The following is a 68,575-nucleotide window of genomic DNA, read 5'->3' as shown; positions in this document are numbered from 1 at the left end:
TAGGCTGGTCTGTTCCCATTTCACAGCTCTGGAGGGGACAGAGACCAACCACAAGGATATCATGTTAAGTTATGGGGCTTTGTTAGCAAGTAATCTGCTATAGAGAAAGGGAAGGAGAGCAGGGGGGCAGCTGGCACCTGGTGGGGTAGAGTTCTGACATGGGGCTGAGAAGCAAAACTGCTAGGCCACGCTCATGGGGTAAAAGTAGCAGCTTCTTGCAGACCCCAATGTGTATGTAAAGGCCTGGGAGGGGGGTGATGTGGTCAGGAGGAAAGGCAAGGTCAGGGTGGAAGGCAGAGAATGGTTCCCCAGCCATAAATGTCCTCCTTCCTGCAACTCAAGAGCCTCACATATCAGGACCCTGGGAAGCAGGAGGGAGGGCAAAACTAGGAGTCAGCTAAAGACAGTTCCTGGGTGTCATTTGGAGCCAGTTGTCTTGGGGAGAGCACCCTATTGTGAAGGCACTTCTCATCCCCCTTGGGTGCACTGAATACTTTTAGAGGATGATGGGGATGGCACAGGCTCCAAGGCTAGAGGAAATATAACCTCCTCACAGGCTTCTCCATCATCTGGGCTAGCCTCTGCCTGAGTTGTTTCCTTTTAACCCCTCTGCCTCATCACACTTTGGGAACCTGAATCTGTCCCTTGGCTCTGCAGTGCCCTACAAGGGCTGAACAACGGGTGAACTCTTGTTGCAGTACACCAGCATGAGGTTGCTGCTTGCCTGGATGCAGGCCCTGGTGGGTGCTGAGCCAGCATACATCCCCAAGCCCTTCCGCCACTGCTGGCAGAATTATGGATGTTCCCAGATGTGTAGGCACTGGTGCTGGGCCAGTTTTGAGGAGTGGGGGAAGCACTTCTTGCACTCTGAGCACCAATATGGTTTCTTCTCTGTGTAGATGAGCTGGTGACAGGTGAGGAGGGAATACTGGGTGAAGCTCTTTCCACACTATGAATGTAGCTTCTCCCTTGTGTGGATAAGCTGGTGTTTGGCCAGGTTGGAAAACTGGGTGAAGCTCTTGCCACACTCCAAGCACTTATGTGGCTTCTCCCCCATGTGGATAAGCTAGTGCTGGGCCAGGTGGAAGGCTCGGGTGAAGCTCTTCCCACACTCCAAACACTGATGTGGCTTCTCCCCTGTGTGGATACGCTGGTGCTGGGTCAGGTTCAAGGACAGGTTGAAGCTCTTCCCACACCAAGCACTTACGTGGCTTCTCCTCTGTGTGAATGAGCTGATGGCGGGACAGGTGGGAGGATCGGGTGAAGCTCTTCCCACACTCTGAGCACTGATGTGGCTTCTCCCCTATGTGGATACGCTGGTGCCGGCCCAGGGTTGAGGATTGGGTGAAACATTTCCCACACTCTGAGCACTGATATGGCTTCTCCCCTGTGTGGATACGCTGGTGCTGGGTTAGGTGGGAGGATTCAGCAAAGCTCTTCCCACACTCTGAGCACTGATGTGGCTTCTCCCCTATGTGAATAAGCTGGTGCTGGGTCAGGCGGAAGGATTGGGCGAAGCTCTTGCCACACTCTGAACACTGATGTGGCTTCTCTCCTGTGTGGATAAGCTGGTGCCATGACAGGTAGGAGAATCGGGTGAAACTCTTCCCACATTCTGAGCACTGATGCAGCTTTTGCCCTGTGTGGATAAGCTGGTGCCGGGACAGGTGGGAGGATCGGGTGAAGCTCTTCCCGCATTCTGAGCACTGATGTGGCTTTTGCCCTGTGTGGATAAGCTGGTGCCGGGACAGGTGGGAGGATCGGGTGAAGCTCTTCCCACACTCTGAGCACTGATGTGGCTTCCTCCCTGTGTGGATGAGCTGGTGTTTGGTCAGGTTGGAGGAGAGGTAGAAGCTCTTCCCACACTCTGAGCACTGATGTGGCTTCTTCCTTGTGTGCATGCTCCTGTGCCTGGCCAGGCTGGAAAGCTGCTTGAAGCTCTTGCCACACTTGGTGCACTGGTGGGGCTGGCCCCCCATCTGCACACACTGGTGCTGAAACAGATCTTGCCAGCAGATGAAACTCTTCCTGCACTCAGTGCAGTGATGCGTCTTCCTCTTCAGGTGGAAATGCTGACACTGAGCCAGGGAGAAGAAATGGGTGAAGGTCTTACCACACTTGATACAGTGGTATTGATGCTTCCCCCTGTGCACATGTAAGTGCTTGACCAGATCTGAGGGCCACACAAAGCTCTTCCTCCCCTGGTGAAATGGTGGAGGAACACTCCAGAATGGATCTGGCAGTAAGCAAGGAGGGGCTAAGAGGAAGGTGCTCTTCCCATACTTGTTGCATACATGGGGTTTCTCCCCAGTGTGCTTTATTTTGTGAAGAGCCAGGAGTGATAGGCGGTTAAAGGTTTTTCTGACCTTGGGGCAGGGGTGGGCTCTTGCCCTGTGCTTGGCAGTAAGCCCCTGCTTCCCTCTGAGGCCTTTCCCACTGCCTTGGCTTAGACGCAGTGCCTCTTTTCTGTGGCTTTTTAGGTACCTCAGCTTCAAAAAATTCTTCCCTACACCCAGGGCTCTTTCTGGGCTCTGCCCCTTTTCCACTCTCACCCTCAACTGGAGGTGGTACCTGGTTCACTGCTACATTCTCCATCTGCTTTTGGGGCCTCCCCTGACTCTTGTGCCATTGCTTCTTCTCAGGTCTCAGGGAGTCCATCTCACCCAAACTCCCTGGGGAAGTCTGTGGTGGCTCCAGATCTGCAGGACCTTCCACAGGAGTCTCCTCCTCAGCTCTGCTCAGCAGCCAGGCACCTTCTGCATGGGGGAAGAGAAACTCCAGATTAGTCTGTATGCTGCTTGAAAAGGTCAAAATCCGTAATTCCTTCTGCTGGGATGGGCCTCAAACTAGATATTCACCTTGACACTTGTATTACCTGAAGAAAACAAGGTCTGCCTGTCACTACTCCAAATGCCTGGGGTGAGGGAGGGGCAGAACCCAGTGCTGGGCTAATGTTCTCTACTAGAGGTGAACCGATAGAGATTTTGGATGCTGATACCGATCTGATTTCTGATACAGGTGAGTGCATCCGGTAAGTCTGTTGTGGTGGAAGGGGAGTGGGGAGGGAAGGGGCATATCAAGCCCCCTGAGGTGAGGGAGGTAGTGGGTCTGGAGCAGGCGCTATCCAATGGGGCAAGGTGGGGCGCAGGACTGAGCTGTGGCTTGCCCAAGAGCAGGGAGCGTGTGGGGCTCCTGCTGCTGTGCACACCCTGGGAGGATGGGGGTGGGCACATGCTCCCAGGATCTGCACAGGGCGGGGCAACGGAGGCTGCAGCTGCGGGCTGGGGCCAGGGATGTGCCAGGCAGTACTTGGGGTGGGTGGTGGTGGCACTGGGAGGGAGGCTACAGGGGGTGGCTGAAGCCACCCCAAATTTTGCTGTAAGCCCCCCCACACCCCAAGCACAGCCCCGGTCCAACCCCTCCTCCCCTGCCACCATGCTGGGAAGAGCCTGGTGCAGCCCTGGCCCCAGCCTGCAGCTGCAGACCCCCTGCCTGGATCTGGGAGCACATGCCTGCATCCCACCCCCCACAATGCCCTTTCGGGGTGTGCCAGCAGTGGAAGCCACTCCCTGTGCCCCACGGATGAGCTGTGACTCTGTCCTGCACCCCATCCTGCCCTAGCTGGGCAGTACCTGCCCCAGCCTCTGCTCTGCTTCCTCCCTCACCAATGGGGCATTGATCTGCCTGCCCATGCCCCTCCCTCCCCCCTCCCCTTTCACAGACAGCTGGGACAGAAACCCTGAGACTTACCAGCGGCACACAGTTCTCCAAGTTGTTGGGCTGTGCTCCTCACTGCTTGCGTGCTGCATGCACGCACGGGCCATTTATTGGCCACATCAGGCCAATTTCCAATACTATCAATTTTCCTTAGATTGGTGCCGATCTGATATCAGACCGATGTATTGGTGCACCTCTATTCTCTACACAGTGGAGTTCAGAACCAGACTCTCAGGGTTTCTGTCCCAGCTGTCAGCCCCATTACCGCAGATGCTGCTGGGACAAGGACAAGTGGGACATGTTCATCAGGACAGTGCCTGAATGGCTTCATGCTCTAATGGGCTGAGAAGGAGGGGAGAACTTAGAGCTGTGGCTCTCTCTTCTGATAGGAGCATAACTGAGGGGCAGATCAAGGCCCCCATGGGGAGGGAGGGAGTGGGATTGGGGCTGGGGTGGGGGAGATGCTGCCCAGCCAGGGCACAGCAAGGCAGGGTAAAGGTCAGAGCCGTGGCTCGTCCGGGTTTTGCGGCTCCTGCCACTGTACATACCCCGGGGGAGGCATGGTGGGCACATGTCCCCTGGACCGGTGCGTGGGGCAAGAGCTGTAGCTCTGTTCTGAACGGAGCAGGGCTGTGCTTTCTGCCTGCTTCCAAGGCAAGGTCTGGTGCAGGGAATGAACCCATGGAGCTTTCCTCTGCTGACAAGTCCCAGGTTTCCTGCGCATCACAGGAATATACACAGGGACAAAAGCCTTGGAATGAACCTGAACCTGGACTCTGTGGTGAGTCTCGGGCTTTGTGACACTCAGGGCTGCAAAGAGGAAACACGAAGAGGGTGATTCTGGTACAAATCTCAGGGTATTCACTTCCCTCCACAACCTGAAAGCTTCTGAATCCCACCCATGCCATGAAGCCATTTAATGCAGCCTGAGATCATGATGAAACACTTTCCAGGTTTCAGGTCAACTTGAAAGAAGCTGAGTTTCTCCCTGGCTTCTGGTCTTCTCCATCAGTAACAGCTACAGAGAGCCTCTGCATACCATGCTGATATAGCTACCTTGGGCTAGGGAACGAACTCTTACATTGCTGAGCCAAGATGGAAATTTAAGATCATGGTATTCCAGGGAAACCAGATCTGGGCCAAAAAAAGTCAAGACACCAAACCTGATTGTCCCCTGACATCTGTCATTAGAGGGAGAAAAAGGGAACATTTGCTTGTCTCCATATCACTGAATTTCAGCAAGTGGTAACAACACCTGCCTGGACATGTGACAGCATAATGAGCTGTATTGGAGGTCAGCACCCTGGAATGACAGCACAGGGTGTCAGCAGTTCCCAGGTCCCCCTGGTACTCTGGGCATGGAGCATTTCTGACAGGGGAGTTGGGTGGAGGGGACAGCCACATCTCACCGAACAGCAGGTCCTCCAACGTTGATATTTTTCCACGGTCCTCATCATCACAGACACAGAGCTTCACTTGTCCTCGCTGGATGTGGCAGATTAAGTCAGGTGTGGGACCTCGATATCCTATTTGGGGCAGTGGTTAAAGAGTGTTTATGACTGGGTACTAGATTCAGAATAACCAACTGGGATTTGGGGAATGGATCCAATGAACTCAAGGTTTCTACCAGGGCCTTGATGGACATGGGAGGATGGGCATTTAGGATGAAAGAGAAGGCATCTTCAATAGACGATTGTCCTAATCACCCAGATAGTGGAGGTATGGTTATAGGAAAACAAATCACCAACCACTTCCTGGTATCCCTAGAAAGGGTATCAAACTGACAGAGTCACCAGGGACAGGCGTGGAGATGCAGTGATCCATGATGTACTAGGGAGAAGAAAGATAAAGATTTTACTGTTTTCAAGGTACCAAAATGAAGGACTGTGGACACACTTATGAATGTATAACATTTCTCTTATCAGTGTAATTCCCGGCAAAGGAGTGAAAATGAGTTTATTCTCAGTGAAGGTTTAAAGTGAGGACTCGTGACAGTTAAAAGCATCTATGTCAGGTGGCTGATAATGAGATTTTTTTCTGGGAGATAGGGTAATTCAGTATCACCAGGGCAAAAGAAAGGATGATTTTATAATAACTGCAGTTGCAGTTGAAGTAATCATCCCATTGCATCCAACAAGAGAATCATCCCAGAAGGGGAAATGAGCTGAGTTTGGCAAATACTACAGGATTTAAAACAAAATTCCTGGGACTCATACATATGGACAAAAGGCAGGAGGAGACATGTTTCATAGCATGTAAAAGGCCATGATGTCTATACAGGCTTTGTTGAGATACAGAAATCATCTGAGCACTTCCCTAACGCAGTGTTTCTCAACCTGTGGGTCACAAGAATATTTGAAAGGGTCGCAAACAGTCACAGAAACATGTGCAAAAGCATGGGTTTTGCCTTGCAGGCAGGCAACCTTCCACAGGCTCTGGCAGGGCAGGGGGCAACCGAATCAGGAGTGAAGGGCACTGGCAAGTTGCATTGTGAAAATTGCACAATGCTGAATGTCACTTGGTAGTAATTTAATGTTTTCCTCTTGATGTTGATTTCTGTCTTTAAAATTAAGACTGTTGAGCTGCTTTAACTTGGGGACCAAAATACTTGAAGGCATTTTTACACATGCTTCTGACATGGCACTGGGTGCTTTTAATTAGCGAGCCACGCCAATTAAAAGTGCCTGCACATCATGTGTATCAGCAGCGTGTCCTTATGCTGAGAAAATGGTGGCAGGGCACTTTGAACTGAAGCACATCAAATGTGTTTTATTTCAAAGTGCACAGCTGCCATTTTCACAGAGCGGAGACACACTGCACCGCTGATGCATGTGACGTGTGAGGCTGCCAGAACATGTCAATCTATGTGCTCCAGCAGACTCAATTAATCAAGTCTGCTCCAACATGCTGGATTTCACGTATATCAGAGCAAGCTCCCCACAAGTGTGTAAGTGTCTTAAGTGTTTTCTAATTCAACTATGTACTGGGTTGGGACTGGCAACTGAAGTTTATAAATGGGTCCTGGTACAAAAAAGGTTGAGAACCACTGCCCTAAGGAAATGTTTCTGGAAAAATGGAGGGCAAAGAAAGCACCGGAAAAGCAAACTGACCTAGTAAAAGGTAAGTACTTCAACCCTGCGCACAAGCCAGAAGATGCCCCTGTATTAGAGATCCTCTGGAAAGGAAAACTGCTCTTCACTAGGCCCTGCATTGAGCCCACTTCATTTTATCACATTGATGGGTGTCAGATCTGCACAAGGATTTTAGGAACAGGACAGGAAAAGTTTTGAGAATGGCAGAGTGAGTTTGAGAGTACTGGACTTAAAATACAACAAAGCAAGAGTCTCTGGTCTATGGAGATGAAGATGTTAGAAAGAAGTATGGCCAGAAGCTTCCAGTGACCCCTTGGTAGAAGTAGCTGGGTTCCTGGGACATAGTGTACATACGTGACTAGAGAAGAAGATGAAGAAATGCATCATCCATGTGTTGTAGCAGCAGAAGCTGGTAAGACTGCCATTAACTTCTGCTGGGTCTTAACCAAAGGAAGAGAAAGGCTATTTAGATGTCACAGAACTCACCATGCTAAGATTTTAAAATGTGTTTGGACAGGACACACTAGGCAAGAGAAAGAGGAAATCAGAATTATTCCCCAAAAAAGAGCTGTTAGTGAATTTATGTACTGAGAAACCAAAGGGAGATTGTGCTGCCCAGAAACTCCAAGAATGAGGAAGACTCAAGGGAAGGCAGCTGGATCAAATGAAGGAGCATATCAATATGAAAAGTGAGAGAGGTCTGATCACTGACAGAGCAGTGGGGAGGAAGCAGATTTAAACCACCAGCCAAAAGTTAACAGGGATGAGACTTGAAACACAGGGACATGACTACAAAACTTCAGAGCCCACATGAAGTTTCAGGGACTCCCGGGAGAAGCAAGAACCAGCTTTACCTAGGGAAATGAGGGCTTGGTAATTCTTCATCATCTGGTCCTGGTAAAGCACCTTGTCTTCATCTTCCAGCAGCTCCCACTCTTTCTGTGTGAAATACACAGCCACATCCTCAAACACCTCCCGGAGCTGCAGTCACAAGCATTACACCATCAGTGTCTCTTGTTTCAGCTGCTTCCAGCCCCCACTGCCCTATCTGCAATCACTTGGTACTACAACTAACCGTAGGCTTAGGGATGACAGATCAGGGTGCAAAATGCCCCATTCTTCAGCTGACATGTGATGTGGGTGCAGTGGACATAAGAGTTCATTTGTTAGCCTCAGTCCAAGTCATCACATTCTATTTGCTTGGCCCCTTGAGGCAGCCTGAGCAGCACTTGTGGAGGCAGGGATCCCCAGCTACACAATTCTGATCAGGCCTTCCTGTGCCAGCACCCTCAGCTACCTGCACTTGGGAGGGAGCTCCTGCTAATACCATCTTGTCACTCTTCAGGTCTCTGCTCCCCAAACTCTTTACACCACCCCTGGCTCCTCTTGGGCTCTGCCCCAGCTGTACTCCCACCCCAAATGAACCTGGTGCACTGCTCACCTCCAAGCTCTCCCCCTGCTTTAGAGGCCTGCTCTGCTCCCTCTCCATCTGGCCTGGCTCAGGTGTCAAGGAGTCCCCTTCCTTCAGTCTCCCTGGGGAGGTCCTCTGCAGCGCCAGGTTTACAGGCTCTTTTCCAGGAGGCTGCTGCTCAGCTCTGCTCAGGGTCCCAGCACCTGTGGGGAGGGGAAGAGAATGCACAGGTTAGCCTCGGTGTTGCAGGCACAGGGAAAGTCCTGGGACTAAGGCAGATGGAGGCTTCAGTGTGTGGAAGAGTGGGGAGAAGGAAGATTCAAAATCCCACAGATCATGCTAATATACCTCCACAGATATGAGGCTGGAAACAAGCCCAAATAACTCTGCTCCAGCACCATGTCAGAGCCTGTGGGGACATCACTCCCTGGGAAAGAAGCTCGATACATACTGGGGCTGTATCAGTATCTACCTGTTAAGGACGGGGGGAGGGAAAATGCAAGGTCAGTCTTCTCCAAGGCACGAAAAATGTTTCCAGGGGCACTGGGAGAATAAGAACAGCTGATCTGTTGGGAGCACTGACCACATCATAACAGTTATGACAGAGAGATTTCTCCACTGAGGGACCGTGCCTCCTACTGCTGGGAAGTGGAGGAAGCACCACTCTTTATGTGCTCTTGGGGAAGGGCCTCGTCTGGGGCACCAGCCTAACAACCTTCCATCGGCTGACATCTCTCAGGTCTCCCCACTTTCAGGGGAATCTGCAGCAGGTCAGGGGCCTGGGTTAGCTGTACCTGAACCAGCCAGAGGCCATTGAGGAAGTCTCATTTCCCCGTCACCTGCACCAGCCCCTTGGTGGACACAGAGGACTCACGGGGGCATGAGAAAGGGCAAGTGAACATTGACTCTTCAAACATGAATTAGGTCATTGACTGTTATCGTGGCAGCAGGACAAAGCCCAAGGGAGATGCAGTCTCTCTGCTGGGCGCTGCACACATGCAGTGAGAAAGATCAGGGACCTCCAGCCTGGGAGCTGCTCACCCAGAGACACCAGTGCTCTGTCCCAGCCCAACCACGTGGGTACAAATATTACAGCCATGTCCTGGGCAGGGGCAGATATTTGACCCTCTCCCCCCGCATGCAGGACAGCCACTCAAGCACCCAGACCCATGCCCATGCTTCAGTCCTAACCTGATTTGTGGTGGAGCGGAGACTCTTCTTTGGGGACACAAGGAGGCTTGTGCTGCGGCCCTGGGGTTTCGCTCTGTTCTGCTTCTTCTGTGGGCCTTTGGCAGCTCTGGCCAAGAACCAGCAGTTTCCTGCAATGCTCCTATGGGCTACACTTTGTCAGAGGACCCCTCCTTGACTTTCATACTCATTGTAATCTAGGAATGAGATTAAAATATCACTGGGGAGCCAGGATCTGGGAGAGAAGGGGCTGGGAGGGGACACTGTGCAAGCTCGTGGAGATGGAAACACACATCTGGAGCTTCTTGTATTCCTCCTGCCCCGGCTGAAACCCGTCAGCTGGGGCCTGGCCTTGCAGCAGGTCTGCCCAGGGCAGGATGGCCAGGAACTGCTCTAGCACCACCAGCTTCAGGATCTGCCCCTTGTTGTGGTGCTGGGGCTCTAGCCAGCGCTGGCAGAGCACTGCAGGAAGCTGCAAACCTCCCCAGGCCCCTCGCCTTCCAGGTAGCGGAGGCCCTGGAAACACTGACGCCATGTCTCTGGGGTGGGGACTTCATCCCCTGGTGCCAACTGGGGGGTCTCTGAGGCAGTCTCAGACTCAGAAGGGGCATCCCTGGTCCACCTCCTGCCCCCAGATCTCCTGGCACTAGACACACTCCTCCTGAAGCTGCTACTTTACTGGCTGTGGTGCCAACCACCTCGGGGACGCCTCCACCCCCCTCTCCCAGTCCGGACAACACGAGGGACTTCCCCTGCCCCCTCAGCTCCTGTCTGGACACCTCCTGGGTCCTGCTCCTCCAGCTTCACCTCAGGCTGCAGCGGGGCTGCGCAGGGAAGGGCCACGGCTGCCACGGGCTCCAGCGCAGCCACCAGGAGCAGGGGCCTCAGCTCCTGCTGTCCCTGCACCGGCCCCGTGTCCAGTGTCTGGGGCCGCCTGTGGGAAAGGAGACGGCACCATGTGACGGGAGACCCCGAGGCCTGCCCAGCCCCCACTCGGAGCAGCCTCGGGGTCGCCCTCGCTCCCCCCCCGCCCGGCACAGGCTGCGGGGACCGGCCGGCTCCAGAAATCCCTAAGCAGGCTGCCCCCGGCCTCACACCGGCCCAGCGCCCCCCCCCGCAGGGGACACAGCCCCCCCCGCAGTGCCGGCACGTGGCCCAGCGCCTCTCCGCAGACAGCCCCGGACACGTGTCGCGGCGCGGGCCCCCGCCCAGGCGGCGCCGGGCTCCGGTCCAGGGCAAAGCCTCAGGCCCCCCCCCACTTTCCTTCCGGGGGGCCAGGGCCCCGCGCCGCGAACCCGCTCCCGCCGCCTCCTCCCTGCACCCTGCAAGCCCCGCCCCCGACGCGTGACGCCAGCGACCGCTCACGCCCGCAGCTCCCCGCGCGTTAACCCTTTGCTGGCAGCGGCCGCCGGGCCTGGTGCTGTGAGGATCTGTGGTGCTGCAAATGAACTTGAAACGCAGGCAGGAGCAGGAGCTCAGGTTTCGGGTGGTCACAGTTGCTTCCTGCCTGGGAAAACATCATTTCATTTTTTTAAAAATCGGCTAAAATTCGATATCTTCCATGTGTCAGGGATCCAGGTTGTAGCCGTACGGTCTAGAGGAAAAGGCAATCAGGACTCATAGTAGAGATGATATTTTTTATTAGACCAACCAGATTTTTGCAGAAAAATGTCTTTAATCGCAAGCTTCTGGGCACAAATGCCCTTCCTCAGGCACTGGAGAAAAGACCGTGAAAATTCTCCTGGGGAAGAAATGAAAGTTCATATTTGACAGGATTTCACTGAGGAGTCAATAGATGGAAAGCTCCTCTGGGCAGTCAGTTCATAGCTCGTATGAAGCCTCTCACTTATAAATACGCTAAAAAGACTAAATATGCATCTCAAGAGAAACCTGTAAAAGGCACAGGACGGATGCCCTGTACCTGACAGGCACACCCTGCTCACATTTCTCCCAACAAACATCTGACATACAAGGTGTTATAAATGTCTGCAGTTCAGGAAACAGACCATCACCCTTACAAGCTACTGCAAAGGTGCCCCATTGATAAACACCCCCAAACAGGTTTGGCGACACCTAAGCATCCTGCCTGCCCACTCAAGCCCATCACCTGTAAACTGACCTATAACTGCAGGGGCTGAAGACATGCACAAGTCTTCACAGCTTGACCATCCAGAACAGGAGCCAGGCAATTAGCAGTTATGATAACTCCCTGTTTGTTTGGACTCCAATTGGCCAACTACCAAGGAAACTGCTTTGAAGAAACCATATAAAAACTACACCGATTTGCCAGCAAGGTCCGTGCAGTCCAAGAAGCCATCCTGGCACCCAGCCAACAAGTGAAGGACCCAGGCTTTGAGCCTGTACAAGAACTGCTTCCTGCCTGCGTTGGGGAAAGATCTCTGTGCAGCTATGATACTACTCAGGACTAATAGCTTGTTTTATATTGGGAAAGAGTCTTTTTCTGTTATTTAGTTTTGTCGCTTCTTGGTGGTTATTAAAAAAAGCCTTTCTGCTATTCATCAACAGAGCATTGTGTCCATTCATAAAGCTCTAGGTTTAAAAACCCGCTTTCTAAGTGCAGCAAATCCTCAATCTTGTTTTCCACGCAGCAGGGAAACAAGGTTTCTGCCAGGCCCGTAGCATGACAGCTACAATTCCAGAATGAGGGAACCGGTGGTTGGGTAGCAGAAATGAGAGGAAAATGAGAATCAAAGTATTTCCCTAAGCGCTCTGCTGTGCCGATAGTCTTGAATGAGAACAACGGGGAAACCAGTTGAGATCTGCCCACACAGGTCTGAAATCTGGCCGTTATGATATCCCTTGTTGGAACTTGATCATTTTCCTTCAATTTAGATGCAAGTGGGTAGAAGCTGGCTGTTCACAGGGGGTCACTGCTGTCTCTTCTATCTGACTATGGGCAGTATCATCTGTTTTGTGCCTGGGTGTTTCATTCCTCAGAGCATAACCAGATGTTGAGGTTTCCTCTCAATGGAGGTGGGAGAAACATATTGGCAGGATGCACAGATGGCTTTAATGAAGCAACTTCTGCTAAAGCCTGGTACAGAAACTGGTCAGATGGTATTCTGCGGGGGTAGACAGAAAGGGAAATCTTAGAGTAATTTTCAATCACTTCCCATTTTTTTTCTGCTTCAGGTGCTGAAAACACTATGGCTAATGGGCACCATTGTTTCCCTTCTTTCCCATCTATCCAAAAAATAATCTGTTTTTTTGTCTGTTTGTTTTTTGTTTTCCCCATGGTACAGGCAGAGGTGATTCAACAAAATGCCTTTTGTGTGTATGCTGGGGAGAGGTGTTAAGGGAACTGATTCTGGGCCAGTCTCTTGGACTATTAGACATTTGTCTCCAGGAGAGAAGAAAGAGGGAACGGTGACAGTTTTGCAGGTGAGTCCCACTCAGTCCAGCAGGCCGCAGAGATCAGAGCCCTTTAGATGCCTTGAGTGAAAGACAAGACAGGCAACTTCAACATCTGAACAGGGCTTGAGATCTCAGGCACTATAGTATCTACACGCCACCTTCTCCTGGCTACTCCACAGTGCTGCAAGTTCCCTTCATCTTCTGGGGTCCTTCTCAGTCTTTTCTGAATGCTGAATGTGCCCCCATCGCAGCAGCAGAGGCGTTACTACGGGCCAGTGATAGAAAGTGTTAGAAAGTTCATTGGGAAACAGTAACAACACTAGTCAACCTGAATATCCTAGACACACTCTGGAGCTGTTTTGGGGGAATGTAAAGGAAAGGGCCTAAAGACAAGAGCTAATGAAACAGCAGAGCTCTTTATGCCACAGAGTGAAGGATTCCACTGTCATAATAATGCACAAAGCAAAGTCTCCAATTGTACATTGAGGGGACAGCTGAAAGAATTCAAGACACAGGATATTTTGTGGCCAAATTGCTGTTTAAAAACATAAAGGGGCCCTTAATGGAATAACAGAGAAGAGAATTCCACCTGAATCCTACTTTTTCAGAGTAAAAGCAGAGAAGTACATTAAAAGTGACAAAAACTTTACATTATGTGTGTGTGCTTGTGCATGTTTCCTAATACTCGCACAGACATATAGATACCTTCTATTTACTTTTCTTTTCTTTATATTATATGTCAGTTAAGCTTGTGGTTTACCTCTCCCAGCAAGAACCGCTTTCAGTGCTCTCCAGACTTGATAACTGAAAGTCTTGTAAGGCACATGATCTTTTCCAGCAAAGCAATGCAAATACTTATATTTCCAAGCATTGCCACTAGAGGGGCATAGCACTCTCTCTGTAGGATAGGCCAGTGCTTTTCAACCTTTTCTCATTTGTGGAACACTGGAAATTTCGAATGCAAGGGCGGACCCCTTTGCATTGGAAGTGTGGGTATTCACATACTTCTGATTGATCACAATAATCTTGTGTGGACCCCTTAGACATAGTGTGTGGACTCCCAGGTGTCCACGGACCCCGGGTTGAAAACCACTGCTGTAGGCTAATGGCTCTTTTCTAGATTTAAGGGAAGCCTGGTAGAGTCAAGGGCCCCCTTACAAAATGCCAGCTCTTAGCTTTCACTCATCTTTTCACAATGGAAAAATAATAGAGCATTGCTGCTATTCCAAACAACTCAGAAAGACCAAAACAGACCAGAGGGCTTTTGAAACTAAGGATTCCCATTTGAAATCTTTGTATTTAGCTTGTGAATCACATTTCCACATCTAACAGTGCTACTATCATTCAGCTCTCCATGACACCCCTGAGAGGCTCGCAAGGCACCCCAGAGTGCTATAGCACCCTGATTGACAACCACTGCTCTATGCTTATGTGGCTGCCTTGCTCCACGGCAAAGTTTTGCTCTTAGTAATAATGACGGGTGGCAGACAAGGTTCTTTGGGTAAATCCAATATCTTTTATTAGACCATCTCAAATAGTTGGAAAAATTGAATGTAGATTTGTATTTATTTTTAACTGAAATATATCAGCTCTCTACATTTCAGTGCAAATTTGAAAAAAAAAAAGTGCTTGGTCCCAGTTTCAGCCAACAGCTTGGGAAATGTTGACTTCTACACATGCTTTGATCATGCTTTCTCTTCATTAATTGTCTGTCAGGAAGAATCGAGCACGAGCACTTCCTAAGACAATCGTCTCCATGACATGCAGGTGGAATGATGGGTGCTCAGATACATGGGACACACAGCCCAGTGTGTATTTATAATTGACTTTAAATCCAGCAGTGTAATTGGACACGTTTTATTTTCCCAAGGCCTCCCTGAACAGGCCTAACTCATGTGGAGAACTGAGAAGGATCCAGTCCATTTTGGAAACGTATTTTCCTTGGAAAATAGAAACTACAAAGGACAAATGGAGTCTGCCAGCCACGCAGCCAGCGGGGGTGAGCACTCTTTGTTTTATACCCCATTGGGCTGGTATTTCCCAGGTGACATCCTGTCACATGGACTCCTCAGGGTGGATTGAGTTTTGACGTGATGAAGGTGCATCGGGGAGAAATTGGACTTAACCTTTTCACAGGTCCTTGAACCAGCTCCTGAGAATCCCGAGTTTCTCATTCCTCGGCGCTCATTGCAATCATAGCAACACTTTCAATTTAATGAAAGCTGTAGGAAGACATAAAAAAACTCCCACAAAACAAAACACTGTCTCACCGCTAACTAATTGCGTCAAAATGGCTACGTGTAATGTTGACATGGATGGATCAGGAAGCTATTCACTTCATATGAACATTGTGGCAGCGTTGGGGTGATGTTCTAGCCCCGACAGTCCAGGAAACGTGTGAGAGGGAAGGGTTTGGGGGGTGTTTTGATGGGAGACCGACAAGTTTTTGGGCACCATGTCCTCACACCAGAGGAAGATTCAGAGAGACCACTTCCTCTATTTGGGTACACGGAGCCAGGGGGAGCTAGGATGAGATGGTCCTTCAGGGTCCCCCCGACCCCATTTGGGAACAGTGTCCAGTCGTCCTTGTGTAGGGAGGAAAAGGGCAACATGGGGGAGGTGAGGAGAGACCCATGATGACAGTGCTACACAGGGATGGAGAACGGGGCAGGCACCTTTCTCTTCCCAGGGGTGCCAGCTCAGATGTGCCACAGGGCAGGCACTGGCTGCCTCTGGGGGAGAACGGGAAGGATGGGGTAAGGCTGTACCCTATCCTGCGCATATGGGTGCACCAGCTTCCCAGTCTCTACATCCAACGCCTCCCTCTCCTCCCTGCCTGACACTGGGTTCAGGTGTTTCAGTTCTGACATTTCTGCTGTTGGACCAACCTGCTGGGAATCAGGGACTTGTCACGGGACAAACCACTGGGAATCAGGCTTCCCACCCCCTTCTGCCTGAGGGGGACCATGTCAGGGAGAGCTGCGCTGGATCTCTGGTGAAGTGTCTGCAGACTGGAAGAGGGCCAACGTGGTGCCTATCTTCAAGAAAGGGAGGAAAGTGGATCCGGCAAACTACAGGCCCATCAGCCCGACCTCTATCCCGGGCAAGGTCTTGGAAAAGATTATTAAAGAGGGCATCCTTAACACACTGACTGACGGCAGCATCCTGAGGGATAGCCAGCACAGGTTTGTTGTGGGTAGGTCTTGCTTGACCAATCTCATTTCCTTTTACAACCAGGTGACCTATCACCTGGACAAGGGGAAAGAGATTGATATTGTATATCTTGACTTCAAAAAAGCCTTTGATCTGCTATCCCACAATCACCTCTTGGCAAAACTGGCAAACTGCGGCCTTGGCCTCACCATGTTCCTCTGGCTGGGGAATTGGCCCCATGGTCGGACCCAGAGGGTGATGGTGGACGGAAGTCAATTGTCTTGGTGCGCTGTGACCAGTGGGGTCCCTCAAGGCTTTGTCCTCAGGCCTATACTATTTAACATCTTTATCAATGATGTGGACATTGGTGTCAGGAGTGGACTGGCCAAGTTCACCGATGACACCAAACTCTGGAGTAAAGCATCCACACCTGAGGACAGGAGGGTGATCCAGGCTGACCTGGACAAGCTCAGGAAATGGGCAGAAAAGGCTTGATGGTGTTTAACACCGAAAAATGCAAGGTTCTCCACCTTAGGAAGAAATACCCGTAGCATCCTTATAGGCTCAGCAGTGCTATGCTGGTTAGCACTATGGATGAAAGGGACTTGGGGGTCATGACTGACCACAAGATGAACATGAGCCTTCAATGTGATGCTGAGGCTAGTAAAGTGAGCAAAACGCTGGCTTGCATCCATAGATGCTTCTCAAGCAAAACCCAGGATGTCATTTTCCCCTTGTACTTGGCCTTGGTGGGGCCTCAGCTGGAGTACTGCATCCAGTTTTGGGCTCCACAATTCAAAAAGGATGTGGAGAAGCTTGAGAGAGTCCAGAGGAGAGCCACATGGATGATCAGAGGTCAGGAAAACAGATCTTATGACAGCCATGGGAGACTTTAGCTTTGAAAAGTGCAGGCTCAGGGGTGATCTGACGGCCACCTATAAGTTTATCAGGGGTGCTCACCAGGATCTGGGGGAACGTCTGTTCACCAGAGCACCCCAAATGATGACAAGGTCGAACGGTCACAAACTCCTGCAAGACCGTTTCAGGCTGGACATAAGGAAGAATTTCTTTACTGTCCGAGCCCCCAAGGCTTGGAATAGACTGCCACTGGAGGCGGTTCAAACACCTACTTTGAACGCCTTTAAGAGACATTTGGATGCTTATCTTACTGGGATCCTATGACCCCAGCTGACTTCCTGTCCTTGGGGCGGGGAGCTGGACTTGATGATCTTCCGAGGTCCCTTCCAGCCCTAACGTCTATGAAATCCTGCTGTGTGCCACAGCCCATCCCTCTGCAATCTGGTCACTGGTGTCTCTCCCACCCACCTCTGGGTTGCCGTTTTCCTCCCTACACAAGGGCCACGGGGCTCCATTTCAGAATAGAGCCTGATGGGGCCCTATGGACCAGCTCTTTGCAGCCCCCAGCCAGTACGTGTGTGTCAGGCGGTGTTGCTCCATTCATACAATGATCAAAACAAATGACATATTGCACCCCTCTGCATCTTGAGTGTCTCAAACCTCCCTGTACTTTGGGCTTGTTTCATATCCTGACCTGGGTGTTCTTGTTCTAGCCTTATCATCCTGGTACTGAAATATTTTGTACCTTGTACCCCCTCCCATCTCCTGCTGGGAATGCACATAGAATCATAGAATCATAGAAGTCGGGTCGAAGGGACCTTGTAGATCTTCAAGTCCGACCCCCTGCCTGGGTGGGAGAAAAACTGGACTCAAATGAGTCCAGCCAGGTAGGCATCAAGCCTCTTCTTAAAGACCCCCAGGGCAGAAGCCAGCACCACTTCCCTTGGAAGTTGGTTTCAGCTCCTAGCCGCCCTAACTGTGAAGTACAGGCATACCTCGGAGATATTGCTGGTTTGGTTCCAGACCACCGCAATAAAGCGAATATTGCAATAAAGCGAGTCACATGCATTTTTTGGTTTCCCAGTGCATATAACAGTTATGTTTACACTATACTGTAGTCTATTAAGTGTGCAATAGCATTATGTCTAAAAAACAATGTACATACCTTAATTAAAAAATACTTTATTTCTAAAAAATGCTAACCATCATCTCAGCCAAATGGCGCCGATGGAAAAATGGCGCCGATAGACTTGCTCGATGCAGGGTTGCCACAAACCTTCAATTTGTAAAAGCGCAATATCTGCGAAGCACAATAAAGCAAAGCGCAATAAAACGAGGTATGCCTGTAGTTCTTGCGGATGTCTAATCTAAACCTTCTCTCCAACAAATTGTGTCCATTCTTCCCTGTTATGGCAAGGGGTGCTAGGGGAAACAGTGTCTCTCCCAAACCCTTTTGGTCCCCCCTAGTGAGTTTATAGACAGTCACCAGGTCCCCCCTCAGCTTTCTCTTGTGAAGGCTGAACAGGTTTAGGTCCCGCAGTCTTTCAATGTAGGGTCTGCCCTGTCGTCCCCAGATCACGTGGGTGGCCCTCCTCTGGACCCTTTCAATGTTGTCCACATCCCTCCTGAAGTGCGGTGCCCAGAACTGGATGCAGTACTCCAGCTGCGGCCTGACCAGCGTCACGTAGAGGGGCAGGATCACCTCCTTGGCTCTGCTTGAGATGCACCTGTGGATGCACAACAAGGTGCGGTTAGCCCTGCTAACTGTGACCTTGCATTGTCGGACCATGTTCATCTTGGAGTCAGTAATGACTCCCTTTTTGATCCCTTTTTGTCTCTGTGCTCTCAAGAAGGGAGTTTCCCATCTTATAAGTGTGCTGCTGGTTTCTACTGCCTACGTGCAGCACCCTGCACTTGTCAGTATTGAAACGCATCCTGTTTATGTCAGCCCACTCCTGTAACCTATCCAGATCTTGCTGCAATCTTTCCCTCCCTACTAGCGTGCTCATCTCACCCCAAATTTTGGTATCATCAGCGAATTTAAACAGGTTGCTTTTCACCCCATTGTCCAAATTGCTGATGAAGAAATTGAACAGCGCGGGTCCAAGGACCGAGCCCTGGGGGAATCTGCTGCCCACTTCTCCCTAGGTTGAATATGACCCATCTACCACCACCCTCTGAGTACGACCCTTCAGCCAATCTGCAATCCATCTGACTGTGTAGGCATCAATGCTACAGTCGCCTAGTTTTTTAATGAGGATGGGGTGGGAGACGGTGTCAAAGGCCTTGCTGAAGTCTAGAAAGACTACATCCACGGCGACACCTGCATCCAAGGCTTTGGCGACCTGATCATAAAAGGCAATCAGGTTGGTCTCACATGACCTGCCCCTAATGAAACTGTGCTGATTGCCCTTGAGCATTATCTCTGATACTGAAATATTTTGTACCTTGTACCCCCTCCCATCTCTTGCTGGGAATGCACATCTGGCTGGTGAGGAGTTCATGCATCAGTCAGGTTTGCTGGTCAGGCCTACTCTGGCTAATGGTGTAGCAAAGCCCTTGTGTGAGCAGCATATATCATTTATATATTGACCAACATAGGTGATTTGTAGGACGGGACACAGGAAGGGGGGCATTTCCCCCCCCCAAGATTGGCTGGTGCCACCACTGGCTTCTGTGGACAGTCATTGCTTGCCACCCCCCCTGCTCACTGCCACCACCGTGTGCTTCTGGAAGTGGCCGCTGATTGAAACCCTACTGCTAGTGCCCGCAAATCGTGCCTCCCCAGTCTCGGGAGGCACCAGTTGTTTATGTTGACCCATGCTCCAGCAAGGCCTACACAAGAAACTCCCAGCCTCTGGCTGCCTGGTAATCCCATAATAATCCTCAAAGAGCCAGATTATATTTGGCACAAAAAAGCCCAGCAGCAAGAATTACTTTTACAGTTGCTTTCTCTTTCTGCCATGCTAGCTGTTTGCAGGTCAGCATCCACAGAGGTGTTTGGGAGTGCCAAGTTGCAGTGCTTCCCACTTGAGCTGGTCGCACTTAGGAGGTTGAGGAGAGCTTTCATGCTCCTGTGTGGGTGGGTTCAGGCATTTTCAGCCAGCAGCTCCTCTGCATGGACTGGCAGGACTTCGTGTAACCTGTGATTCTGCACAGAAAAGCAGGTGAGGAAAGCAGAACCCTGTTTCCCTGCAACTGAGCACTTGAGCCATTTCCTTACAACTCTCTTTCCATTACACAGAGATTTCATTGCAAATTAATCTTTCATTATCTGATGCAGATGGTGAGGCCTCAGCATCCTGCTTTTGATCTGAACCTTGTTCAACCACAGAGTGCCTCAACTGTAATTAGCGGGGGTCACAAGCCAGGGCTGTTGTGGTCCATGAGTGTGTACAGCTCAGCAGTGATAGAATCTCAAGAGATCAGCAGTTTCCACACTCAATTACACGTGCTCTTTTCTTCTGCCTCCCTGCCCCAGGCTGGGCCCTTTCTATCCCCCACACTTCCCCTTGCAGCTCCCAGGTCTCGGCTCTGCCGTCTGCACATTTCACCTCCCGACAATGCCACCGGCCTCCCTACAAGTCTGCTGCTCCCTCCAGAGCAGCCACAGCCCCTCCAGCCCCAACCCTCACACTCCTGGCATGTTCCTGTGTGGCACCATGGCTCTGCTGGTCCCTCTCGCACCTTCCAAGTTTTCCCGGCAGGAAGGACTGGGCCTGTTCTCGTGACAGCTGTGTGAACAACCAGCAGCTCAGCCTGACCCCAGCCTTCATGATCTGCACCCACAGTTCCCAGTCTGGCCTCCTGGCCCCTCCACTTCTAGTCCCAGAACAGCCCTGCCCTCACCCCCAGCTCCCATTTCCCTCCCAGAGCTGGAGCAAACTCCTGGTATCCTGCCCCTGGCTCCGCCTTGCTTCTCCCCAGATCCCCACTTACAGCAGGAATTAAGCCCAGGCATCCCAGCTCCCAGCCCCCAGCTCTACCCTGCAGGCCCCATGTCCCTTCCACAGTGGGAAGGGCCCTGGTAGCCCTTGCTCCTTCCTCTTGGACCCCTTGCTGAGAGTGGGGATAGTCTCCAGGCCTCCTGCAGCCCCCAATGCCCCAGAAGACCCACAGAGCCCTTCTTCCCTCCACCCCTCAGTAGAGCCTGGGACATCAGATAACAGAGGGAAGTGACCCTGATAAGGAATAAGGCTAATGGTAGGTGGCAGAGGGGAGGGGTGCCAGCAGGGCTTGCGGGCACTAGGCAGAACCCTTCCAAGCAGCCGCTCCAGAAAGGATCCAGGTATCGGAGTGAAGCCCCCAGCCCAGTGCAAGGTGAGGGGAGAGGGGGCATCCTGGGGCATGGAGGAGACTGCGGCTGAGCACTGCGCCCAACTCAGGGCGGCACCTTGGCATCAGCCAAGGGGGGTGGGGAGGGGGCAGAGACAAGCTGGATGCTGGGACCAGGGCTGGGAGACCCCTGAAGCACAGCCAGAAGAGTTGCTGGGGGTCCTGCCTCCTGGGAATCCCCTGAGCAAGGAAGACTCTGGGTCCAGCCTCTCTGCCGCCACCCATGGTGGGAGCATGCGCCCAGACCAGCACCAGGCTCTGTGAGCCTCTGCTCCCTACAGGTCGTACAGAAACACCTGCGATGGACTTGCTGCTGCTGCTGCCCTTGCTGCTGCCCCTTGGCACCCCAAGCAGTGAGCGGGGCTGGGCGACGGGTGGTACCTGCAGTGTGGCTGGGGCTGGTGCAGTAGGATAGGATGGGGTTGTGTGCTTGTGGCTTGACAGGGGTGCTGTGCTGGGGGAAAGGGTAGGGGTCACAGGTGAGGGGCAGGACACAGGGGGCATGGAAGGTAATGAAGGGGGGCAGGGAACAGGGAGTAGGGCAGGTATCACAAGGGTTCCCCAGGCAGCAGGGAGCAGGGCAGCAGGTGCCAAGGGGAAGGGAGTAGGGTAGGGGTCACAAGGTGCACCAGGGGGCAGGGGGCAGTGCAGGGGTTGCTAGGGGGCAAGGCAGGGGTCTGAGGTGGTGCCAGGGGCAGGGAGCAGGGCAGGGGTCACAAGGGGTTGCATGCTGCCAAGAGTGGGTGCCATGGGCCCTTGTGGCCATTGCCTTATGGTGCCAACAGTGCTGTCTCTCCTCTTGCCAGGTGCCTGTGCCCAGGCCTGTGGGGTGACCCTGCCCAAAGGGTCCCTGTGGGAGCAGCAGGGCTCCTGTGTGACGCTGCCCTGCTCTTACACACTGCCTGTGGGGGAGCAGCTGCAGGCTGTGGTGTGGTACCGGGACCAGCGCCAGGGCCACACTGAAACTATATACGACTCCAGCAAGGAGAAGTGGACGATCTTCAAGGACCGTGTTGAGTTTTTGGGGCACCTGGGGCACAACTGCAGCCTGAGACTGGGCAACCTACAACAAGGTGATGGTGGTTTCTACCACGTGAAGCTGAAGACCCAGAACAGGACCTGGAGGAGCCCACAGAGGCTCCGCCTCACAGTGACAGGTACCGTACTCCTTGGCCCACATACCATGATCTGGCTGTGCCTCGGGGCAGCCCTCCCCATTAGCCAGGAGTGTCACGCTCCCCCAGACCTAGGGGTGTGCAATCAGCGTTGGGTCATGGGGAGACCAGGGTGGGACCAGCGCCCTGTGCTGATGCGTCCCTGGGCCCCATGTGAGCCACGTCATTCAGCTCCATGGGCCAGATCTGGCCTGCAGGCTATGTGTTTGACACACATCAGTAGGCAGAGCAGTGAGCAGAGCAGTAGAAGGGCACTACCAGAGCAGCAGGCAGAGCAGTGGGACAGTTGCTCTGAGATGCACTGATCCGAAGTGCCAGGAGGGAGTGACTTGGCTGGGGCAGGGCCTGGTGGCTCCAGCAAGGGGCTGAGTCTGGACGTCCTGGTTCTATCCCGGCTTCAGCTTGGGGTCAAGGGAAGCTGCTGCCTCGGGTGCAAGGCCTGGCCTGGCGTCTCAGTTGCGCTGGGGCCTTGGCTCTGTGCTGATGGCTGTGGCTCCCTGCTTTACACAGAGCATCCCTGCCCGACCTTCTTCTCCGTGTCAACTTTGGGGAGCATCTGGTCGACTACCCTGATGTGCTCTGTGCCAGGCAGCTGCCCCTACGTTCCAATTTGGTATGCCGGGGCTGGGGCTGGGGCTGAGGCGCTGCAGATGAAGCATGGCACTAACAAGCTGAACCTGGATCCCCTCCTCACCACCCAGGGGCAGGTCCTGTCCTGCCAGCTGCAGGGCTATGGGGGACCTTGCCTCCCCAAGGGAGCCTGGAGCCCTCCTGAAGGTCAGGATCCTTCTCCTCTGGGCACTGTTCACATCTTACTCCAGGAGGGGCAAGGGGTAACTGGGTGCCTCCAGGCCAGGATCGGGGCCCATTGAGGAGTCAGGAGGTGGCTGTAGCATGAGGGTGGGAATGGGGGTGTGGATGGGGCAGGGGTACTGCCCAGATCAGGGTCCTGTGCGGGTCAGTGGGAGCTGGGGGGTGGAGGTGGGGTGGGCGGGGTTGCAACAGGGGCTGAAGACCTGGCTCTGAGCCACTCCTGGGGCATTGCAGAGCTGCCTGCACCACCACGGTTGCTGGTGGAGGCAGTGGCTGCGGGCCCAATCCGAGAGGGTGACACATTCACCCTGCGCTGCCTGGGGGACAGCTCCATGAACCCTGCATTAGTCCTGTGGGTCCACGGCTTCACTTACCACAACAGCCAACGCTTCTTGCGGGTCGAGAGGGCCACGGTCTCTGATGGGGGCAACTACAGCTGTCTGCACTGGGTTCCGGGTGCCGGCCGTGGGTACCTGCTGGTGTCACCCATCACCTATGTGGCTGTGAAAGGTAGGTCATGCCTGCCTCTCTGCCATGGGACCCTGAAGGAGGGGAGTGAGCAAGGATCTGCCCCTAGCCAAAGTCCCAGTCCTGGCATATTGGGTCCAGGAAGGGGCAGTGTCAAGCCCCCAGGACTGAATTCTGGCACATAGGGGGCAGGAGGGGGTGGTGCCGGGCCCCCAGGACCCAATCCCAGTGAGTTGGGGGCAGGAGAGGGTGGTGCCGGGCCCCCAGGACCCAATCCTAGTGAATTGGGAGCAGGAGGGGGCAATGCCAGGTTCCAGGGAGCATGTGGGGCAGGAGGGGGCAGAGCCAGGCCCCCAGGACTCAATCCCATCACCTGGGGGTAGTGGGGGGTGCCAAGCCTTGGGGGGCCCTGTGCCACTCCTCTGGTCAGTAGGCAGAAAAGTTCAGCTCCCCTGGCCTAGAGCCATGGCCTGTCCCATTCTCATGACCAAGGAGGCATGGCTGGCAGTGGAGGGGGGAGTTTCACACATGGGACCACCTGCCACAGCTGCTGGGGATAGAGGCAAGTGATGCTGGTGTGTGGGGCTGCTCCCCTGGGGATCTTGGCTCACTCATGGGGGATGCCCTTGGTCCCTGGTCTCTGCTCCCTCCCCAGCCAACTCCACGATCTGCGTGGTGGCCTCACCAGGCGTCCAGCCCCTCGTGGGGGAATCCCTAGCCTTGATGTGCCAGTTTGACAGCAGCACCTATGCTGGCCTGGGCTTCTCCTGGTACAAGGATGGCAAGCAGCTGGACATAGCGCAGCAGGAGCTGGTGCTATCACGGGTGCGGCCGGAGGACACTGGGAAGTACCACTGCAAGGCACACAGCACCCTGGGGACAGCTGTCTCCGACTCCCTCAGCATCACGGTCATGTGTAAGGGCCAGGTGGGACAAGGGACCCTGTGCTGGGTGGGACAGGCAGAAACCCAGAGACCCCTTGCTCCCGGGAGCAGCCTGCTCCTGGAAGGCCAAACCCAGGTAGATCTCCACCCAGCTCACCCTCCAGCCATGCCCCAGTGTTGACCAGGTCCAGCCTCACAGCCAAGTACAGAGTACCCCCTCATGGCTGGATGGCACAGGGCAGGTCAGCCTGCTCTTGGAGCCTGTTCTCAAAGATCTGGGTCTGCATCATTCTCTGGAAAGAGCTTATTCTTGGGAGGAAACGAGGCTGCAGCTACCACCCCATGCTGCTGTCCCTCTCCACTCGCTGACACCAGGCACCTCAGAGTAGGACCCAGTGGGTTCAGAAGCGACCTCTGGGATCTGTCTGTCTTGAAGAAATGAGCTCTGCCTTTGGGATCAGCCAAGAGGGGCTTCCTGGCCAGAGGCAGGCGGCGACCTGGGATGTGTCCCAGGGGCCCTCTCAGCCAGGGCAGGAGCTGTCTGCAGGTGGTGGTGCAGTGCTGGCCCCAGGCTGGCTGTGTCCAGGGCCTGTGCCATTCCCAGTGCAATGGGCCCAGTGCAGGTGGGCCTCTGGCTCCCCTATCCTATCCTCACAGCACTGAGGGGGTCTCAAGCCTTTCTGCCTTGAAAGCCAGTGTCCTCCAGTCATGAGGGCAGAGAATCCTTCCTGCCAATGTCCATGTTGCTGTCCCAGCCCAGCCCCCACTACAGGGGTCCCTCCATTGCCCTGCTGCTGCTCCCCCGCAGCACTCTCAGCCCCACTCGCCCCAGCCAGCCCCACTACCCCCCGGGTTCCAGGTTGATGACAAGTGCTCTGTCCCCTCAGGTGGTAGTGACTGCCACCACCTGAGCCCTGGGCTCCTGGCAGGCACTGGGACTGGAGTCCTGCTGCTACTGGTCCTGACTCACCTTGGGGTGTACGGCCTGGCCCGGAGAGCCCCCTTGCAGGAGCAGTCACAGGCAGTGAAGCTGGGTAAGAGGTCCCCAGGTGGGGGTGAAGAGGCCAGAGGAGGTCACAACAGGACATGGAGCAGCAGGGCAGCTAGGGCCACATGGGAGCTGCTGCATGGCTGCAGACAAGGGGCAAAGCTTAGAGGCAGGGAGGAAGTGACTACAGTGCCCTGGGAGTGGGCTCATGGCTGGGGCAGGAAAAGCCCTGTACCTGGGATCAAGCTCTGGGGTGGAGCCTGGGGTCTTTCCCACATGTGTGTCCTGCCCGTGGGGTGCGGTGGCTGTGGTGGGGAGGGGTGAAGCAGGGGGCCAGGTGCTGGGACAGACGAAGCCTCTCCCTGCCTCCTTCTCCAGGGGTCAGTGCTACCCACGGCTCAGAGGATTGGGAACCGCTGTATGAGGTGAGTGGGGTCTGGCCTTGGCTGGGGGGAGAAGGGGGAGGGTCCATGCACTGTTGCAGCCTCTGGCCCCTGCTACATGGACACAGAGCACATAGTATGTGTCCTAGATCCTGTCCTGCATGGACTGAGGCAGAATCCCTTTATGCTGGCACAGATAGGGCCCGGCATGGAGCAAGAGGGAGCAGGCTCTGCCCAGGGTCAGCTGGGGATATATCAGTCTTGGCACAGCCAGTAACTCATCACCCTTCAGGGCACAGACACTGGGAGAGAACACAGGGGTCTGGGCTCCAACAGCCCACCAACCCACTGCCCTTCTAGGACTGGGATTGTGATCCAGGGTCCTGGATCCCACCCTCTGCTCTCACACACTGAGCCCCCACCCAGCCCTGGGATTGGGTCAGAACCAGAAGTCCTAGCTCTAAGCCCCTGCTCCAGCATCTTGAGTCCCTTCCTCCTTCAGGGCTGATCTCAGCACCTCACCTTCATGCCTCGGGCCTCTCTCTATCATTGTAGGTCATTCAGTTCTCCAGTGACAGCCTCTGCTGCCCTCCTGATGCAGACAGCTGTTCTCACTGCACTGAGGACTATTGCAACTGAGCACACAAGAGCCTCTTCCCCGGGGTCCCCGTGCCAGGTGCCTCAGGCCTCCCAGCTCACACCCTGGGGGTCATCAACTTCCAGGTACCCAGGAAAGCCCTGGGACCCCTGGCTCCCATCTAGCGTCAGGCTTCTTTAGTTGCCCTGAACTGGGCCCTGCGTCTGGCTGCCGAGCTGTGTTGTCCCCAAAAGGCTCTTCCCTTTGAGGTCTCCAAGGATGTCCTCCCCTGCCCCCCCCCGCCACACAGTATCTTTGGTGGGAAGAGCTGCTGTCAGTTTTGCCCCTTGGCTCCAGGGTCAGGAAAGCTGTCGTTTCAAGGGGCCTGGGGGGGTGAGGGGGGGTAAGGCCAGTGTTGGCTGGTGGCCCCAGGGCTGGCTCAGCTTCCAGAACTCGCAGCCTCAGTTGCTTCCCAGGCAGCAGCATGATGGACGATGCTGGCAAGGGAGGAGAAAGCCCAGGCAGGAGGGAGCCAGGGGAGCTGGGGGTGCACTACCTCTGAGTCCTGACCACATAGCTCAACACCACTGCCTGGCAGGGACAGCCACGCTGCTCTCCGGGTGAAGCTGAAGGAAGCATGTGACTGGCTCATTGTTAACCACCGGGTTCCTGCTAATCTCTCCACATTGCCTGTGTAAACAGCCCTGGATTTTTTACCAGCCAGGCTGCCCTCTCTTCCACTGCTATCCCGTCTGCCATCTACTCCTGCTAATGCTTCTCTGCTCCCCCCAGGGTGTCCAGTAAAAACTGTGCTGCTTCCCAGGCCTTGCATGGGGTGCATTTTTTCCCAGGGGACTTGAACCCACTGCCAGCTGGAGACAGGGAGAGCTGGGGTGAGGATGGCAGAAGGCTATGCAGTCTAGGGGCTGTGGCCCACAGATCCAGGCAGGAGGAAGCTGTAAAGCAGAGGCAAAGAGATATGGTACAGCTGTGGCCCCAGCTGTAGGGTGGAGGACAGCGTGGATCCAGCCCACCCCCATGGTCTATGGCTGGGAGGAGGGGCTGTGTTGGGAGGGACTTTGAGGGGAAGGGGCTCATGGGACCACAAGGAGCTCGAGGTGGGGTGCTGTGCCCCAAAGGGCTGTGGGGGAGGGTATAGGGTTGAGGGGGGTGATGGGGTCACTGGAGTGAAAGGGGGTGCAAAGAGCTGGGAGCCAGAGGGACTGGGGTGGGTAGAGGGAGATGTGGGGTTGCAACAAGGTGCAGAGGATGGCTCACTGGGGTCAAGGGTCAAGGGCCTGTGCTGGGGAAGTGGGCTGGTGGGCCATGAGTGTCAGGGTCAGACTGTGGGGCATGAGGTGGGCCTGGGCCTAAGGCATGATGGGGTGGGGCTGAGTGCTGGGATCGCTGGGACAAGAGGGGTTGGAGTAGAGCTGGGGGCAGCTGAGGGGAATGGGGCCATGTGCATAAGGCAAGGAGGGCACCTGGGCAGGGAGAGGGGGGTATCTAGGGCTTCCTGTGGGGCTGCAGTGGCAGGTGGCCTGTGGCTGGGTTGGGGTAACAACTGTGTTCCCCTGGGCTAGGTGCTGCCCGCTGCAGATGGCCGCAGCCCTTGGTTCTCCTTGTCTTTGCTGGGATTTGAGACCGAGAAATGCAGCCCCTGACCCTGGCCTAGCAGCAAGACTTCTAGCTCCTGTCCATCACTAAGGATTAGCCATGATCATGTGATGGGATGATGCCCCGCACACCTGCCCTGCTCAGTCCACAAGGAACCCAGAAAGTCTGTGTGACCTGCCTCACCCCTTGGTGACTGCTCAGCCCCTCTTCTACCCTCTGCCCAGAGCCGGGAGAGAAGTCAGGTCCCCTGGAGTAGGCTCAGTTGGTGCAGCACAAGGCAGGCTCTTCAAGGCAGGGGTGCAGCTAGCTATGGGGCTTTTGAGCTTGGAGCAAGGCCAGCCAGGCCTTCCAGCTCTGAGCCTCAAGGACCCTGGTCCCAGCCTACACCCTGCCCCAAAAAGTCTCTGGAGGGCAGGTCTGATGGATGGCGAGCTTGGCGAGAGCCAAGTCCTGTGCCCTGAACACTGCCCTTCTGCCATAGATGTCCAGCTCTTGGGTTGCCTGCTGATTGTCGTGGTGGGAATGGGACAGATGCTAACCAGGGCCAGAATAAGCTGGTGTGGGCCATGAGCTGGAGCAGTCCACCTGGCAGCCCCTGAACCACTGCAGCGTCTCTGCTGCATTTCCAAAAGGTACCTGAAGGAGACCCTGTCCCCTGCCCCAGCTGCCAGCTGGCTTGTTGCAAAGACCAGCTGCAGCCAGATGCCTAGAGCTGGGATGGGGCAGGGCCTGCTTTGTGGGTGGCCAGTTCCTAAGATGTGGAGGACACTTTCTGTTCCAGAAAGTGAAGGATACAACTAGGAGATCATTTCTCTTGGATCTTGTCCTGACCAATGGGGAAGAACTGGTGGAGGATGTGAAGGTGATGGGTAACTTGGGAGGAAGTGATCACGATATGCTGGAATTCCAGATCCTGAGACAGGGAGCTAGGATGCTATATTACAAAGAGCTAGATTTCATCTGACTCAAGAAGCTAATAGGCAGGGTGTCATGGGAGGATAGGCTGAAGGGTAAAGGTAAGGGTGCCCAGAAGGGCTGGGAGCTTCGAAGAAGCACAACCAGAAACTGTCCTAACAGGATGGAAGCACAAGAAGAACGGCAAGAGACCAATGTGGCTGCACAAGGAGCTTCTAGGGTGCTGCAAAAGCAAATGGAAAGCATACAGGCCATGGAACAACAGGCAGGTCACCAACGATGAGTACCAGGGAATAACACGAGCCTGCAGGGACAAAACCAGGAAGGCAAAGACAAAGCTGGACAGGAAGTGGTTCTGTAAACCTGTTGGTGAGAAAAGGACCAAGGCAGCTGTGTGACCTCTGTTTGCAAGCCAGCGGGAGCTCCTAACAGAAGATGCAAAGAAGATGGAGCTATGCAACAGACTTTGCCTCAGTCTTCACAAAAAAATTAAGCTGCAGCCAGACACTTAAGAAGGATTATTGAGATAAAGAAGGGGGCAAGCTGAAGGTGGAGATAACAAAAGAGATGGCCAGAGAACTTTTGTTGGGTCTGAATAAATTCAAGCCAGCAAGGCTGGATGAGGTTCATCCCAGAGTTTTGAAGGAACTGGCAGAGGAGATGTTGGACTCCTTGGCAATGATCTTCATGAAGTCGTGGGGGACAGGCCAAGTACCAGAGGACTGGAAAAGGGCCATTTAGTGTCCTTCCTTAAAAAGGCAAGAAGGAGGACCCAGGGAACTACAGACTGGTCAGCCTCACCTCAATACCTGGGATGTGACTGGAGTTTATCATAAGGAAGGCCTGGGGGAGGAAAGGCTGATTGTGAGCTGGCAGTGTGGATTTATGAATTGTGTCATGCAAACCTGATCTCCTTCTTTCACAAGGTAGCTACTTGAGTAGATGTAGGGGATGCTGTGGATATGGTGTGTACAGACTTCAGCAAGGCTTTCGACAAGGTCCCACCTGACCTTCTCATAAACAACTTGGAGAAATATGGGCTGGATAAAATCAGCACGAGGTGGATAGATAACTAGATCAGTAGCTGTAAGCAAAGGGTAATAATCAATGGGTCCATATCAGAATGGAAAGAGGATTTGAATGGATTCCCACAGGGGTCGGTCCTGATCCTGGTGCTGTTCAAAGTGTTTATTAATGATTTGGATGCTGGCATAGAAAGCTTCTCAAGCAAGTTTGCAGAGGAAAATAACCTGGAAGGATTGTGACAACATCGGAGGGTGTGAGCACAGTTCAGAAGGATCTCAACAGATTGGAAAGTTGGGCTCTAGCTAACAGGATGAAGTTGAATGTGGACAAATGCAAGGTGCTACACCTTGGGAGGAACGATCAAAAACACAGATCCAAAACAGGGGACACCTGGCTGGACGGCAGCTCTATGGAAATGCATCTGGGAGTCTTGCTAGATCACAGACTCAATGTGAGGCTGCAGTGTGATGCAGCTGCACAAAAGACCAATGCAGTTTTGAGCTTCATCAATAGAAGCATTAGGTGCAAGATGTGGGAGGTGATAGTACTTTTGACTCAGCACTGGCTTGGCCTTATCTGGATGCTGTGTGCAGTTCTGGGCTCCAGGTTTTAAAAGGGACATGGAGAAGTACCCCCTGCCTACCGCTTCGGCAGAACGCAGTTTCCGGGCACGTAGCCAGGACCACGGGATGCAGCAGGAGCCAGCCGGAAACCACAGGGTCTGGGCTGGGTGGGCTCCTGCTGCAGGGAGAGGGCAGAGCCGGCCCAGCTCCTGCCACCCTGCCCTGGGCCCCTGCCAGCCTTATCCCTAGGGCACTGGCACACGCCTTGCACTCCTGCCAGCCTGTTGCCACTTCCCCCCTGCCTGCCATTGCCACCTTTCCCCAGTTTCTTCCCTTCTTCACCACCCACCACCACTGCTCGCCCCCCCCCCGCCACTCTGACAGCGCAGTTCCCAGCTGCATGGCTGTGACGCAGAACGCAGCAGGAGTCACCTGCCCTGGCCCCCATGGCTCCTGCTGCTGCCAGCCCTGGCCCCAGGGCTCCACGCTCCCACCCGCTCACTTGCTGGCACTTCCCCCCTGCCCCCATGGCCCTACCCCTGCCATTTCCCTTGCCCCCCGCCCTGTTCGAGCAGCACATGGTTCCCAGTTGGCTCCTGCTGCTCCCTGCAGTGCTGGCCATGAAGCCAGAAACTGCATGGTGCCAGAGGAGCCGGGCTGGCTCTTGCTGTGCCGGCAATCCTCTCCCCGCGCCTCCCTCCACCTCTTCTTACCAGAGTTTGTGCTCTGGGATGGAAGGAGGGTGGAGGAACCGGCAGAAGCCTCTGGGTGGGGGTGGGATGGGGTCTTGCTTGCTGTTTCTGCCAGTGCTGGGTCCTCCTGGCACCGGGTCCTGCTGCTGGCTCCTCCTGGGTCTGGCTTCCACCAGTGCTGGGCAGATGATAATTAATTTTCTAAATTTTTGAGGGTCCACATGGATCAGATAGCATGGCCTGGCGGTCCAGATCCGGCCCGTGGACCATATTTTGCCTGAGTTAGAGGATTCTGAGGTGGGCAGAAAAGATGATCAAGGAAAACAAGTCACCTGAGGAGAGGCTGAAGGAGCTGGGCCTGTTCAGGCTGCGGAAAAGGCGCTTTAATAGCGGACGTGGTAGCGGTCTGTGAGTACTTGAAGGGCTGCAGCGCAGAAGAGGGAAAGCCTCTCTTCTCTCGCTGCAGAGAGGAGGATGCAGACCAACGGCTTGAAGTTGCAGCGAAGTAAATTGAGACGGGAAATCTGGAAAACCTTCTTGGCCGTGAGACGGGGAGGGAACGGCACAGGTCTCTGGGGAGTGTCCGTCGCTGGAGGTGTCCTGGAAGGGGCTGAACAGCCCCCGGCCGGGGACGAGCTGGGCATAGCGATGCCTAGTTTCTCCCCTGTGTATGTCCCGGGCGCCCGGGCTGTGCTGGATGCTGCCCCCGCCCCTCTCCCGCCCCAGGCGCCTGGGCCAGGGCACCGGCGCGAGGGAGCCGGGCTCGGTGCGAAACAGGCCTCGGGGCTCAAAGGCTCTTTGGGAAACGGAGGCACGGCTCCCTGAGGGCTTGTGGGCGGCTCGGGGGGTGGCGGGCTCTGGGAAACTGAGGCACAGGGAGCTGCAGGGTCCTGGGGGGAAACTGAGGCGCAGGGAGCTGGAGGCCGGGCGGGGGGAGCGCAATCCCCCCAGACCAGTGCAGCAGCGTGAGGTAAGGGCGGGGTCTCCAACCCTGCTGCCAGCAAAGGGTTAACGCGCGGGGAGGCGTGGGCGTGACGCGCCGCTGACGCCCTGTGACGTCACGGGCGGGCGGGGCCGGGGTCCATGCTTGGGCCCGGGGCGGAGTCCGGGGCACGAGGCTTCGCCGGTGTCTGCTGCTGTTGGGGGACGCTGGAGACACCGCCCAGGCCGGCGGGCTGTCCCCCGCGGGGGAGGGGCGGCAGCGCTGCGGGCACTGCAGGGACCGGGCGGGTGAGGCCGGGGGGAGCCGTGCTCGGGGGTGTCTGGAGCCCGCCGGTCCCGGGCAGGCGGGGGAGCGAGGACGACCCCGAGGCTGCTCCGAGTGGGGACAGCGGGGTTTGGGCAGGGTGGCGACGTCTGGATGCCGTTGGCAAGCACACTTGGTGAGCGCAGGGAGAGCAAGGGCCCCCGCCCCGGCTGGGGGAGACCGTGGCTGCGCTGGAGCCCGTGGCAGCCGTGACCCCGCTGCAGCCTGAGGTGAAGCTGGAGGAGCAGGACCCAGGAGGTGTCCAGGCAGGAGCTGAGGGGGCAGGAAAAGTCCCTCCTGTCCTCTAGGCTGGGGTGGGGTGGGGGTGTCGCCGAGGTGGTCGGCACCACAGGCGCTTAAACAGCATCTGCAGGAAGAGCCGGTTCAACACCAGGAGATCTGGGCCCAGGAGGTGATGCCAACCATGCAGCCCCCTTCTGAGGCTGCGATTCCCTCGGAGACCCCACAGTTGGCACCAGGGGATGAAGTCCCCACCCCAGAGACCTGGCATCAGTGCTCCTGGGGCCTTCATTACGTGGAAGCCAAGGGACCTGGGGAGGTTTATAGCCACGTGTGAGAGCTCTGTCCTCTGTCTGCCGAGGGGGTCCGGCTGTGTCAGGTGGAGCATGAGAAGCTCTAGCTGAGAGCATTTAACCCTGATCATTCATGCTTCCATCCCCATCTTCCCCTGCTTGGGGGATGTTCCCACAGCTCCCCCATGACATATTTATCTTGTTCCTAGATTGAAAGGAGTGTGAATGTCGAGGTGGTGCTCTCAGACGAGATGCAGTCCTCTGGGGCACTGCAAGAACCTGGTGATTCCTGGCTGGAGCAGCCAAAAGCCTGTCATGCCAACAGGTCTCTGGAGGGGGCAGGACAGAGGGAAACCCTGGCACCTGGGGATAAGCCACCTCATGTCCCCAGAGAGGAGCCCCTGCCCCACCAGGAGTCAGGTGAAGTACAGGATGGAGGCCCGGGTGTGGGTCTGGGTGCCTGAGTGGCTGTCCTGCGTGCAGGGGGAGAGGCTCGAATGTCTGCTTCCACCTGGGACAGGGCTGCAATATTTGTAACCAGGTGGCTGGGCTGGGACAGAGCGCTGATCTCTGTGGGTGGGCAGCTCCCAGGCTGAGCCCCCTGATCTTTCTCCCTGCATGTGTGCAGCTCCCAGCAGAAAGAGGATTTATTTTGGTTGGGTCCTTTCCCGCTCCCGAGGCAACAATCAGTGATCTGATTGTTGTCAAAGCGGATTTGATTTAAATCGAATCAATTTAAATCATGATTTAAATCCCTGGTCAGGAAGCCTTGATTTAATCATTGTTTCTACAAAAAGTTCGTTCTTGTTGTTTGATCTCCTATATTCATTTAACTTCTTGAAACTTTACACTTCTAAAGAGAGGTAAGGGCTTGACTGTGTGCACAAACTTGCAGAGAGACAAGAGGGCTGATGGGTAGGTAATCGCATCTGTTATCTCTCATCCCCATATCTTGCTGTTAACAAGGATATCATCACTGGCGAGACAAATCCACAATTTGAGAACTGGAACTTAACATCACAGAGATGCTTAATGGGATCATCTAGAGTCTGAGCACTGAATCCCATTAGGTAGACTGGTTTTCTTTTAATCTTTACAAATCTATAGTGGAGCCTCTGGGAACCCCATAACATTGGGCCCCTGATATCGTTCATAGCCTGTTGTGACCTATTTATAAAACTTTTCTAAAGAGGTTACATGATTATACTGTCTCAAATAGTACATAGTTAGATGTTAGAATTCCTAGCCCATTTTGATATCCTGAATTGTAGAAAATTAGGGTTGGAAGGGACCTCAGGTGGTGATCTAGTCCAGCACCCTTGCTCAAAGCAGGACCATCCCCAAGTAGATCTTCTCTGTCAAAGCTTTGTCTAGCCAGGTCTTAAAAACTTCCAAGGACGGAGGTTCCACCACCTCTCTAGGTAACCTATTCCAGTGTTTTACTACTATCCTAGTGAAAATCTTTTTCCTAATATGTAACCTAAACTTCCCGTGCTGCAACATGAAACCATTGCTCCTTGTTCTGTCATCTGCCACCACTGAGAACAGGCCAGCTCCATTGTCTTTTGAACCCCTGTCAGGTAATTGAAGGATGCTATCAAATCCACCCTCAGCCTTCTCTTCTCTACACTAAATGAGCCCAGTTCCCTCAGTTTTTCCTCACAAGTCATGTACTTCAGCCCCCCAAACCATTTTTGTTGCCCTCCGCTGGACTGTGTCCACATCTTTTCTGTAATGGGGGGTCCCAAAACTGGACACAGAACTCCAGATGTGGCCTCAACAGTGTTGAACAGAGGGGAATAATCACTTCCCTTGGCCTCATGGCAACACTCCTGTCATTGCAGCTCAGGATGCCGTTAGCCATCTTGGCAATAAGGGCCCATTGTTGGCTCATATTGAGCTTCTTGTCCACTGTAACCCCCAGGTCTTTTTCTGGAGAACTGCTGCCCAACCTGTCAGTGCCCACCTTGTAGCGGTGCGTGGGATTGTTCCATCCTAAGTGCAGGACTTTGCACTTGCTCTTGTTGAAAATCATGAGATTAGTATTGGCTCAATCATCCAATTTGTCTAGGTCTCTCTGAATCCTAGCCCTACCCTCCAGCATATTTACTTCTCCCCCCCTCCCCAACCCCTTCTGCTTGGTGTAATCTGGAAACTTGCTGAGGGTGCACTCTATGCTGTCTTCCAGGTTGTTGTTGAAGACATTGAACAAAACTGGCCCTAGGTCTGAACCCTTGGGGCACTCCACTTGATACCAGCTGCCACCTAGACGTTGCACCAATGATTACTACCCTCTGAGCCCAATGCTCCAGCCAGTTTTCTATCTACCTTACTCTATTCGTCCAACCTGTACTTCCTTAGCTTGGCTGTGAGAACGTTGTGGGAGACCGTATCATCACCACCCTGCACTGGGATAGAGTTATTGGGGCTCATCTCCAGTTTCATGCCTGTGGAGGTCTGTTACCCAGACCTCTGGGACTTTGATTCTTCAGCCTCCCCCCTCTTCCACACACTGAAGCCTCTGTCTGCCTCAGTCCCAGGCCAGTACAGGAGACTAGCAGGGCTTTCCCTGTGCCAGCAGCAACAGTGCTAACCTGTGCATTCTTTTCTGCACCCTGCAGGTGCTGGGACCCTGAGCAGAGCTGAGCAGCAGCCTCCTAAGAAGGGGCCTGTTAACCTGGAGCTGCAGAAGACTTTCCCAGTAAGACTGGAGGAGAGGGGCTCCGTGATACTTGAGCCAGGCCAAGTGCAGAAATGGCAGAGCAAATCTTCAAAACGGGGAGAGCTTGGAGGTGAGCAGAGCACTAGGTTCAGCTGTGTGTGAGAGTATAGCTGGGGCAGAGTACAGGAGGAGCCAGGGGGGCTGTAAAGAATTTGGGGTACAGAGAGACCTGAAGAGCATCAAGCCTGTGGTGATGGAAGCTGCAAACACACCAAGCTGGCATTAGCAGGAGGTCCCTCCTAAGTACAGCTAGCCAGGGAAGTGTTGGCATGGGCAGGCCTTGTCAGAGTGCATGGAGCCGGGGCTCTCTGTCCCTAAAAGTACTGCCCAGGCTTCCTCAAAGGACTGAGCAAGTAGAATGTGATTAGCTGGGCTAAGGCTGACACATGAACTCCTATGTCTGCAGCTGCATCCACATCGCATGTCAGCTGAAGACTGGGGAATACTGCAGCCTTACCTGTCATCCCTAAGCCTGCAATGAGGTGTAATACAGAGTGATTCCAGACAGGGCTGTGGGGGCTGGGAGCAGCTGGAACAGGAGACACTGATGGTGTAACACTTGTGACTGCAGCTCCGGGAGGTGTTTGAGGACGTGGCTGTGTATTTCACACGGAAGGAGTGGGAGCTGCTGGAAGATGAAGACAAGGTGCTTTACCAGGATCAGATGCTGAGGAATTTCCAAGCCCTCGTTTCCCTGGGTAAATCTTTGGTTCTTGCTTCTCCCTGGAGCTGTGTGAACTCTGAAGTTTATTGTCGTCTTCCTGTTTTTCAGCAGTCTCATCCTCATGCAGGCTGGTGGTTTATATCCACTCTTTCCCCACTGCTCTGTCAGTGATCAGACCTCTCTCACGTATATTGGTAGATCCTCCTTCATTTGATTCTTTTGTCTTCCCCATTCTTGTAACTGCTGGTGCTTCCATATCCAGCAGTTTCTTGACAACATGATCTTCCTTTGCCTTCTCAGCACATTCATATCATATCCAAGTCATTGTGCATAAATTCACTAACAGCTCTTCCTTGGGGAATATTTCTAATTTTCTCCCTCACTAGTGTCTCTTGTCCAAACGCATTTAACGGTCCTAGCATGCTCAGTTCAGTACTATCTAAATGCTATTTCTCCTCCTTTGGTTATGATCCAGCACAAGTTAATGGAAGTCTTATTAGCCTCTGCTGCTACAACATGTGGATGATGCCTTTCCTCTCCTCTTCCTCTAGTGACATATGTACACGTGCTGGAACCCAGGTACCTCTACCAAGGGGTCACTGGAAGCTTCTGTCCACATTCCTTCCTAACATCTTCATCTCCATAGAGCAGAGACTCTGGCTTTGCTGTATTTACAGTCAGACCTGTGCTCTCAAGCTCACTCTGTCCTTGTCAAAAGTTTTCTTGTTCTCTTAAAATCCTTCTGCAGATCAGACATCCATCAGTGTGATAAGGAGAAGTGGGCTAGGTGCAGGGCCTAGTGAAAACCGTTTTTCGTTTCCTAGTGATCTCTAATACAGGGGCTTGTTCTTGCTTGTGCTTAGGGTTGAGGTACTTATCATTTACTAGGTTAGTTTAACTTTTCTGATGCTTTCTTTTCCCTCTGCTTCCGCCAGAGGATTTCCTTAGGGAATTTCTCAAATGTTTTCTGTAGCTCAACAAAGAAGACATAGACCATTTCTACATTATAGACTTTCACATGTTATGAAATGTCTTTTTACCTTCTCTTTTTGTCATTTCCGTGACTCTGAGGAACTTTGTTTTAGACCTGGTGATATTTGCCAATCTGTGAACTCATCTCCATTCCTGGGATTATTCTCCCATTGGATGGGATGCTTGATTCAGTTGCAACTACATTTATTATAAAATCATCTTGTCCTGTGCCCTAGTGATGCTGATTTATGCTTTATCCCAGAAAACAGTTTCGTTGTCAGCCACCTGTCATGGGTGCTTTTCACTGCCATGGGTCCTCCTTTTAAACCTTTACTGAGAATAAGGTAATTTTCTTTCCTTTAACTGGAGCTCCACTGATGAGATAAATATTATCTATATGTAAGTGTGTCCAATGTCTCTTCATTTTGGTACCTTGAAAAAGGTAAAAGCTTTATCTTTCTGACCCCTAGTACATCACAATCACTGCATTTCCATGCCTATCTTTGGTGATTCTGTCAGTTTGATACCCTTTCTATACCAGGGAGTGGTTGGTGCTTTGTTTCCTATGACCATTCCTTCACTGCTTCTGTGATAGGGGCCATTATCTCTTTAAGTCTTTTCCCTTCAGTGCCTTCTCTTTCACCCTAACTGTTTCCTCCACAATGAAACCTTGAGTTCATTGCATCCATTCCTCAAATCACAGTTGGTTATTCTGCATCCAGTACCCAGTCCCAAACGCTCTTTAACCACTGTCTCAAACAGGATATCGAGGTCCCACCCCTGACTTAATCTGTCACATCCAGCGAGGACAGGTGGAGCTCTGGGTCTGTGATGATGAGGATGGTGGGGAAATCTCAAGGTCGGAGGACTTGCTGCCAGGTGAGTTATGCCTGTCCCCTCTATCCGACTCCCCTCAGAAATGCTCATGCCCAGAGTGCCAGGGAAACCTGGAAACTGCTGATGTGCTGTGTGCTGGTGTGCTGCCGTTGTAGGGTGCTCACCTCAAATACAGTACATTATACTGTAATGTGTCCAGGCAGGTGTTGTTCCCTCTCCTTGAAATCAAACAATATGGAGACAAACAAATTTTCCCTTCTCTCCCTAATTACAGCTGTTAGGGGACAGTCAAGTTTGCTGTCTTGATTTTTCAGCCCATATCTGGTTTCCCTGGGATACCATGATCTTAAATTTGCATCTTCACTCAGTAATGTAAGAATTCATTCCCCAGCCCAGGGTAACCACAGCTCTCTAACACCCTCTCCCAGGGCATGATGGGATTTGTAGTCCCCTGTGGAAACCAAGAAGATATACAGAAGCTCTGCTTAACCATTGCTCTTGGACAAGAGAGAAGCTAGGGCTCTCCATGGCTTCTCCTGGCCAGGTAGATCTGGAACCCAGGAAGAGTTTCATCATGGTCTCAGGGTGCATTAAATGGCTCCATGGCACAGGCAGTATTCAGAAGCTTTCATGTTATATGAGGAAGGAAATCTCCTATGTTTTGCACCAGAATTTCCCTGTCACTGTTTCATCTCTAGGGCCCTGAGTGTCACAAAGACTAAGACTCAGCACAGTGTCCAGGTTCAGGGTCTTGCCAAGGCCTTGCACCCAGTTGAGACTCCTGTGACATACAGGCCAGCTGGGACTTGTCAGCAGAGGAAAGCTCCTTGGGTTCATTCCCTGCACAAGACCTTGCCTTGGAAGCAGGCAGAAAGCACAGCCCTGCTCCTTTCAGAAGAAAGCCACAGTCACAGCCCTTGCCCCGTGCACAGGTCCAGGGGACATGTCCCCCATGCCTCCCTCGGGGTATGTACAGCTGCAGAGCTGCACACCCCGGATGAGCCACGGCTCCGACCATTGCCCTGCCCTGTTGTACCCTGGCTGGGCAGCACCTCCCCCTCCCCAGCCCCAACCACACTCCCTCCTTCCCCATGGGGGTCTTGATCTGCCCCTCCCCCACGACTACTCCTTCCCCCCAGCAGTCTTACTGGATGGACGCTGCTTTCCAGGCTGCATATGAGCAGTTGGATTGATATTTCCCAGTATGGCTCGTTAATAATTGGTCATCGGGATCAGCTCAAAAAATCTTTATCGGTGCATGCGTGTCCTTTATGCACGTCTTTGTCTTAGCAGGGTCCAAGGTGATGGGGCTGACAGCTGAGACAGAAAACCTGAGAGTCTGACTCTGAACTGCCCTGAGTAGGGAACTTTAGCCTAGCACAAGGACCTGCCTTTCCTTCACCACCAGCACTTTGGGTTTTGGAAGGAAGACCTTGATTTCTTGAGGGAACACAAGGGCCAAGGTCCAGGTTCTACTCAGGCCCGTCCCAGCAGAAGGAATAACAATGTTTGCCTGTTGCCAGCAGGACAGGGACTAATCTGGAGTTTCTCTTCCCTATGCAGGAGGTGTCTTGCTCATGAATAGAGCTGAGGAGGAGACTCCTGTGGAAGGTCCTGCAAACCTGGAGCCACCATGGACTTCGCCAGGGAGTTTGGGTGAGATGGATTTCCTGAGATCTGAGAAGCAACAATGGCCCAAGAGTCAGGGGAGACCCCAAAAGCAGATGAAGAATGTAGCAGTAAACCAGGTACCATCTCCAATTGGATGTGAGAATGGAGAAGGGGCAGAACCCAGAAAGAGCTGTGGGTTTAGGGAAGAGTATTTATAGATGAGAGACCTAAAGACCCAGTGGAAAGAGGCACTGCATCCAAGCCAAGAGAGTGGGGAGGGTGTCAGCGGGAATCAGGAGCTCACTGCCAAGCACAGGAGCAGAGCCTGCTCTTGCTCCAAGTTCAGGAAAACCTTTAACTGTCCATCCCTCCTGGCTCTTCATAAGATGGGGCACACTGGGGAAAAGATGTACATATGCACCAGGTGTGGGAAGAGCCTTACCTGCCTTGTGACCCTCATTGCTTACCCCCAGATCCATTCTGGAGAGCTCCCCTATTGCTTCACCAAATGGGGAAAGAGCTTTGTATGCTCCTCAGACCTGGATAAGCCCCTACATGGGCATAGTGGAGAAATGTCAGTACCACTGTGTAATGTGTGGTAAGACCATCACCCATTTTTTCCTCCCTGTCTCAGCACTGGCACATCCACCTGGGGAGGAAGATGCATTGCTGTACTGAGTGCAGGAAGAACTTCATCTGCTGACAAGACCTGTCCCAGCACCAGTGTGTACAGAGTGGAGAGCAGCCACATCATGGCACCAAGTATGGGAAGAGCTTCAGGCAGCCCTCCAACCTGGCCAGGCATAGGTGCATGCATTCAAGGGAGAAGCCACAGCAGTGTTTGGAGTGTGGGAAGAGTTTCAAATTGTCCTCCAACCTGACCAAACACCAGCTCGTCCACACAGGCAAGAATCTACATTGGTCTTTGGAGTGTGAGAAGAGCCTCACCTGCCCCTCTCACCTGGCCTGGCACCAGCTCATTCACACAGGGGAGAAGCCACATCAATGCTTGGAGTGTGGGAAGAGCTTCACTCGCTTCTTCAGCCTGGCTCAGCATCAGCGTATCCACACAGGGGAGAAGCCACATCAGTGCTGGGAGAGTGGGAAGACCTTCAACTATTCCACAAACCTGAGAAGACACTGGCTTATCCACACGGGAGAGAAGCCACATCAGTGCTCAGAGTGTGGGAAGAGCTTCACCCTATCCTCAGACCTGGCCCGGCACTGGCTTATCCACATGGGGGAGAAAGCACATCAGTGTTTGGAGTGTGGGAAGAGCTTCAGTCGATCCTCCTACCTTGTCCAGCACCAGCTCATCCACACACAAGAGAAGCCGCATCAGTGCTTGGAGTGTGGTAAGAGCTTCACTCACTCCTCCAACCTGGCTTGGCACCAGCGTATCCACAGAGGGGAGAAGCCACATCAGTGTTCAGAGTGTGGGAAGAGCTATACCTGCTCCTCTAAGCTGGTCTGGCACCAGCTCATCCACACAGGGGAGAAGCCACATCAATGCTCAGAGTGTGGGAAGAGCTTCACTCACTCCTTCCACCTTGCTCAGCATCAGCGTATCCACACAGGGGAGAAGCCGTATCAGTGCTCAGAGTGTGGAAAGAGCTTCACTCGATCCTCCCACCTAGCCCGCACCAGCTCATCCACACACAGAAGAAACCACATCAGTGCTTGAAGTGTGGGAAGTGCTTCCCTCACTCCTCCAAACTGGCCCAGCACCAGTGCATCCATATCTGGGAGCATGCATAACTAACAACAATGCCGAAAGAGCTTGGGAACGTTTATCTGCTCAGCACCCACCAGTATCTTCATCCAGGCAAGGAACCTCCTGCTGGTGGACTGTAGCAAGAGTTCATCCATTGTTTGGCCCTTCTAGGGCCCTGAAGAACCCTAAGAGCACAGAGGCTGGCCCCCAAGGTTTGATGAGGGGGAGGAGTTAAAAAGCAATGCCTCATCCAGAGCCCAGCCCAGATGCTTGGGGAACTTGTGAGGAGATGATCTTTAAATCAGCCCTGGAGCTGTGCCATCCTCATCATTCTCTAAAAGCAGTCAGTGGTCTCAGGGGAAAAAGTGCCTTCACAATAGGGTGCCCTCCCCAAGACAACTGGCTCTAAATGATACCCAGAGACTGTTTTTGGTAGACTCCCAGCTTTGTTCTCACTCCTGGTCCCCGGGTTTCTGGTATGTTAGGCTCTTGAGTTGCAAGAAGGAAGACAACTATTGCCAGGGAGGTATTCCCTGCCTTCTACCCTGACCTTGCCTTTCCTCCCCACCACATCACCTCCCTCCCAGGCCTGCACATGCCTATCGGATTTTGCAAGAAGCTGATACTGCCACCCCATGAGCCCAATTTAGCAGGTTTTGCTTCTCAGCCCCTCAGAACTCTGCACTACCACGTGCCAGCTGCCCCCTCCCCCCAATTTCAGAAAAGAGGACACCTGTGGGGGGGAGGGGAGACGGGGTTTATGATTATGGGGGTAGGCAGTGATATGTCCCCTGCCCCCTTAGCCCTGGTGGTGCCCCTCACTCCTGACCTGCAGCCGCTCTTCCACCCTCCAGCCCTGCTGGTGCTCCTCACTTGCGACCAGCAGCTCCCTGCTCCTCCCTGCTGCCCTGCACTCCTGACCCACAGCCCCCTGCTTTCTCCCAGCCCTGCCAGTGTCCCTCACTCCTGACCTGCAGCCCCCTGCCTCCTAGCGCTGCCGGTGCCCCTCATTTCTGACCTGCAGCCCTTGCTCCGTCCCAGCCCTGCTGCACAAGCAGCTTGCTTGCCCACGTGTGCACACATGACTTCCCAGCTGCTGCCAGGCTCATGCAGAGAGCATACGACATACGATCTCTTGACAGCCAGTCAGCTTCTCCAACTGCCTCCAGCCCCAAGCAAAAGCAGAAGCAAAACAAAATCGTGGATATTTGCTTGCACTTCAAAAAAATCTGCCTGGATGGAGTACAAGGGTCCAAAAAAGAAGACATGTCCAGGAAAATCCAGATGGATGGTAACTAGCACACACACTATGTTCCTCCTTCATTGTGCACACAGAAAAATGCGCTATCCCTCCCTCATTGCGCACACACAGATACACACACACACTGTCCTTTCCTCATTGTATGGATGTGCACATGTATATACACATGCATAGCCCCCCATCCTGGCCCCTGGGTACCCCCGTGAGCCTTGTGCTTCCATGGTCTGGCAATGCAGATGGGAGCCACGTGGTGATGGAGTGGTCGGGTGGTGGTGGGCAGGAAGGCTGGAAATGCCGGGGGTGAGTGGCAGCGAGCAGGTGCGTGGGTGTGCAGCAACAGCTGGGCAGGAGCATGGGGCCGCATCAGTGTCCAGGGCTAGCACAGGGCAGCAGGAGCGCAGGTCTGGGCTGGCAGGGCTCTATGGAGCCAGGCTGGGCTGCACCAGCATGGAGGGGGGAGCCAGCCCAGCTGGATCTGGCCCGCGGGCTGTATTTTGCCCACCCCTGCTTTAACATGAAAATAACCTTGTGACTTCAGAATGAGACTTAGTTGTCTGGCAGGAGGGCTGGTTTTTCCTGTTGTTGGAGGCAGCCACAGAAAGAAGGGAGTTTGTTCAGCACATTTTGACTGTTGAATTCCTAAGGGGCAGTGGGAAGTTGGGGGCAGTGTGTGTAGGTGAGGGAGCGTGTCGTAGGAACTGAAATCCTAACCAACCTCATAGTTTCATAGTAGCTAGAGTCGGAAGGGACCTAGGAAGATCATCTAGTCCGACCCCCTGCCTTGGCAGGAAAGAGCACCGGGGTCAGATGACCCCGGCAAGGTGCTCATCTAACTTCCTTTTAAAAATCCCTAGGCTAGGAGCCTGCACCACTTCCCCTGGAAGCCGGTTCCAGGCCCTAGCCGCCCTGACTGTGAAGTAGCGCTTCCTAATATCTAATCTAAACCTACCCTCCGCCAGCTTGTGACCGTTATTCCTGGTCACTCCTGGCAGCGCACGGGGGAACAAGGACTCCCCCAATACCTGCTGATCCCCCCTGACCAGTTTGTAGCAGGCCACAAGGTCCCCCCTTAACCTTCTCTTGTGGAGGCTAAACAGGTTCAGGTCCCGTAGCCTGTCCTCATAAGGCTTGCCCTGCTGACCCCTGATCATACGAGTGGCCCTCCTCTGGACTCTTTCCATATCGTCCACGTCCCTCTTGAAGTGTGGCGCCCAGAACTGGATGCATTACTCCAGCTGCGGCCTGACCAGTGCCGCATAGAGGGGGAGGATCACCTCCCTGGACCTGCTTGAGATGCATCTGTGGATGCATGACAGGGTACGGTTGGCCTTCTTGACTGCCTCCCCACACTGCCGGCCCATGTTCATCGTGGAGTCAATGACGACTCCAAGATCCTTTTCCGTCTCCGTGCTGGCAAGAGGGGAGTTCCCCAACCTGTAAGTGTGGTGCCGGTTCTTCCTCCTCATGTGCAACACCTTGCACTTATCAGTGTTAAACCCCATCCTATTCTCATCCGCCCACCGTTGCAACCTGTCAAGGTCAGCTTGTAGCCTATTGCACCCTTCTAGTGCACCCACATCCCCCCACATCTTAGTCATCAGCAAACTTGAACAGGGTGCTTTCTACCCCCTCATCCAAGTCACTGATGAAGATGTTGAACAGTGCGGGCCCGAGGACCGAGCCCTGCGGGACCCCACTGCCCATGTCCTTCCAGGTCGAGAAGAACCCATCCACTACCTCCACTCAAGCACATGAGTTTGCACTTGCCGGGTCTTCCCCAGCTGCAGGAGAAGCAGCCAGCCGCCCGGTGCACATTTTTCATGTGAGGTGATCACCTCTGGTCTGAGCCCAGGGACCCAGAGCCCAGGTTGGGCATTGCCTGATCGGGCTGGGAGCAGACAAGAGTGGGGACACTGTGACATCACAACCAGGTGTGACCCCTTGTTGCAAACAGCTGTCCTGTTGGTTGGAATGACTCTGGCCTTCTGGCCGTGCCAGAAAGGAGGGCAGAGTTGTATCTTTCTAGACTAACCAAGGTACATGTATGGGCAGATCTTGGCTTCTGAAAAGGGGGATGCAGACAATGTGGGGCATCATCACATTTAACATGACGTGTGTGTGTGTGTAATCTCATCACATACAATGCAATATTTCTATATACACCAAGGGCCCAGCGCTATATTATTCCATTTAAGACCCAAACAAGAATAACATCAATAACAACAACAGCATTTTATGGGACCGTTCAATTTCCTAGGTAATATATTAGGTTTGAAAAGCACAAGGAGCTAAGCACAAATGGTCACCACAATGGGAAAGCATCAATTTATCCACCCTGCAGTTGTTCTAGTTCAACATTTGTCTGTTTTTCAGATTTGTCAGACAAAAATCTCACTTTCCTGAGTGGCTTCGCAGCACCTCAGATGCTGCTCCAGAAAGCTGAAGCCCAGAAATAAGCTGAAAACTGAGGTCAGGAGGCAGGAGAAGCCAAGTGCTGGAGATGGGAGGCTTGTCAGAGCAGAACTGCAGGCTGGGCTGCACACCTGGGGCCTGGCTGCTAGGCATATAGGTGATGCTCCCAGGGTGCCAGCTGCTCCTGAATCAGGGCAGAGATCACTAGCTGGGCTTGCTGCAGCTGTGACTGTTGCAGTACATGGTGCAGGCTGGCAGAGCCCCTGCCACCCTCATATCATCACCCTCTGTCCCATCTTCTAGCCCTAGCCTGTGTGGGGAGTGGAGGTTGCAGACTGGTGGGTGAAAGAAGGCCCCGGGGTGGGACATCAGTCAATGCAGAGGATCCCAGCCCCTTCCACCTCAACCCCCCAGATCCCACTCCACTCCCAGATGGGGGACTAGGATCCAGGCTTCCACTCATCAGACTCCTCTTCAGAGCTGAGAAAGTACCTGGGTGCCCCAAACTATCCCCCTGCTCCTGGCTGGATCTCAAGACTCTGCAGGGTGAACTGTTCCCCAGCAATCCCACCCCAGAGCTGGCTGCTCCAAGCTTCAGGTGAACTCTGTGTGTGGAGCCAGAGGTGTTATGTGTGGCTGCAGCAGCACGGTAGAGCTGGCTGCATATCAGCAGTTGGTGCACACTCCTGGGCAGTGTTATGTGTGGCCATTTTCCAGTGGCTCCACCCCGAGCTGGCTGCATCTCCAGCTGAATCCCATCTCCAGAGCTCAATTGCATCTTCAGTCCACACTCCTGTATACTGACTGACTGCCTATTCCTGTCACATCCAAATACAGTGACTTCTCCAGCCCTCCTGCTGTCAGCAGTCAGGTTTCACTCCAGCTGCACAGCACTGAGCTGGGGCAGCCTCTAGCAGGCCTGGCTGGGGAAACCCAGGCATCCTGCTGTTCAGCCTGCTCCCAGAAGCACGTAGAAATCAGGTGTTCAGGCCCTTCTCACCCCAGCACCCATGACAGAAGAACCTAGGCAAGGGCAGTGTCTGGGTCTGGCTGCTTTATTGAGCTGACAAATGTGCACATGTGGATCTGCACAGATACCAAACCAAGTTGTCACTAGGGCAGGGGCAGCAGCAGGAGGTGTGCTCCTAGGAGAGGATGAAGTTCAGGGAGGACAAATGCAAGTATCAAATGGGGGACATCTGGATGGATGGCAGCTTTATGGAAAAAGTTTTGGGAGTCTTGGTAGACCACAGACCCAATATGAGTCTGCAGTGGGATACAGCTATGCACAAGGCCAGCGAGGTTTTGGGCTGTGTCAATCAAAGCACGAGCTGCAGGACACAGGAGGTGACGATGCCTCTCCGCTTGGCACTGGCTAGGCCTCATCTGGATGCTGTGTGCTCCGGTTCTGAGCTCCGCATTTTAAAAGGGACATGGAGAAGTCAGAGAGGGTCCAGAGGTGGGCGACAAAGATGATCCAGGGAAGTTACGTCATGCAGGAGAGGCTGAAGGAGCTGGGCATGTTCAGCTTACAGAAAAGGTGCTTAAGAAGGGACACGAGAGCAGATTTAAATACCCAAAGGGTTGCCATAAAGAAGAGGGAAAGTGCCTTTTCTCTCTTGCCACAGAGAGGACATGAACCAATGGCTTGAAGTTTCAGTCAGTTTAGATGGGATCTCAGAGGAAACTTCTTCCCTGTTAGAGCAGGGAGGCAGTGGGACAGATGTGGAGGGAAGCTGGGGACTCTCCATCCCTGTTGGGGTTCAAGAAGAGGCTGGGCAGCCACAGGTGTGGGGTGATCTAGGCATATTGAGGCCTATGTTCTACTATGGGCATTTTTCAGGCTTCTGGGCTTTGCTGATGGCCCTCCACCCCTGCCCCCTGCTCTCTGCTGCATGTGTCAGGGGGTTTAAGCCTGCCCAAAGGCATTGGGTGTTGGCTACTTTGACTGGGCTGTGCCAACGCTTCTGTTAGGACCAAAGCCAGAGTTTCCTGGCTAGAGGGTCTTGCCCCTCTGCTTAGGGTCAGATCGATGCCTGATTTGGGGTCAGGAAAGAATTTTACCCCATGGTCACAATGGTATGGGCTGGGGGAGTTTTTGCCTTCCTCTGTAGCAGAGACCACCTAGCAGCAGGTGACCCACATAGAACCCAGGTGTGCCAGACACACACACATACACACACAACCTAGGCATCCAGGACATGCACACTCACACAACCCAGATATCTGGGGAACACATGCACACAACCCAGATTTCTGGGGCACTCACACACACAGCCCAGGTATCCCAGGCCCCCTGCTCTAACCCACCAGACCCTCTCAGATCTGGGAGAAAACCCAAGCATCCCATACACACAAACACATGCAGAATCCAGGCATCCAGGGCATGAACACACCCAAGAACCTAGGTGATTGAGGCATGCGTGTGCGCGCGCGCACACACAAAAACCCCAGGCATTCAGAAAATACTCAAAACCACAGAAAACAGTATCTGGGACACAAGCACACCTGCCAACACAGATCTCACGTGCATGTGTGCACCTGTGTGTGCGCATGCGCGCGCGCGCACACACACACACACACGCTCCCTGCTTTGATCCTTGGGGTGGTGGAAGGCTTTCTCCTATGGTCTCCCAAGGTGGTGCCTGATGCAGCAGGGTGGTAAGGGTTAACAGACACCCAGAGCCAGCCATAGACACCATCACTAACACCAACCCCTTGCAGCCCCTTGCCCCCCCACCCCACCCACCTGGTGCCCCTCACTCCGGACCCACAGCTTAGCTCAGGGTGGAAACATGAACTCAGGTGCAGCGATAAAGTTGAGTGAAGCATTGGCTGCCCTGCCCAGATGCTCAAGGAGGCTGGATATGAATCTGCAGAAGTGCTGCACATGTGCTGCTAGTGATTTCATAAATTTCATAGACATTAGGGCTGGAAGGGACCTCAGAAGATCATCGAGTCCAGCCCCCTGTCCGAGGGCAGGAAGTCAGCTGGGGTCATAGGATCCCAGCAAGATAAGCATCCAATTTACTCTTGAAGGTGTTCAATGTAGGTGCTTGAACCACCTCCGCTGGCAGACTGTTCCAGACCTTGGGGGCTCGGACAGTAAAGAAATTCTTCCTTATGTCCAGCCTGAAACGGTCTTGCAGGAGTTTGTGACCGTTCGACCTCGTCATCCCTTGGGGCGCTCTGGTGAACAAACGTTCCCCCAGATCCTGCTGGTCACCCCTGATAAACTTATAGGTGGCCATCAGATCACCCCTGAGCCTGCGCTTTTCCAGGCTAAAGAGCCCCATGTCTCTCAGCTTGTCGTCGTAAGATCTGTTTTCCTGACCTCTGATCATGCGCGTGGCTCTCCTCTGGACTCTCTCAAGCTTCTCCACATCCTTTTTGAATTGTGGGGCCCAAAACTGTGATGACAGGACTAATGGGACAGCAGCCTGGCTTCATTCTTGCCTCGTTTGCTGCGGTTGCGACACAAGCTCCACGGTCCGGCACAGGGACGCACATTCCAAGACACTCGTTTTTGCTTCCGTCTTGAAGGGAATCATGTCGCTCCAGCCCCTGATTGTTAGCAGTGCTTCTAGTTTCTTCCCCAGGGTCTGACCTGGCATCTCAGTAGGTTTGAGGGGGCTGAAGCATCCAGCCACAGCCACCAAGATTATCCGTGGCTGGCATTGCCCAAGGCCGAAAGCTCCTGCCAGGCCCGACTGTAGCCCCAGCAGAAGCAGTGCAGCTGCCTGGGCTTCTGGGAGCAGGGGAGCAGGCAGTATGCAGGGCCCAGGTGCTGTAAAAGGTACAAGAAAGATGTCCTGTACGTGATATGCTCACATTTCTCAAAACAGACACCCAATGTCTAAGGTGTTACAAATGTCTCAATCATACAACGTATATCTGGAGTTTTGTAAACAGACCATCACTGGGACAAGCTATAGCAAATCTGCCCCACTGATAAACAAATACCCAAAGTCAGGTCTGGTAACCAATGCCTCTAGGTATCCTGTTTGAACATCAAGACTCATTGCCTGTACTAACCTATAATTACAGAGGCTGCAGAGAAACACAGGTCTTCACACCTAGACAAATCTGAAAACAGGAGCCAGGCAATTTAACAGTTGTAAAATGATGGCCACCCTTTTCCTCCCTGTTTTGTTTGGATTCTAATGGGCTGACAATCAAGGGAAACTGTTTTGAAGCTATGCAATTAAACAGTATAAGAACTAAGCAAATTTGCCAGCAAGGTGTGCTCTCCAGGAGCAACAGAGATCACTGCAACATTGCACCCAGCTTAACCAGCAATGGATCCTGCTTGGTGAAAGCCGCAAGACTGGACCAGCTTCCTCTGCCTGCATTGGTGAGAAAACACTGCTGCAGCTAAATACGTACTAGGACTATGTGGAGTAGCTTATTTTGTTTTGGGAAGGAGTCTTTTTCTGTCATTTAGTTTTATAGCTTGCTTGTGCTAAACTAGGTGCTGTGTCAGTTCTTGAGGCCCTAGGTTTAAAAACCCACTGTCTAAGTGCAACAGCAACCACAGCTTGCAGGAGACCCCATGGCCAGACCCCAGCCCTAGACAGTGGCTATCTCCCAGGCCCAGATCCCCAACACTGCACCCCTGTTGCTGGGGAGCTCCCAAGACCTGGACTGTGACACCTGCTGCCTCTGTCTTATATCCTGGCTCGTCTCCATACCAAGGGGAACATGAACGGCGTGTGCCCCGGCGGCTGGGGGCGCGGTGGCAGCGGGAGCGCAGTGGAGGGAGCGGTGGGAGGATGGTGGCGGTAAGTGGGGAGCTCCCACAGCCGCGGCTGGGGGCCGGGGCTCACATGCTGCCTAATTGAGTCATGAAGGGGGGCTGTAGCGTTCCTTTCCCATCCCCACAGCAAGCTGCACGTCTTGGGCAGCTGCCCCATGGCCGACTCTCTGCTTAGGGGCCCAAGTTGTGCCCTCCTGCTCGTGTCAGATCCCGAGTACATCAGAGTGGGGGGCACAAGCATCTGTAGTTCATGGGGGCCTGGCTTCTCCTGCATCTTGGCAGGACCCTGTTGCTCTGAGGCCTGTGGGGTGTTTTCTCAGGAGGTCTCTGGGTACTGCTGCTTTGGATGCGCAGGTCCCAGATCCTTCCAGATCCCAAATGCAGGCAACACAACTGGGACCTGTGTGTGGTGACAGCTCAGAAAGGTTCATTGTTGTTGGACAGCCACCAACAGGTCTGATGATGGTCAGGCCAGCTCAGCACCACTTGTCCTCGATGGCGGAGACATGGTACATGATTCCCACCCCGATATGCCTCTGCAAGGGACAGGTCTGCTAGCCCCAGCATTTACACTAGGTGCCCCTCTCTCTTGCCAGCTCTTCTCTCTCTTTGCTGAGCTGTTCATCTCGACATGCTTCACTTACCCAGGTGATGTATCAGCCCTTGGGGCTGGAGGCTGCACGGCCCTGGCCTGGGGGCACTCAAACCCCGGCAGGGCATGGTGGGGTGGGGGCAGGCGCCTGGTGAGGATGGCGTGCTTTGAGCTGTCGGCCAGCAGTCGATGGGCCGCAGCCAGCCGGGAGGCCAGTTCCACGCCCAGGTGCTGGCCATGCAGGGGCAACTGTTGGGCTCACAGCACCCCACATTGGCCCCGGCCCTCCTGGGGTGCGGAGTGTGTGAGAGCAAGGGGCAACACCCCCTCCCCCAATGCAACCACCCCAAGAGCAGGACTGAACCCTGTGAACAGCCCCCAGGCTCGGGAGGACATATGTTGGGGGGCTTGGCCCAGACACAGCCCCCCACAGCTACATCTCCCGCTTCCTGGACCTAGGTGCTCAGCACCAGCCCCCCAGGGATCCACGCCTGTTCCAGCCAAGGCCCCTCCAGCATCTCCCAGCCCTGCCACCACTGCACCCTGGCTGCCTGGTGCATGCCCCTGCTCTCCACATCCATGAGCTGCCCCCACATCAACACTGCCCTTCTCTCCCACCCAGGGCACCCCACATGCCCCTGCCCTCAGCTGCTCACACAAGTCCTGGACCAAGGGCAGGGCCCTGGTGGCCTCCAGAGTCTTTCAGATGGGCCCCATGGAGCCCCATGGGGGTCAGATCTAGGTTCTCGGAGATGGGCTATGGGAGGAGGCAGGGCGGGACACCTGGGTTCCCTGCTCACAGCAGTCCGGGCACATGGTGCGCACCAGCGCAGAGCTCTCTGGAGCCGTAAAGGGGCCGCAGCAGCAGCCGTGCATGCCCCGGGATGGGGACTCCTGAACCTGGCTCTGCCCGTGTCCTGCCTCGCTGTGTGCTGGCAGCGCTAGTGCCTGGCACCGGCTGGTGGAGGGGCCCGGCCCGGCTCCTCCCTCTGCCCCAGCATGCATGCGCGTGTACGTGTGCGCGTGTCAGACAGGACTCCCTCGCTGCCCAAGACGCCTCGGTCCCCAGAGCTGTGCTCAGCGCTGCCCCTCTCCTGGGAGGAGCAGACCTAGTCATCCATGTGCCCTAGTCCCCCCGCTGCTTGTCCCAAATCTGGGGAGAGTGTCCCTTCCTCCTGCCCTGGGACAGCGACAGGGGATGAGTGTCCTTCCAGACCCAAGGCTCTCCTGTGCATCCCCCACCCCAGCCCCTGGTGCTGCTCCTGGATGGGCTTAGGTTGGTCCTGGCCTCACGTGCCCCCACAGACTCCAGGCTGTACTGCCCCTTCCTGCCCTGCTCCATCATGCCCTGGGACTGGCAGCGCCCAGGGGCTCCCTGGGCCGGGGGGCAGCTCCCGGCTGCAGCACCAGGATTTTCTGCCTCTTCAGGGCTCCCTGTTCACTGCTGCGTGGACTGCGCAGTCCAGGCTGGGCACCAGGGTCAGAGCTCCTGGGCTCCTGTGGGGTCAAGGGGGTGGCAGCAGAGAGGCTGGAGCCAGGGGGCCTGGCGCTCCCTCAGCTCTGGAAGCAGCGTGGCCTAGGGGGATTCGAGCAGAGGGTGAGCAGGACCTGGGCTTTCCTCCTGCCATCTGCTGCTGCATGCCCTCATCGGCCCCAGCAGGGTGCAAAGGGGTCACGGGGCCACAGGTCACACCGCGAGGCTTCGACCACGCTCTGACCAGGCCGGGCTGTGGGGTTTGCACCTGACCACGGCTCTGCATGAAAAACAGATCCAGCCTCCAAGGAGGCTGAGCTGGGAGAGAAGCCCGGTGCTCCAGTGCCCCCTTGTTTAACCCCCAGATGCTGCTCCTTGCCTGCAGCTGGGACAGACCCTAGATGTCCGGGCTCCTGGCTCCTCCCGTAGCGCCCCCCCCCCATGTTTCCTGGGATCCAACGACCTGCTGCATTCGCTAGATGCCCCTCACCCCCTGTGCAGCGGGGCTGTGGTGTGCTGTGACCCCGGCCCCGTGCCCTCACTGCACATCGTCCGCTCAGTGCCCCACACGTTCTGCCCAGCCAGGGGGCCCGATCCCTGGGCCTGGCCCTAGGTGTCCCACGCTTCAACCCCACCCCTGCCCCTGAGCTGAGCACGGGCCGGCAGCCGAGGCCTGGGTTGCAGACAGGAGGCTGTGATCGGGGCATGAGGTCCTGCCTAATCCCCCCTGCCCCCACCATGCAGCTCCTCCTAATGCCCCCTCTGCAGCATGACGGCCCTTGCCCCTCTGTGTGGCCCAGTTGTGCAGGCCCCTCCTGGCAGCTGCCCCAGGCTTTCGCCCTGTTGCACAACCTGACCCCAGGGCAGGGATTCACTTTCTGCACCTCCCTCGTCCAGCTGTTCCCACTTCTCCTCTGGGCCCCGCTCTTCCTTCCTCTTCAGGCAGAGGGGCCAGGCTCCAGTGTCACCCACTGCAGAGGCACAGCTGAGGTTGCTGCTAGAAGGGGCAGGTAGGGGTTGCCCCTGGGGCTGGGGCTGGGCCAGGGGGGTGGGGTGACCCGGGACAGGCCCTGCCCTTCCCCAGCTCATCAGAGCCAGGCCCCTTAGCTCCAGGAAGGGGATAGCCTCTGTACCCGATGGACCCCAGTCTCCTACCAGAGCCCAGGAGAGAACCCAGGTGTCCTGGCTACCGCTGCCATCCCTCACAGTCCCCACCCGCTCTGTCCTGAGGCTGGGATGGAGCCCAGGTGTCGGGGCTCGCCTTCCCCAGCCCACCAGACCCCGCGGCTGGGGTGGACCCCAGGTGTCTGGCTTCTGGCTTTTTGTCCCTTAACTCTGCCCCTCTCCTCCTGTCCGCAGCAGCTCCCACCAGCCGAGTGGGAGCTGGGTCAGCTGAACCATGGAGCAAAGGGCCCCTGGCACTGTCTTGCTGACGCAGATCGTGCCCCCCACCCAGGCCTCTGGAAGCAGGCCAAAGCCCCTGGAGAAGTTCCAGCAGGGGGAGCCACTGGCCCTGGGGGTGAGTACATCTGCCTGGCTGGGCAGCATCTCCATGGAAGACCAGTCTGGTCAGGGGGTCGTGGGCCCAGATGCTCAGGCCAGCAGGTGGGGGTCACACTGGGAGTGTGGGAGCTGGGGGGTATGGAGAGGGTTCGGATGGACTGGGGGGAGCAGAGGACCCCACGGCAAAGGGCGGGGTGGAGGCAGACGGCGTCCCTGGCTCAGGACTGCGTAGCAGGGCTGAGTAACTGCGCAGCAAGGACCGAGGGGGCTGGGGTCGGGGCTGGGCTGGGCCAGGATTGGGGCCATCAGGAGCAGCCTGTGACGGTGATGCCCCTGCTCTGGTGTCCCGGCAGATCACACAGATCCTCGTGGGCATCCAGCAGGCCGTGTTCGGGATCATCATGATCCCACTGTTCGATTTTCACTACCCTGCTGTTCATGTGGGAACGTCCGTCTGGACCAGCTTCCTGGTGAGCCTGGGGCAGGGGGAGCTGGTGGCACGGGACATCTTAGAAGTATCCCTGAGATGCCCAAAGCAACTGGCCCTACGTGCTCCACAGGCTGGTACCCACAGCGGGGGGCGGGTAGGAACAGTTACCCTGTAGTAACCTGGCGCCCTGCAGGAGGGGCCGAGTCACCTCAAAGTAACAACAGAGTAACCCCATTGTGGGAGCTGGGTGGCCCCATAGGAATGACTGAGTAACTGCTGTAGGCACTGAGTAACAATATCCTGGTGCCTGAGTAACCTCGTAGTAGGGACTGCGCATCTGCATGGTAGGAAATGAGAACCATGCACTAGGGTGTGAATGCCCCTGTGGTAGGGCTGAGTAACCTGGGGGTAACAAGTGAGTATCCCTGCACCAGGGCCTGAGCAACCCTGTGGTAAGGTCTGACTACCCCTGTAGTAACCCCACCTTATCTTGTGAACACACCCCAAGCCCATCCGCCCCCCAGGCCTGCAGGCTGTGACTAGGCCCCTGATCCCCCCTCTGCCCTCTCTCCCCTGCAGTGTGTGATCTCAGGCTCCCTCTCGGTGGCGGCCTCCAGGAAACCCAAGATCTCGCTGGTAAGAGCTGCAGCAGTTCAAAGCACCGCTGGGCCTCGCTGGGCATGGACATTTGGTGGGGAAGGACTTGGGTGTGTGGGGTGGGAATTGTCAGGCAGAAAGGGACTGGGGTGAGGGGAAACCCCAACTGGACTGGAACCGGAGGGAAACTTTGTTCCAAACTGGGAAATACAGTGCCAGGATGTCTAAACTTGGCACATTCCCTTCCTGCCCCCAATGCAGCATCAATCTGAGCCTGAGCAGAGGGGCAAGACCCTCTAGCCAGGACCCTCCAGGGCTGGTCCCTGCAGGAGCATTGGCTCAGCCTAGTCCCCAGCCCCAGCCAGCACTCAGCACCTCTGGGAAAGGTTAAAGCCCCCCCCCGCAGCTAGAAACTTGAGCCCTGAATTTGCCTCAGCACCCCAGTGCTCCAGCACCCCCAACCCTAATGGAGCATAAAGTCGGGGGGAAGTTGGAAACCTCAGAAACCCACCAGGTAAGCAACAGGCCCTGGATGAGAGCATGTGGCACCAGGGAAAGGCTGCAGCAACAGGGTCCTCCCCAGAGCCAGATGGGTCTTGCCAGGGATCTGTCTTGGGTTGGGGCTGGGGGGCAGGACCTGGGGGCCAAGCTTGGAGATTTGAGGGAAGTCAAGTTCATGGGGCCCAAAGCCTGCAGAGTGGGGCCTGGGGCTCAAGGGGCAGTGGGGGCCAAGGGGTCTTGCGTGCCTACCCCCTTGCCCCCCTGCAGGTGAAGGCAGTGCTGGCCTTGAACTCCGTGAGTGCTGTACTATTGGGCACGGGCCTCTTGGTGTTCCTCTTGTCCTTCACCATCACCCATGGTGCCCACTACTGCCAGTGGGACTCAGAGCTGATGGAGTGTGTGAATGCCGCCCCTGAAGTCCAGGTGAGCCAGGCCCATGGCTGCCAGGGGTAGGGGGGCACTAGGGGGCGCTGTGGTGCAGGGGGCCACTCGGGGGCACCATGCAGTGGGGTGGGCACTGGGGGGTGCCTTGCTGTGGAGAAGGGGGGCACTGGGAGGCAGGTGCAGGGGGTAGCCGGTGCCCTCTGCCCCAGGCGCTGCTCCTGACTGTTGCTGCCCACTCAGGGTATCATGGATGGCATCATCATACTCCTCTTCATACTGACACTGCTGCAGTTCTGCCTGGCCCTGACCGGCGCAGCCTTCGGGTGCAAAGCCACCTGCCGGGACAGCTTCGTCGACCTGGTACTGCTGGGCTCCCCGCAGGTCCTGGGGCTGGGGCGCCTCTCTTGCTGGGGCTCAAGGGCAGCTCTGTTGTGGGTATGACATGCCGGCCCAGGAGGGGCTGTGTGTGCCTGGGCTGTGCCCTGCACTGAGCGGCCTGGACTTTGCTACAAGGTGTGACCTGGGGAGTGTAGAGGTGGGCAGCTGGGATGCCTGGGTTCTGCCCCTGACCTGGGAGGGACTGGGAGGCTGCAGGGTTGGAGCAGGGAGCCCCGACCCTTGGCTGCTCCCCCAGCTCTGGGAAGGGAGAGGAGTCCGGTGACCGACCGTCTGTTTGTCCATCCATCTCTCCAGGCTGTGGTGATTTACCAGCACACAGAGCCATCCACTAACCCCACCTGCACCCTGACCCCAGGAACCGTGTGAGCCACTTGCCACAGCTACTGGGACTATCCACACCAGCAGCATGAGCCTGCCGTGTGGGAACAGACCCACCCCTGAAAGTGGCATCGGCCACCTGCCTCCCCTGGCCCACAGCACTGCCTGCCCCAATAAACATGGTCAGATCAGCTACTGACCCCCGAGCATCTGTCCAGAGCCCTTCGCCCAAGCCCTGCCCCAAGAGAACTCATGTGGGGGGAGGGTGGGGCTGAGACTGGGCATGCTTGGTGCAGGGCACAGACACGGGTGTGAGCTGAAATCAGGCATGCCTGCTGCAGGTGCAGCTCTAGCTGTGGCAGATACCTTTGGGGCAATGTGCTGCAGCTGCTGTTCCACTGCTCTCTGTGAAGCCCTTCAGCTTGTCCCCAGACCTTCCTTACCCCATTGCCCAGGCCTCTGCTCCCCACCTTCCTCTTCCAAGCCCATTGTAGCCCAGGGGTGGTCTGAACATGTTGCTTGACCAGGGAGGCAAAGACAGGTGGCCGGGAGCAGGTGAAAGGGCTGGGGCAGGGCAGGGCAGAAGCAAGAGGAGGAGCAGGAGGACATTCCCCACCCTGGGCAGAGGAGGCCCCTTGCAGGGCAGTGGCCACTGCTGCTGGGATGGGAGCAGAGGCTCTTGGGCAACTGCGAGTGACAAGCCAATTCTTACCTTGTCCCCCACCCCGTCCCAGCCCCCTTGGCTCTAGTGCTCACAGGAGCAGGGGTGGGTTAGACCCTTCCATCCTGCAGACAGCAGCTGATGCTTGCTCAGCCCTGGTGCCAAGCAGCCCCATGCAAAGTCCTGCAGCCAGGCCCTGTACGTTCAGATCCCAGGGAGCGAGCAAGGCCATCAGCCCTTCCCACTGCCCCTCCACAGCCCTTGCCAGACTGGTTCTGCAGCAGTGATGGGGGCAGGGGTTGGAGGGGGGCAAAGAGATCATACACTTACATGCAGCTGGCACAGAGGAAGAGGAACATTTAAATAGGCACTTGGATGCTGCCACTCATGCCGCTATTGCATCTTGTGCCCACTTGTCTACCGTGAAATCATCATTAATAAATAAATTGTACGGGCTCAATCCTGCTCCTTTCTGCCCCTGTGGGTGCGTGCCCCTCTCCGAAGCTACATGCTGGGCCACAGGCTACTTGCATTTCTAGACCATTGCTGGGCGGACGAATGGCTTCTGGGGCATCTGCCCCTACGTGGTAGCCCAGACCTGCAGGGACGAGAGTGGGCTCCCTGCCTCCACTGTCTCAGCTGCCACCGAGTGCAGGGGGAACTCGAGTCTTGTACATCACCTCAGTCCAAGTCCACAGGGTGACGGTCACGATGGCCAGGTCTGAGTGGGTTTGTGAGGGTGAGTGGATGGAGCAGCGCTGGGAGCCAGGACTCCTGGATTCTGTCCCCTGGATTGGGACGGGGCTTTACTGGTGGGCTCCTCGTTGTGCTGGGGCTGCAGTGGTGCTGCGCAGGGGGGAGAGGTGCCATTTTGTGGGGGGCTGAGTTGGGCCCCCACACCCAGCTCTGGGGGTTTTGGGGGCCTCCAGTGTTGCTGGTTTTGCGGGGGGGGGGGGTCTCGGGGTCCCCTTGCACCTGGGAGGCATCATCCTGGAGCACCCCCTGCAGCCAGGCAGCCCCCAGGATTTGCTCTGGCCTCAGCCTGGCAGCCCCCACACCCCCTGCAGCATCTCTGGGCCCAGCCGTTGGGGTGCATGGTGGAGCCGGGAGCAGGATGTACTGTGATCGCTGCCCTGCACTTCTGCCCCACATATTGCTGCAGGCATGGGGTGGGCATTGCTGTGGGGAGTGGACGGGGGGAGGTGGCTGCCACTAGGGGAGGTGGCTGGGGACCAGGAGTGGGACTGGATGTGATCCCTCCTCCACTTCCTTGCCTGCATGTCTGGCAGCTCTGGGGGTGTGCTTGCTGTGGGCACAGGGTGGGCATCGCTGTGGGGAGCCAGTTGGGAGTGAGGGGCACCAGCAGGGCTGGGGCATGTAATTAATAAGAAGCTTGCTCTCGGCCTCTTGCAGGCTTAAGTGTAGTTCCTATGCTTAGCAGGCAGGGGAAACACCTTGACCACCAAGGCAGTTTTGCTAGTTGCACCTGGGGATAGCTTCTCTCCTGGCACGGGGGTAGTATCTGCGAAGGTAATGGATAGTTAATCTCCCACTTAGCTGCTGGAGTGGGAAGCCCTTGGCTTTATGCCAACGTTATGGGAATGGGAGACTCCTTCCTAGCTTCCTCCTGCAGCCATATGGCTGAGGGCAAGTGAAAATTGGGGGCATTTGAATCCCAAGCCTCTGGGCTTGGGCCTGCACATAGGATACCTGCCAAATGATTTGGAAACATCTGAAGCCCCAGGTGGGGTGGAGGATGTTTGTCGGTTGTAGGGCCACATATGATTCTTGAATGACCCATGGATTTGGAATTGACTTGGCTGATTTGGCTTGGAACAAGAAACATTTCACATAAAAGAAAGCTTTTATTGGGTATAGACAGGGCCATCTCTAGGGGGTGCGAATTGGGGCGACCATCCTGGGCCCTTCACGCTGCTCTGGTCATCTCTGGGTATAGATTAGCTTTGAAAATGGAACCAGGAATAAGGAACTGGGAATAACGAACCAAATTCTGCCTCATGCCCATTAGCTTTGAAAAAGGAACGGGGAACAGGAATAAGGAACTGAGACTAAGAAGCCAACGTCAGTCTTGTTCGGGGAGCAGGGAGCTCTCTGCTCTGCTCTGTGTGTGGGTGAGGAAGGGGGAAAGGCTGCAGGACAGGACACATCTGCATTTCAGGGAGGGGAGAATCGGGGACATTTTTGTTCCAGCCTAATTAAGTGTTTAGTTTGGGGAAGCTACAACACAGTCATCTTGCTGGGTGCCAAAGCACAAGAGGCCCTGAGCAAAAGTCACCCTGACCACAGCTGCTGCCCAGAGCACTCTGTAAGGGAGCAAGAGAGAGAAAGGGGGAGGCACAAGGAGATGGGGCTGCTACCAGGCTGGTCTCCCTTGTGCCAAGGACTCTGCTGGGCCCTCATCCCATTATAGAAACCAAGTCAAGCGGGAGGAGCTGAGATGAGGTTTCTCCAAAGCAATGAACTGCATGGGCTGGAGCACCCGGAGCAGCAGCCTCTTTCAGTGTCATCCCATATTATAGGTGGGGGCTCTTTGTCTGGGATTCCCAGAGTAGCATGTCCCCCAGGGGAAGAGATGGCCCTACTTGGGTGCTGAATTCGGTACTGGTAGAGCACAGCCCTGGGTGCAGGTGGCAGATGGGGCACAGGCAGTGTCTGAGTGTCCCTTCAGCCACTCAGAGCCCTGAAAGTACCACAGATTCACAGAAGTTTAGGGCTGGAAGTGACCTCATGAGATCACTGGGTCCAGGCCCCCTGCTCTGGGCAGGAAAGACTGCTGGGGTCAAATAACCCCAGCAAGGTGTGTGTCCAGTCTCCTGTTGAATATCTCCAGGGTAGGTGCCTGCACTACCCCTGCTGGGAGTCTATTCCAGAGTCTGGACATACAAATCATGAAGAAGTTTTTCCTTATATCCAGTCTGAAACCTTCTTCTAGAGGTTTATGACTGTTGCTCCTCGTTTTCCCCTAAGGCACTTTGGTGAATAGTTGTTTGCCTAGCCCCTGATGCTCACCCGTGATATATTTGTAAGCTGCCACCAAATTCCCCTGAAGTCTTCTCTTTTCTAGGCTGAACTGTCCCATATCTGTCAGCTTTTCCTTGTATGGTTTGCTCTTCAAGCCTCTAACCCTACGACTGGCTCTTCTCTGGACTCTCTCAAGCTTCTCCACATCTTGGGTGGAGGAGGTCCAGGTGGGTAGACCAGGTCACACACTGCCTTGACACAGGAGCGGAGGCTGATGTCATCTACCTGGATTTTAGGAAGGCCTTTGACACAGTTTCACATCCTATTCTCATAGGGAAGCTAACGGGCTGTGGAGTGGATGCGTACACAGTCGGGTGGGTGGGCAACTGGCTTAGGGACAGCACCCAGAGAGTGATGGTTGATGGGTCATTCTTGGCCTAGAAGGAGGTGGGCAGTGGGGTCCTGCAGGGTTTGGTCCTTGGGCTGGTATTATTTAACACTTTCATCAGCGATTTGGACAAGGGTGTGGTGATCACCCTCTCCAAGTTTGCAGATGATACCAAATTATGGGGCAAAGTGAATTTAACAAAGGGCAGGGAGCAGTTACAGGCTGACCTGGACAGGTTAGATCAATGAGGGGAACATAATAGGATGCAATTCAACAAAGACAAATGTAAGGTACTTCACCTAGGAAGGAGGCATCCCCAGCACACCTACAGGTTGGGGGATGTCCTCCTCAGCAGCTCAGAGGCTGAGCGAGATCTTGGAATCATAGCTGACTCCAAAATGAACATGAGCCGGCAGTGTAACAAGGCCATCAACAAACCCAGTTGCACCTTGTCGTGCATTAGAAGATGCATGACCAGCAGATCGAGGGAGGTGACGCTCCCCCTCTGTGCAACACTGGTCAGGCCGCAGCTGGAGTGCTGTGTCCAGTTCTGGGCGCCGCACTTCAAGAGGGACACGGAGAATTTGGAGAGGGTTCAGAGGAGGGGTCCCTTCCGACTCTATGATCCGCTGGGTCCCTTCCGACTCTATAATCTATAAATCCTTCTGGTGCCCAGAACTGGACGCAGTACTCCAGCTGCAGCCTCACCAATGCCAAGTAGAGCAGGAGAATAACTTCCTTAGTTTTGCTTGAGATGCATCGGTTGATGCATACCAGCGTATTGTTTGCTCTGCTAACTGGAGCATCACACTGGTGTCTTGTATTCATTTTATGGTCAATTATGACCTCCAAGTCCCTTTCAGATGTGGTGCTAGCTAGCATAGCACCACCAAGCCTGTAGGTTTGTTGTGGATTTTTCCTCCCCAGACACTTCTCAGTGTTTCATAGTTTCATAGTTTCATAGTTTCTAGGGTCGGAAGGGACCTGAGCAGATCATCTAGTCCGACCCCCTGCCATGGCAGGAAAGAGTACTGGGGTCAAATGACCCCAGCAAGATGTGCATCTAACCTCCTCTTAAACACCCCCAGGGTAGAAGCCTGCACCACTTCTCTTGGAAGTTGGTTCCAGACCCTAGCCGCCCTGACGGTGAAGTAGCGCCTCCTGATATCTAGCCTAAATCTACCCGCTGCCAGCTTGTGACAGTTATTCCTGGTCACTCCTGGCTGTGCTCAGGGGAACAGGGACTCCCCCAGTGCCTGCTGATCCCCCCTGACTAGTTTATAACAGGCCACAAGATCCCCCATCAGCCTTCTCTTGTGGAGGCTGAACAGGTTCAGGTCCCGTAGCCTCTCCTCATAGGGCCTGCCCTGTTGTCCCCTGATCATACGAGTGGCCTCCTCTGGACCCTCTCCATGCTGTCCATGTCCCTCCTGAAGTGCGGCGCCCAGAACTGGACGCAGTACTCCAGCTGCGGCCTGACCAGTGCCGCATAGAGGGGGAGGATCACCTCCTTGGACCTGCTCGAGATGCATCTGTGGATGCATGCCAAGGTGCGGTTGGCCTTTGTAACTGCCTCCCCACACTGCCGGCCCATGTTCATCTTAGAGTCAATGATGACCCCCAGATCCTTTTCCGCCTCCATGCTGACAAGAGGGGAGTTCCCTAACCTGTAGGTATGGTGCCGGTTGTTCCTCCCGAGGTGCATCACCTTGCACTTGTCTGTGTTGAAACTCATCCTATTCTCGTCCGCCCAGTTTTTTATATATGGTGTTGAACAGCATCTGGTTCTGGTCCACCCATCTAACTAATCTTGCCCCTAACTAATCTGTCTAGGTCTTCCTGGATCGCCAGCCTACCCTGATGCATGGCCACACTTCCCCACAGCTTAGTGTTATGGGTGAACTTTGCCAGTGTGCTTTTCACCCCCACATCTAGATCATTGATGAAGCTGTTGAAAATCACTGGTCCAAGTACTTGAACCCTGGGGGACCCCACTGGCTACCTTCCACCAGGTCTACACAGAACCATCTATTAGTACTCTCTGGGTCTGACCCTGCAGCCAGTTTCCCACTCATCTGACCATTGAATCATTGAGCCCATAGTCCCGTAGTTTTACCTTGAGAATCTCATGGGACACCAAGTCAAAGGCCTCCTTAAAGTTCAATAAATGACGTCGGCCTCATCTCCCTTATCCAGGTGGTGAGTAACCTGGTTGTAGAAGGAGATGAGGTTAGTCAGACATGACCTACCCATGACAAAACCATGCTGGTTGTCATTCAGAATTTTGCCTTCTACTAGCTTATTGCATATAGACTCCTTGAGAAATTTTTCAAGGATTTTTCCTGGGTTGAGGTCAGGCTGATTGGCCTGTCAGTCCTTGGGTCCTCTCTCCTCCACTTCTTGAAGATGGGCATAACATTGGCCCTCTTCCAGTCTTCTGGGACCTCTCCTGAGCGCTATGAATTCTCAAAGAGGTTCGCCAGTGGTCCTGCAATGACTTTGGCTAGTTCGTTCAGTACTCTCGGATGGAGTTCAACCAGTCCTGGTGACTTAGATATCCAGGCTCTCTAGCTGTTCTTTCCCCACTGGACATTGACTGTTTGTAGGCAATCTTCTCTACTATGACTATTCTATGTTATATTTACATTTGGCAGACTATCACTCTTAGACTGGTGGAATACAGATGTGAAGTATTTGTCCAAGAGTTCAGTCTTCTTCTTGGTGTTGGTGATCAGACATCCAGATACATTGAGCAGTGGTCCCACGTTTCCACTGGTTTTTCTCCTGTTACCTACATACCTATAGAAGGACTTCTTATTGTCCTTGATTTCAGCTGCTAACCTGAATTCGGTCACCACTTTTGCTTTTCTAATCTGCCCCCTATAGGTATGGGGCAATCTTATGCAATCTTCTCCTTGGGGCCTATTCCTAGGTTTCATCGTTGTTAAGCCTCCCTTTTCTTTTTCAGAAGATCTGTGACTTCCCTATTGAGCCAAGATGGCCTCCTGGCCCCTGTGCCACCTTTTTTGCATGCAGGTATGGACAACTTCTGTGCACCAAGGATAATGTCCTTGAGGAATGGCTACTCTTCATCCACACTCTTTCTCTGCAGTCCATGATCCTGTAGGGCATTACTTACTAAAGTCCTTAGCTTTTTGAAGTCAGGTTTTTTAAAGTCAAGAATTTCTACCTTGCTGACAGATTTCCCAGCCCTATGACAGGCAGTGAAAGTGATAGTGTCATAGTCACTGTCCCCTAGGTTATTTTCTATCGTCAGATCACCCACCAGGATGTCCCTCTTGAACAAAACTAAATCTAGGAAGGCATTTCCTCTGGTCGGTCAGTATACCTCCTGAGACAGGTAGAGCTCGTTGATACAAGTCAGGAATCTGTGCGGATGGGTGAACGCACTGGTCGAGCGTTCTTCCCTGGAGATGTCTGGGTAGTTAAAATAGCTCATGATATCCTGTGCTCTCACAGCTTCTTCCAGTTCTCTGGAGAATTACAGATCTAGCTCATCTTGATTTGGAGGTCTGTAATATATTCCTACAGTTAGGTTCCTTTCTCTGCATTCCCCTATATCTTGACCCAGAAGGTCTCAAGTCACCTTCCTTAGTACTGATTTCAGCTTCCAAGGAGGTATACTGCAAAAGGATTGTGTCTGTGGCCCAGACCCCCTGGGTGCAGGAGTCTTCCCACGTGTTGCTGATTCACTGATGACTGCTTTCTCAAGAGTTTTCTGTGCCCCCTTTCCCCAGGGAAGATCTCTGTGTTTAGTCCCTGGGCTCTTTGCTGGTCAATGAGGGCATCTTGTCCTTCTGCAGCACCAGGGAGGGCCCTGCGGACATGTCTCCATGACACATTGCCATGCCAGACATAGACCCCTAAGCAAGATCTACAAAGACTGGCTCATCTCTAGGAACAACAGAGCCACATTTGTGCAGTGCTCAGCTGGGACCATCAGTTCAGCTCCTCAGTGGATGCAGTGACCTGAGGCAGGCCCCCTTGCTAATTTGGCCAGGTTGCTCCAGGCCTAGAGTAAGGGCATTTGGATCTTGCTGGGGAGTCTCTGTAGGGCACTGCATTACGCTGGGCAGAGCTACCCTAGGTGGCCAGGGGTCTAGGTGAGGGGTCAAGCTGGTGACATTTCTTCTTTTGAAAGAAGTTCCTTGGTAATTGCATCCAGCCATTTCCACTGCCCCCAGCACCTGCCAGGAGGGTCCCTCCACAAAGCCACCTCTGCAAACAGGCATCATTATGGGTTTAAATACAGTCAAATCCAGCTGTGTCTCTCCCTAGCATGCATCCATCACAGACATACTGCATCCCAGAAGCCCCAGGCTGGGCAGTTCCTGCCAGCAGGGGACTTGGACCAGTCATGAGAAAATGCTCCTTGAAAGGGAACTTCAGCCCTGTGCTCACAGGTATCTGGGTCCATGTCTTGCTCATAACAGTCACTCGCACGCAGGGAAAAACCTAGAGAAAACACCACGTGGCCCATGTGGGCAGTGACAACAAGCCAGTAGAGCCCTACAGACAGCAGGAAGGAGGTACAAAGTTGTTCTGAACAACAAATGAAGACAAGTAATTTTGAGCCATCAACAAGTCAGTCCCAAATAAAAAAAAGAGTGGACACATCCCATGATCCCCTGGAAATGAGGAGTGTAATACTGTATGTGGCCCTGCCAGGGCGGAGGATAGTCTTTGTTTTTTTTTTTCAGTATAAAAGACTGGAGGAAATGGATGGAGGTGAGGGGAGGGGGTGGGGGGAGGCCAGGGCCGAGAGGGGCAAACAGAGTTACAAAATGATCAACTCAGAGGGACTGCAGTGATCTCTAAGGGAAGGATGAGAATTTAGACATGGTCTCTTCCAATGGCTGGTGCTGTGAGCGTGGGGATTGGGAGATGAGCCCTAGGGAACAGCACAGCCACAAATGGGAGACCCTGCTTTGCCCCCCACCCCAGCTCCTGCCCCACCCTGACCCCAGGGGCACCCGAGGGGATGGCAGTCGGGGGCCCATGTCATGGCAGGGACAAGGATTCCCTCAGGGCTGGGCTGGGACAGGGCACAGGGTCAGGGGAGCCACGTTGGTGCCCCCAGCATCAAGACCAGGACAGAAGAAAAGGTGCAGGGTCCTGGAGACGGTGTCAGTGACAGTGAAGAGATGAGACCTGTCAGTCACATTGTAAAACAAGACCACCCCAGCCTCATAGTCCAGGAAAACCCCCACCCACCTCTAGCACGAGAAGGGGACTGGGGGGAGCTGACACAGTGCCCAGTATCCATGGCCAGGTATCAGTGGTATTCCCCTTCCTGCGTACAGACTCCCTGCCCATGCCCAGAGTCCAGCACGTCTTGTCTCCCACCTCCACCTCCCAGGAGAGCCTCCTGCCCGTGAACCCCTGGGAGCGCAGGACACAGACACAATGATCAAATCTCTCAGGGGTGTTGGGCAAATCTTGCCGTGTGCCTTCGTGTCTCACACATTTCTGATCCTCAGACAGGGTGAGGTAGGCATTTCCTATGCCTGAGTCCAGGGTAGGAAGAGAGTTACAGGTCAGCAGGGGGCTAGCTGATGTACCTCCTAGATTACAGAGACTTTTTCCAGTTAGAAGTATTCAATTTGAGATTAGACTATAAGCCAGGCAAAGACCCAGTGATCGCAGATGCTTTGTCTAGGGCAGTTGACAACACTGTGGGTGACTGTGGCAGAGCGCTCAGGTGCCCTGCGCCTGAGAGCAGAAAAAGCTCGGGAGAGACCCCTAGTGGCAAGAAGGGGGAGGCCCAGCTGCCAGTTACCAGGGCAGCCAGAGTAACAGGTGCTGGTTGCCAGGACAACCGCTGGGAAGCCATCTGACAGGAAGGGGCAGGGCCTGGCCCATATAAGCCCAGGCAGGAGGCCGGGAGTACAGTTTCCCTCTGGTGACCAAGGGAGGAGGAGCTTGGCCAGTGCAGACAGAGGGGGAGAACCCTGACTGCTTGAGCATCCCCAGGTCACTGCTGGGGTTGGAGTGTTTTCCCGGTAGGGATCGAATGTTGTTTGGCTGGATGGTTTAGCTTTTTATGTTCCTCTGTAGGGGGTGATCCCTTGGAGGGCTGTGGACTTGGTGTGTGGGGATGTGATTCTGGGGGGGGCTCAGGAGTTGGCGTGCGTGAAGGGGGCTCTGTGACTGACTCATGGTTGCACAGAAGTTTAATCAGCTCTTCCTTCTTTAGCCTTTTCTTCACTTGAAGGCCTCTCCCTTTCACCGGTTCTTTTAGTTCGGGCACGGTCAATTGGACATACTTGTCTGCCATCCTGGCTATCTACACTATCCAGTCGACCCGATGCCAAATTAGAAATTGTTTGCTCAAGGGATTTCAGTGACTCTATTACTCTTCCTAAATTATGCTTCTAATACAGCAGGGTATTCGGATCCCCATGCTGGCCACCACATGTGGCGGGCCAGTAGGGGGCACTCCTGTGTTGAGCCACCCACCTCACTGTGCCCAACCACCTTCCGGGCTCCGAGTGCCTCCCTGGGGGCGCCTTGCGTCTGGCTGTCCCCCTTCCTGGAGCACACTCGCTAGCCTGGGGCTAATGTAAGCTGCCACTACCCCGAGAAGGGACTCTCTCAGCCCTGTGTCCTTGGGGAAACACAGGCCTAATAGTCCAATGGGTACTCGATCCAGTACAGGCACTTGGGGCACTTCCCCAAATTGGGGCAAAAAAGGAAAGTCTCCCTTAGTCCGCAGACCTAAGGGGCCTCTTGGGCATAATTTAGACCCACCCCTCAATAAGTCTCCCACACTGGTCACAAAGGAGAACTTTACTGATTACAGAGGTAGGGTGAAAATAGGGTACAAGATTGAGCAATATCATAGAAATCCCAAAGAGCAAACAGTCTGGCTGAGGTAGCCTTTTGATCATGTATCTGAGTTACTGCCAGCTAGATATCTAACCAGATCTTGAGTAGCTTCCTCACAAGCATCATCCCAAGGCTGTTGGAGATCCCCTCTGGAGGCAGGCCATTCCCAGCTCATGAGTTATGGGGAAGAGAGCCGGTTTCAGATGGACAAGCTCCTCTCTAAGTCTGAGTCCCCCGCATGGCTGCTGCTCCCTCCTCCTGGGCAGTTTTAACTTATATAGCCCCTGTGACCTCATTCACCTGGTCCAGTGGAGGCCAGCACCTGCTGGCTGTCAGCCAACCAATCTGAAATATATCACTAGTTGCTGGGCAGACTCTAGCCCACCAGGTAGAAGCCTCTCACCCAGGTAGCTGATACCAGTCACGTAGGTAGAGGGAGCAAGTTTCCCCCCTCCTTCAGGAATGTGTCCATCTCAGGTTACCTAAAGAGATAGTGTGTCTCCTCTGCTGGGCCCATCCTAATCAAATTTTCACAGAACAGAGATTTTGGGGAGAAACAAAGGTGGTTTCCTGCCACACTGCTGACATGGAATCTGATTTTGTGCATGTCAATGGGATAAAAATATATTAGCCAGTATCAGAGGAGATGTGGCAAAACTTTGTGGTGGCTATAGCAGAGGATGGGATATTACAGAAGGTTATTATAGCCATCACCGCTGGGTGGCCTGGACATCCATGTTTTCAGTTTAAATCAGAATTCCCAGTGACTGATAGTGTTTTGTTCAAGGGTTGCCTACCTAAAGCACTGATATGATTCAAAGAATATATGAGGGTCATTTGGGCATTGAAAAATATAAAAGGAGGGCCAGGGAGGTATTATATTGGCCACTCATGAATAGTCAGATAGAAAATGCTGTACATAAATGTGACACGTGCCAGAAGTACTGGCCTAGGAATAAGGAGGAACCCATGTGGATAGACAATGATATTCAAGAGGCATGGTACAAAGTGAGAATTGATTTGTTTACACCAGCTGGCAAAGATTATCTCTTGGTTTTAGATTATTTTCTCACTATCCTGAAGTTGTTTTATTGGACAATCTGACTGCACAGCAGATTATACTGCAACTTAAATCAAAGAAAATGCCCAGCTCTGGGAAAAGGTCACTTGGCAGAGTAAGGAGTTGGAGGACGTGAGGGATTCCAACAGTGTGGCGCGTGAGGCTGTGTGAGCTGCCCAGAGTCGCTTGGAGACATTAGAATGGAGGGAGGGAAAGATTATGATCGCACGTGTGGCCACTTCCCTCCAGAAGAGGGTACAGTAGTGAGTGGCTGTGAGTGGCTGTGAGTCCACAGCATAGCTCAAAAATTATAAATTGGCTAGCACATCCTGAAATTATTGGAAGGGAGATGCAGCATTGTGAGAGAAGCTACCAATTTAAAAATTAGCTGCTGACCTAAGTTTGGTAGGCCAGTAGAACTTGAGGAGCCCAAAGACTGAATACCAAGGTCCTTCTCGGTACCCCTTGGACAGTGCAGA

General features: G+C 54.3%; 4 protein-coding genes and 1 pseudogene across 7 annotated transcripts in view; 4 read left to right on the top strand and 1 right to left on the bottom strand.

The window, feature by feature from the left end:
* Positions 1-10,646, bottom strand: part of LOC149860957 (uncharacterized) — a 12,996-nt gene extending 2,350 nt beyond the window's left edge. The window contains 9 exon segments of the mRNA XM_090053621.1: positions 1-1,196; positions 1,198-2,078; positions 2,572-2,756; positions 4,266-4,433; positions 5,127-5,243; positions 7,664-7,790; positions 8,251-8,423; positions 9,412-9,605; positions 10,216-10,646. The exon segment at positions 1-1,196 is cut by the window's left edge and continues 2,350 nt beyond it. Of these exon segments, the coding sequence (XP_089909747.1) occupies positions 1,067-1,196; positions 1,198-2,078; positions 2,572-2,756; positions 4,266-4,433; positions 5,127-5,243; positions 7,664-7,790; positions 8,251-8,298 (1,656 nt within the window). The 5' untranslated portion in view covers positions 8,299-8,423; positions 9,412-9,605; positions 10,216-10,646 and the 3' untranslated portion in view covers positions 1-1,066.
* Positions 10,647-21,810: 11,164 nt separating this feature from the next.
* LOC149860956 (cell adhesion molecule CEACAM1-like) lies at positions 21,811-26,479 on the top strand. The gene is made up of 5 exons (XM_090053631.1): positions 21,811-23,627; positions 24,241-24,501; positions 25,357-25,503; positions 25,836-25,882; positions 26,396-26,479. Exons 1-5 carry the CDS (start codon positions 23,450-23,452, stop codon positions 26,477-26,479), a joined length of 717 nt encoding a protein of 238 aa, XP_089909757.1. The 5' UTR covers positions 21,811-23,449.
* Positions 26,480-32,313: 5,834 nt separating this feature from the next.
* Positions 32,314-36,531, top strand: LOC149860955 (uncharacterized). The gene is made up of 4 exons (XM_090053710.1): positions 32,314-32,460; positions 33,219-33,429; positions 35,631-35,801; positions 36,303-36,531. Exons 1-4 carry the CDS (start codon positions 32,314-32,316, stop codon positions 36,317-36,319), a joined length of 546 nt encoding a protein of 181 aa, XP_089909836.1. The 3' UTR covers positions 36,320-36,531.
* A 3,987-nt stretch (positions 36,532-40,518) lies between these two features.
* LOC149860954 (uncharacterized) lies at positions 40,519-43,753 on the top strand (annotated as a pseudogene).
* Positions 43,754-52,907: 9,154 nt separating this feature from the next.
* Positions 52,908-56,347, top strand: LOC149860953 (membrane-spanning 4-domains subfamily A member 4A-like). 4 transcript variants are annotated; one of them, XM_090053627.1, is made up of 8 exons: positions 52,908-53,034; positions 53,384-53,543; positions 53,881-53,997; positions 54,537-54,593; positions 54,991-55,068; positions 55,323-55,478; positions 55,680-55,799; positions 56,133-56,347. In XM_090053627.1, exons 2-8 carry the CDS (start codon positions 53,424-53,426, stop codon positions 56,202-56,204), a joined length of 720 nt encoding a protein of 239 aa, XP_089909753.1. In that variant the 5' UTR covers positions 52,908-53,034; positions 53,384-53,423; the 3' UTR covers positions 56,205-56,347. The 4 variants fall into 4 exon arrangements, with proteins under 4 accessions (XP_089909753.1, XP_089909756.1, XP_089909755.1 ...); XM_090053629.1 differs by having other exon boundaries at positions 52,915-53,030; positions 53,387-53,543; XM_090053628.1 differs by having other exon boundaries at positions 52,915-53,034; positions 53,387-53,543.
* Positions 56,348-68,575: the final 12,228 nt, after the last annotated feature.

The sequence above is a fragment of the Crocodylus siamensis genome, chromosome 6, assembly GCF_052110815.1.
Source record: "Crocodylus siamensis isolate JL-2025a chromosome 6, ASM5211081v1, whole genome shotgun sequence".
Taxonomy (NCBI): domain Eukaryota; kingdom Metazoa; phylum Chordata; order Crocodylia; family Crocodylidae; genus Crocodylus; species Crocodylus siamensis.
The sequence above is the reverse complement of the archived record's forward strand: the minus strand, read 5'-3'. Positions and strand labels throughout refer to the sequence as shown.

Excerpts from the sequence above, each read along its gene's own strand:
- LOC149860956 (XM_090053631.1), top strand. The coding sequence starts at position 23,450 with ATGAACCCTGCATTAGTCCTGTGGGTCCACGGCTTCACTTACCACAAC. Across the intron at positions 23,628-24,240 it reads CACCTATGTGGCTGTGAAAG|CCAACTCCACGATCTGCGTG; the intron begins GTAGGTCATGCC and ends CTCCCTCCCCAG. Across the intron at positions 24,502-25,356 it reads CCTCAGCATCACGGTCATGT|GTGGTAGTGACTGCCACCAC; the intron begins GTAAGGGCCAGG and ends CTGTCCCCTCAG.
- LOC149860955 (XM_090053710.1), top strand. The coding sequence starts at position 32,314 with ATGCTTGGGCCCGGGGCGGAGTCCGGGGCACGAGGCTTCGCCGGTGTC. Across the intron at positions 32,461-33,218 it reads GCACTGCAGGGACCGGGCGG|ATTGAAAGGAGTGTGAATGT; the intron begins GTGAGGCCGGGG and ends TCTTGTTCCTAG. Across the intron at positions 33,430-35,630 it reads CCTGCCCCACCAGGAGTCAG|GTGCTGGGACCCTGAGCAGA; the intron begins GTGAAGTACAGG and ends TGCACCCTGCAG.
- LOC149860953 (XM_090053627.1), top strand. The coding sequence starts at position 53,424 with ATGGAGCAAAGGGCCCCTGGCACTGTCTTGCTGACGCAGATCGTGCCC. Across the intron at positions 53,998-54,536 it reads CCGTCTGGACCAGCTTCCTG|TGTGTGATCTCAGGCTCCCT; the intron begins GTGAGCCTGGGG and ends TCTCCCCTGCAG. Across the intron at positions 55,069-55,322 it reads AAACCTCAGAAACCCACCAG|GTGAAGGCAGTGCTGGCCTT; the intron begins GTAAGCAACAGG and ends GCCCCCCTGCAG.